The following is a 72,089-nucleotide window of genomic DNA, read 5'->3' on the forward strand; positions in this document are numbered from 1 at the left end:
CAGGTGATCGGACCTGCTTACCTGAGCAGGACTTGGACCTCCAGATCTTCAGGAACAGGATGATGATGGCCAGCAGATGCGACACGTCACCGGCCAGACGGAACACGTTCATGTTTACACTGGATTCAACCGACGCACTAATCAAAGAGAAAATCGCTCGATATTCAATAATCGAAGCTGCCACCAGTCCCCAGATGATCTGCGCAGCTCGAGGGCGGATGATCCGGAGTGAACTTTGTGCAGGTTGTTGTCAGTAAGCAAAATAAAAACAATCTACAGAACTGCTGGGTTGTAGTTCGGCCGCGTGCACTAACCTAATATAAAACAATATAATAATAATAATAATAATAAATATATAATCTGGTTATAAACACACGCCGATTATAAACCAGTTACGCTACTGTGCACGACACTGCGGCTGTAAGGGTGCGCGTTCCCGTGCGCTTTCAGTCTGTTGGTGACGTGGCTGAAATCCCCCCTCCCTCCTCCTACCCCTCCTTCCCCCCCCCCCTCGCCCCGCCCACTCCTGCTGAGAGGAATTCCTCTCACAACTCGGATTTCTTAAAGAGACAGTACACCCACATTACAGCAGCCAGGTCCCGTTCATTCATTCATTCATTCATTTATTCATTAGCTTTATCGATTTTTGTAAATATACAGCACATACAACACATTAAAAAACTTATATTCTGTCATGAATATTAGTAGCTTTGGATAAAAGCATCTGCTGAATGTCCAATATGTAAGTAAAGTATGGTGGTGGGAGCATCATGATATAAAGCTGCTTCTGTACTGGAGCGATACACGTCACTGAAGAAAACTAAATCTGCTCACCCCCTCCTGCCCAGCAGAGGGAGGCAGAGCTGCTTTTTTTCTCTATGTCCGTGTTCAACATGCTGTATTTATGTTCTGCTATAAAGGCAGAATTGAAAGTGCATTTCCTGTAGTCTTGGGTATAATAATGGATTAATGTTTGAAATTCTGAATAATAATAATAAAGGTAACAATAATAAGAGTAATAATAATAATAAAGGTCAAATCATAAAAATATCAAATATATGCACTATATTGCCAAGGGCATTCACTCACCCATCCAAATCATTGAATTTAGGTGTTACAATCACTTCCATGGCCACAGGTGTATAAAACCAATCACCTAGTCATGCAGACAGCTTCTAAAATCATTAATGAAAGAATGGGTCACTCTCAGAAGCTCAGTGAATTCCAGCGTGGTACCGTGATGCCACCTGTACAACAAGTCCAGTCGTGACATTTCCTCGCTACTAAATATTCCACAGTCGACTGTCAGTGTTATTATAACAAAGTGGAAACGATTGGCCAACTGAGTCGATCACTACAGACCTCCAAACTTCAAGCTTCTCCGTCTGGCAATCAGATCGACGAGTCTGGGTTTGGTGGTTGCCAGGAGAACGGTACTCGTCTGACTGAATTGTGCCGAGTATAAAGTGTGGTGGAGGGGGGATTATGGTGTGGGGGTGTTTTTCAGGAGTCGGGCTCGGCCCCTTAGTTCCAGTGAAAGGAACTCTTAATGCTTCAGCATACCAAGAGATTTCGGACAATTTCATGCTCCCAACTTTGTGAGAACAGTTTGGGGATGGCCCCTTCCTGTTCCAACATGACTGCACACCAGTGCACAAAGCACAAGCTCCATAAAGACGTGGATGAGCGAGTTTAGTGTGGAAGAACTTGACTGGCCTGCACAGAGTCCTGACCTCAACCTGATAGAACACCTTTGGTATGAATTAGAGCAGAGACTACGAGCCAGGCCAAACTCTCTCCTACACCCTCAAGTATAGCAGGAGTATTCAGCAGAGCCCTTCATGCTTTCTGCAAAGATTAATGTAGTTAGTAAATAGACAAAACCTTTGTCTTCCTGTGTGAATAAAATCAGAAGAAACCAGGTCAGAGGCAATCAAATCTGCAACAGTGGTCGGAAAAGGGACAAGCCAGGAACCTCTGACAGGTTGTTGGGACGCCATGATTCACTGATACCAGAGAACATGAAGTTTGTGGTTTTTGATCTGGACCAACAGAAGATCTACTGTAGATCAAACTGTAAATCATTGTACAACCCCAAATCAAAAACAGTTGGGACAGTATGGAAAATGCAAATAAAATAAAAACACAGAGTTTCTTACATTTACTTTGACTTTTATTTGATGTCAGACAGGATGAACCTGAGATATTTCATGTTTTATCTGCTCAACTTCATTTCATTTATTAATAAACATCCATTCCTGCATTTCAGGCCTGCAACACATTCCGAAAAAGTTGGGACGGGGGCAATTTAGGGCTAGAAATGAGGTGATGTCAACAGGTGATTGTAATCATGATTTGGTACAAAATCAGCATGCAGGAAAGCAGGGCCGGCGCTAGGGGGGGGCTGAGGGGGGCATTGCCCCCCCAAATTGTGTCTTTGCCCCCCCAAGCACAATGCAAGCAACGGCTATTTTTAAAATTATCTCTGAACCAATCACAAAAATGCATTTTGTTTTACAGTGTGAAGATATTTCCTTGCTTATTCCTGATTGGCTCTTTGAGTCATATAAAAATCGGCAGACTGCCCCAAACAGTTCAGTTCGGCAGTATATGTTCTGTTAGTGTGAGCGAGAGGCAGGTATACTGGTAAACACTTTTTTTTTTACAGAATTAGTATTCTTTTGTTTTCTTTATATTTTAATTTCCCAATAATATAAATATTCTCACTCATTCCTATTTCCACGTTTGAATATTCTCAGTCTGTGTGTAGGTACATTTGTCAGCTTTGACTTAAATTTGTATTAAAGCCTTTCAAGAAATAGAGTTGTTCTATTAGTAATGGCAATTTAATTAAGGGGGCGTATTAAAATGAAATACAATTAGATAATCTTTTTTCTCCATTTACATAATCAACATGTATTTTTTAATCATTGGGTTTTAAGTTTAAGTTCGAAAACATGCATTTTTATTTCTTTACCTCATACATCACTTTAAGCCAGTATCAATAGCTTGGCTGTCATCATTCATGCACAAATCAAGCCTTGAATATATTTCTGGCTTCAAAAACATGACTATCAACATGCCCCCTCATTAGGTTTTACTGCCCCCCCAAGCAAAGCAGTCCAGAACCGGGGCTGCAGGAAAGGCTGAGAGTCTCTGAAGAGTAAAGATGATCAGAGGATCCAGTTTGTCCACAAATGTGTGAGAAAATGATTGAAATGTTTAAAAACAATGAACCTCAAAGAAAGATTGGAAGGGATTTGCATATTTCTCCCTCCACAGTGCAGAATATCATTAAACCATTCAAGGAATCAGGAGGAATTTCAGTGTGTAAAGGCAAAGAACGCAAGCTTAAGCTGATCTTCCATCCCTTAGACGGCACTGCATCAAGAACCACCACTCAACAATAGCTGATATAACCAGTGTAAAAATAACCATAAAGTGGTAAATGCTTTACTGTTCTAACTTGTTTTGGAATGTGTTGCAGGCCTGAAATGCAGGAATGGATGTTTATTAATAAATGAAATGAAGTTGAGAAGATAAAACATGAAATATCTCAGGTTCATCCTGTCTGACATCAAATAAAAGTCAGTCAATGTAAGAAATTCTGTTTTTATATTACTTGCATTTTCCATACTGTCCCAACTTTTTCTGATTCTGGTGATGTGAAAGAGTTTAACACTTATGTGTATGGAGCTGTGTAGTCACAGGTCAGTCAGAGTGCCCATGCTACTGTCCATCATCATAAGCATCTACAACAGGCACACAGGCACTGGAACTGGGCATTAGAGCAACAGAAGAAGCTGGACCGGTCAAACAAATCCTGTTTTCTCAAAGACTGAATGACATGCAAGGTTTGACCGAATGCTTAGAGGCCCCATGTGATCACTTTGTCCTTAACTCGTCACACAGACAGCAAATATCCAACGTCAACAAACTAACTACATCAGTTGTTCACTAAACACTGACCTTTCTATAACAGCTACAGGAAGATTTTTGGAACATATCAATCAGCGATATGTAATAAAGGTGCAACAATATTGGTGGTTATGAAGAAAAAATGTAAACAGTATATATACTGTACACAGTCGAGTCACATTATTATGAGCACCAGCTAAAATCCATTAAATAGACGGGCTGGGAGTGAATCAATAAGGTCCTGGTAGGTCGTCAGAGGTATCTGGAGCCACTGACTTCAGTGCATCCCACAGCTGCTGAAGGGGGCGTGAGGGAGAATCCATAGAGCCAACACAACCATTGAGGTGGTCCTACAGATGCTCAATTGGGTTAAAGTCTGAGGAATAATGGGGTAGGGGCCAGGGTAGTACTTGGTAATCTTGGTCATACTCTTCCAAACAATGTGGGACATTTGTCTTGCTGGAAGATCCCATCCACCCCAGAGAAGATAATTAGCATGTATGGGTGTGTGGGATCTGCAAGGAAGGATTCATACCCAAATTAGTTGAGGGTGCCTTTCTCATGGATGCACGTGCCCAGAGAATGCCACGAACACATCCCCCAGATTATAACTCTGCAACAGTCGTCGAGAGTAGAAAGTGGGCATAATAATGTGTATAACATTTATTGATAATGTTGTGCACTGCTCCACAGTGACACATCTGGTGGGGTCTGGCCTTACCAACCCGTATTGTAGAGACATGTCTGGTGGTACCATAAACACATGGCTTGATGAGTTTGGTGTAGAGGAACTCCAGTGGTCTGCACCAAGCCCTGACCTCAACCTCATTAAACATCTTGGTCATCTTGGTCAACATCAGTGCAATTTCAACACAAACTGAAATATTTTGTTGATATGGCTTCTATAAGAGTGTTCATGGGAATATATGGAGCTAAATGCTTAAATGCTTGTTTCTCCTCACTGTTTCTCTTTCTGATTCGCCGGTCTTGGCTGCCGTCCTGTCAGTGGGATTCTCCTGATTGGACCGAAGTTGGCATCGTACCCGGCGTACCGCTCTACATTCAGCCGCCTCTCCTGCTGTCTCTCGACCCACCTACGCTCCTGCAGTGGCTTTCACTTGTCATAAATGTGGATTTTCACTCCCACCCACCCGCCGAGCCGAGGACCGAGCAGGATCGGCTCTACCCTATAATTTACACTCACATTTACTTCGGTTTCCATGGCAACCTATTTATTTCAGGCCGTTATTCGTCCATCGTACAAAAATAAAAGTTATATTAGTGGTTATATCATGAAGACATGGGACAAGTGAGTGTGGCGAGTCCTGATTTGTTGTGTGTTTCTGAAGCGTGAGTGTGTGAGTGTGTGTGTATAGAGGACAGAGTTATATAAACATCCAGCTATAGTTAGAGTCCCTCAGGCAACACAGACACAGAGACCGAGAGACGCATTGATGCTCGTGTTGGGGGCTAATACATTCTGACACGGACACACAGCCCGTGTGTGTGTGTATGTGTGTGTGTTAAACTCGAGAGTACATGAACCATGATTAATACACACAAATCCTCCACCACACATTAAACCTGCAGTCACAGTGGAAGTCACCGATTGCCCCTCAGTTTGGTTCCCGACCACCAGACCGTGTCCCGGTCCCAAGTCGTGAGTAGTTCGGTCCTGGGTGCGAGGTTGTGGTTTGGGTTTGAGCATCAGCAGTGATTGCAGTTGTAGCCTAGTCGCTGGTTCAAGCCCCACCACCACTAGGTTCACCACCAGGATGCCACTGTTGGGCCCTTGAGCAAGGCCCTTAACTCTCAATTGCTTGAGTTGTATTCAGTCACTGTTGTAAGTCGCTTTGGGATAAAAGCGTCTGCTAAATGCCATGAATGTAAATATAAACAAACACCCAGGAACAAGTTCTTTTGTTGGACAGGGTCCTTACATTCATCTATTTCTTGGACAGTTGAACACAAATCATTCATACATCTTTTTTATACACTATATGGACAGTGTTGGGACACCCTTTGCATGGGATACACACGAGGGATCTTTAAAAAGGTTCCACACTTTAATATTTTGGTTATAAGCGGTGAGGGTGGGAGGAGTATAATTGGTCGTGTCTGAGAGACTGAGAGATGCTTATAGTCCGGATTTAGCTCCATCTGATTTCTCAAAGAAGCTTTAAGGGGAAGAAGATTTTCATGTGATGATGATGTGAAAGCAGCGCTGCATCAGTGGCTGCGAGCTCAACCGAATGCTGATGGCATTTAAAAGTTGGTACGAGGCTGAAAAAATGCATCAGAAGGTGACAATTTACAAAAGTGATGGAGTTTGTTTTTAAGATTTTTAATAAATAGAGTTAAAAAAAAAAGGACAGAAATGTCTTGAAGAACCCTCATATTTAAAATAGGGAAAAAATCTATATATATGTTAGCTAACTAATGACCCTCAATCATACACTATATTGCCAAAAGTATTTGCTTGTCTGTTTTCACACACATATCAGGGGTGTGTTTATGGGAATTTTGACCATTCTTCCAGAAGCACATTTGTGAGGTCAGACACTGATGTTGGATGAGAAAGCCTGGCTCTCAGTCTCCGCTCTAATTCATCCCAAAGATGTTCTATTGGGTTGAGGTCAGGACTCTGTGCAGGCCAGTCAAGTTCTTCCATACCAAACTCGCTCATCCATGTCTTTATGGATGTTGTGCTTTGTGCACTGGTGTGCAGTCATGTTGGAACAGGAAGGGGCCATCCCCAAACTGTTCCCTCAAAGTTGGAAGCATGAACTTGTCCAAAATCTCTTGGTCTGCTGAAGCATTAGGAGTTCCTTTCACTGGAACCCCACACCAAATGCAGTCAGACAAGTACCGTTCTCCTGCCAACCGCCAAACCCAGACTCGTCCATCGGATTGCCAGACGGAGAAGCGTGATTCGTCACTCCAGAGAACACGTCTCCACTGCTCTAGAGTCCAGTGGCGGGGTGCTTTACACCACTGCATCCGACGCTTTGCATTGCGCTTGGTGATGTAAGGCTTGGATGCAGCTGCTCGGCCATGGAAACCCATTCCATGAAGCTCTACACACTGTTCTTGAGCTAATCTGAAGGTTACATGAAGTTTGGAGGTCTGTAGCGATTGACTCTGCAGAAAGTTGGTGACCTCTGCGCACTATGTGCCTCAGCATCCGCTGACCTGCTCTGTAATTTTACGTGGCTACCACTTTGTGGCTGAGTTGCTGTCATTCCCAATCGCTTCCACTTTGTTATAATAGCACTGACAGTCGACTGTGGAATATTTAGCATTGAGGAAATTTCATGACTGGACTTGTTGCACAGATGGCATCCTATCACAGTACCACACTGGAATTCACTGAGCTCTTGAGAGCGACCCATTATTTCACTAATGTGTGTAGAAGCAGTCTGCATGTCTAGGTGCTTGGTTTTATACACATGTGGCCATGGAAGTGATTTGAACACCTGAATTCAATGATTTGGATGGGTGAGTGAATACTTTTGACAATACAGTATAGTGTATCTATGCCTCTCCCGTACAGGATTCATGGAGTTTTCTCTTATCTGATTTGTGTCTGTAGTGCTGAAAGAAGGAACATCAGGACAGTTTGAATTGAGATTGTACTTAACTACAGACGGAGCTGTAGCTAGTGTAGCTAGTGCTAATAAAGTTGGTAAAGATTTGAGGGACCCATAGCTTGACCAGGTGTACAAATTCATGTATTGGACCATGGTGCCATAAAGAGGGGTTAATTAAAAATTAAGTCAACCTTAACACATTCACATGATGTTGTTGAGGACTGGTGCATCCCTACTGTCCAGTACTGTCCAGTTCATCTCTTGATCTGCACTCTCCACCTTTCTAAAGCTCTGATAATGAACGGTAGCCACTGAACAGTTCAGGCTATGGATAATTGCTTATCGCTGTTGCTCTATTTGCCCCGGAGCACAAATTCTCGATTTGACCCATCACTGACGTCAGAGTGCCAGCTCTGGGTGGCACCATCCAATAGGAGACCACCGGTGCCCATGGGTGAGTCTGGTCCTAATGGGAACGAATCTCGAATATGAGAAGACGGTTTATATAAGCTGCAGAATCAGCGCGGTTTACTTCTGCAACTTTAGCAAGTGTTAGCGTTCGCGCTCTCTCTCGCTGGCCTGCTCTCTCTCTATTTCTCGCTCTTTCTCAGGAGCCCTCGCTCGCCCCCACGCCTCAGACTCAGACGTGTTATTCTAGGGCAGGAGTTTTGTATGTGTGTATTATACCAGTGTGTAGCTGGAGATTACTCCAGTACAGACTTCCCTGGGTGGATCAGAGGATTACCGAACACACCGCGTAATAAAACCTTACATTTATACACGGCCTGATGAGCCGGCGTGTATAATTGAGTTAAAGATGGATTTATCTTTTTAAAAAGGGAAAAAAACCCTAAGAACAATTACGAGAGCAGAAACGAAGCTCTACAGACGTCAGGTGAGAGTTTTATTTTTGATTTGTGTGCATGTTAACTTCCAGAAAGTTTTAGCGTATGAAAGTGTTCATCAGTAAGGCTGGACCCATATTTACACTTTATTATTTTCATGTTGATTCACATGAGTAGGTTGATCCAAAAATGCTGACAAATATGTGGCACATTTTCTTAGATTTGGATGTTTTTCTTCAGCTAGTAGGTTCCAAAATTGTCCAGCATAGGTGCTTGACTTCATATGAATGTCAGATTTTAGGGTTAAAATCTTTCTTCCATATATGAACAAATCAGTCGTCTTTGCAGTGTTCTTGCCCGAATCGAAGTGTTTTTGGTTTCTCTGTGCTTGGTTGTGCTCTCATCTTCACAAACAGTGCAGGTTACAAAAGGAAAAATGCAAATTGGTGCAAACTGGCTACTGAGAAATGAAAACTTTCTAGATTAACGATGCTTTAGGTGGACTGAGGCGTAGCTATGAGAACAAACAGCAAATTAAAGAAACAGTGTCGCCATTTCATGTCAATCACGTTGACCTGTTTGAATGCAGCGCGATCTAGCAGCGAGCACTGTGTGATCGACTGGTAGATCACAATCGACGTATTGGGCACCCCTGCTCTATAAGATCTTTTCATTCAGAAACGGCCACTTTTTTGAGAAGGCTTTTCACAAGAATGTGGGAATTTGTGCCCTTTCAGTCAAAAAATGACTTTGTATAGCATGGCGAGGCACTGATTGATCAGCTGACGTTCCAGTTCATCCCAGAGCTGTTGAGTGGTGTTGAGGTCAGGACCACTCAACAGCAGCTTTTCTTCATGTCTTTAAAGAGTTTGCTAACTGTTGCTGCAAAGTCGAAAGCATAAATTCCCTTTATAGAATTGATTTATTACACCTGTTAGCGATGGGTGTCCATATAGTGTATAAAATATGTGCTAAATGAGATGTGTGTCCAATTGTCCAAGAAACAGATACCAGTAGTCTGTCTGATGAATGTATGGACACTAAAAAAAGTTCTATTTACTGGATATTTATTTATCTTGGGGAAATGTATCCTGAATGCCTTGCTCAAGGGCCCAACAGTGGCATCCTAGTGGTGAACCAACAACCTGCTGATCACTAGTTCAGTACCTAAAGTGCTGAGCTACCACGTCCTAATTTAAATTAAAATGTTAATAATTTAAATGTTGTTTTGCTTCTTGTTTCTTGGTCCTGGAGATAAAGAGGTTCTGAAGCAGTGCTATGTATAGCAGGACTCTCCTGGGGGAGCAGAAAAGCTACTGGTTCGATTTAACATGAATTAATTTGAGCCAAACGTTATAAATAATCTCAGATTTTAAAACGTATGATTCACAGAAGCACATCCATGAGTGTGTTTGCTAGAATCCAGTTACGGTGATGGATTCATTTTGTAGCCTGTAGGTAAAGGAAAGATCTGATCCAACTAGAAAACTAACAATCGGGACATGAAAGTGCAGCAATGCTAAATGCTAAAATGTGGATTTAAAGTTTTTTGCAGACGCTAGGACTTAAAAACTGGTACTTGTAGCACAATTTTGGAAACCATTAACTCATGTGGACTATCTATCGACCTGATACACTAAACCTTAAGCACATTCTCTGCCTTACTATTTAGCAACCTCTTAAGACCCAAGGTTTGATTTTTATATGTTTCTTATTCATTATCTAGTACTTTTGCGAGCACTGGATGACAGACAAAAGAGTCTGCTAATGCCTAGTTCACACTACACGATTTTTTCAGAGCGGCTCGCCGACTAAAGTAAAATATCTAGCATCTTAAATATCTGTACCTATCGCCGACTCAAAAACCTGTAGTGTGAAAGTCGTAGCGAGCAGATTGCGAGTGGCAGCAAGTGCTATGTCAAACTACAGCCAAACAGCCAATGAGAACGCAGGATATGAGGGGGTGGGGGTGAGGGGAAACCCAGGGGAGGAGTGTAAAATCGTGGTACTGGGGCATCATATAGTTTCTATCAGAATACATCGGCACACATGAGTTTTACAGTATTTGTGACCTAATCGTCCATGTCAAACCATAATACCCACGCTGCATAGCAAAAAACATTGATTTATTTATTAACCTTTAACTCACCTGCTGTTCGCATTTATTTTTTCCTCTTTGCTTTTATGCTGCACATCAGCACACAAACTTTGATTGCTCGCTTATTGTTGACGTGCATTTTTGGACAAGGTATCATGAAACCCTTTTGTGTTTTTGTGACAAAACGTAGTTTGGGAGACCAGAGAAACTCGCCTGCGATTCCTCATGGTGATAGATGGTGTAGTGTGAAACCCCCTATCACCGATCAGTCATGTAGTGTGAACTGTACAGAGATCTGATGACTTGGAAAGTTGTGTAGTGTGAACTTGGCATAATGGGGGCAGCAGGTCTAAGTAAAGGAAAAATAAAGCCAAAATGTAACGTCCCCATATGTGACCGCAGGGTCTCGAGGCCAAAACACACAAAGTTTCTTTTGGAAAACACTGCCATTTTCACATGAAAACTATTACAGTGTTTTACCCTGCAAACTGAGAACTCAAACACAAGCTAGTAGTGTTTCCCATTCATCACATCAGTGTGTAGTTGTTGTTTAGCAAAAGCTGTTAAGTTCTGACAAAAGGAGGCTTTGTATCAGAAACTTAGCAACCCCAGTCTGTAATGATTTGGCAGGTTGAGATGTTTTGTGTGATCTGTGATGAACACTGGGTAATAATTGGTGGTATTTATGTAGGAATATTAACCAGATGTACAGTGAAGCGCTCTCTTAAAGACCTTCCAATACCGCGGCTATATAGGGTGGATGGGTTACAGGTGATTATCCTGTCTGATGACCGGATGAGACACTGAAGCCTGGCCTCGGTCAGACTGGACCTTAGACTGAATGAAATGTCTCGATGATAGAAGGACAACAGGATGATGTGTTTTGATGGATCCAGAAGTGGTGACTAGTGATTGTTCTAGAACTGTATCAGCAAGTTGATGAGGAACTAGCCTCATAAATCCTAATTAGCCAGCTATGGCAGGTGCTTTTCTGTATTTTAAAGACTGTGGACTTCCCAGTAGTCCTTCATAACCAAATGTAAAGCCAGCAGGTGCCACCCCAGGGCTTTGTGACCAGGGGCCACCCCAGCTGAACAGATCTGAGAAAGGGTTAACACAAAGAGTGATATCGTAGACCCCACTAAAAGTGCCTGCCTAAAGATCATGGTGGCACAGACCTCTCTTTCAACAACCACAGATTTCAACTGTTCCTTGGGGATCCTGCTTTGACATATCATCCGTCCAGCAGGTCCTTGGTCTCCGTCTCCATTCAATGTCAAGTTTTCAGAGCCAGTTTTCACTGTGAGTCCATCTAAAACTGTCCAACGCTTGCAGGAACCCAACAGGTTATGTTGGTGGTCCAATCATCTAATCATTTTATTTATGCATTTTCGACCTTTTTCTCCCAACTTAGCATAACCAGTTACTCTTCCGCTGCTGTACAGGTACCTTACTCAGCATAGAAGACTCCACCCCTGTTTTAGTCCCGTTTTGTCCCCACCCAGCAGACTAGTGGTCGATTTTTTCTGCTGCAGGCACTACCAATAGCAGCCGATCGTTAGCAGAGCTGAGATTCAAACTCGGAGAGTCTAGAATCCCAGCGCTGGTGTGCTAGTGGAATATATGCGTTGATTTTATTGGTCTAAGCATGTTTCTAAAGCTTGTGGTTAAAAATCTCTGATTTCTGTGATTGGTTGGTGTTTTGAAGTTCATCAGCCTGGCAGAACTTTCCTACAGGCTACGTCTTTAATTGAGCATTTGTTATTTATTGTTTAGTTACTGCCATTTCTAATTATGGTCTCTTAACATATACATCAGTTCCACACAGAAACTCTTGCCTGGCATCACACAGTCATGGAGAAATTCCTCAAGATCTTTACAGTGTATAAAAATGAACCATCAGAGAGACAGAGAGGCTAAATACGTCCATTTTATTTAACTTCACACCATCATCACTCTCATTGTTCACTCTTACTGATGGAGCGCTCATCTGTTAATGGGTCGCTGCATCGAAAGGTCACGTTAGTGTAGCAGAGCCAGTGTTGCACATTTAATGCGTCTGCTTCCATCCTTGGGGTCATTGCCTGTGAAACCTCAGCAATCACTCCATTAAGGTCTTATGAGAACTCTGGAGACCAGTTAGCATTAGCATAGCATCATTTCACAGGAAGATTTTTTTTTTACTCGTGCTTCATATATGTTGTTGTATTGGGTGGATGGACACATTTTCCCCCATTTCAAATAATTCTGAGTAGCAAACACAGTATATATACAGATAAGCTCAAAACCTTTCACCCTGTTATAGACTGGCGACCTGTTGTGTTTCCTACCTGTCGCCTGGTGAAACGGACCCACCGTGATCCTGAATAGGATAAAACGGTCATAAAACAGACAATGAATGTATGAATGAATAATTCCTTCCACTGAACTTTAACTTTTCATACATCCTTCTTCAATTTGTACTTAAAAACATGAACAAAGATTGAAAGTAATTTGAACATCTTGCACTTGGGTTCATTTTCTAATCTTGCATGTGTGGCGCCACCTTGCGCTACACTGGCGAGACACACTAATCTTAAACCAGTATCATGTCAGATGATCCAGTGGTCCAGAATGCTCGGGTCTAAAGATTAGCGTGTATCTCTATATGAACAATGTGCATTTTAATTTATCTTTGTAAACTGGATCAATCAGGGACTTGGAGCTTTTAGCTAGAAGTGGTTTACCATTGTGGTTTGGGTGGCAGTTTAACGATGACTTAGCATCTTAGCTTTGCCCAACTTGGACTTTGGGAATTCATAGTGGTTTACAGCCTTTATAAATGAAATGTAATATCCTAAAGTTAGTTTAGGGTCCAAACTCTCCCTACATGTCTTTGTCTGACTTATTTGTTGAATAAACACACAGCCATAAAATATTATAAACATAATGATCTTATTCAGACTTCTGATTGTAAGCAATGTTACATTTCCATTAGATAATTTTATAGCTAGTGGATGTTACGCTAGTCTGACAGTCAGAGATGGCTTGTTTAACAGGATGAGGAACAAGACACCATAGGAAGACATAGACTAAGATTCTGCCAAGGTCAGGCTTTAACAAGGCACATGGACATCGAGGTCATACTAGAGCTAAGCTACACCAAGGAACATGGATCTCAAGGTCAGGCTACAAATATGGACATCAAGGTTATATAAGAGCAGCTACAACAAGGAACATGGATCTCAAGGTCAGGCTAGAACAAGTCACATGGACTAAGGCTAGCAAAGAACATAGAGCTCAAGGTCAGAACAATGCTAGAACATGGACATCAAGGTTATATTAAAGTAAGCTGCACCAATGTGGTTTTAAGGCTGCACTTTCCTCCCTAACTTCAAGAAGTTTAGTCAAACAGGCTCAACCTGAGCAGGGGAGCATGGGTAACTTACACAAGACAGTAATGACACAACAAGAAACAGGTGATCATGATTAAGGTGAGGGCAAATCAAGAGGCAGGGGCGGAGACAAGTGAGCCGTGGAACATAAACAATAAACCAAAGTCCATGTGCTCTGGGAGTCGGGCGGGGCTGGAGCTGGAACAGATCTTAGATGGTCCACTGTTAGCGGTGGTGTTTCCAATGACATCCAAAACCAAAAATGCAGACGCCCATGAACCCTATTTCCCATGCTTCACCGCACCACTGAACCAACTCTACTGAGACAAATGATGTCTAATGCAAACCCCTCTCTCTATCTCTCCAGTTCTTATAATACCTCCATGGGTGGCAGAAGACCTTTCTATGCCTTAATCTTGACTCATGTTACATCATCTTTCTGCCGGACGTCTCATACGCCCCTCTGACCGCCAACCACCCACCATGCCTCCCCCCGAACCACACACGGGCTCATTGTTTGCTGTATCTTGGTCCTGTTTTTCATATCACTGTTACAAGCTGAAGATTAGAAGATACTTAATCTGTGATTGTGATTTAAGAGGAGTTAAAGATGGACGCACACACACACACACACACACACACACTTAATTCAGCCTTATGCAACAATATTAACAGACATGTAGTTTCATTCTAAATGCCAGTGCACCGTGAATACAGACGGAAATGCAGACGACCCTGCCCTTGAGCCCCTGAGAAGTGACGGAGGTGAATCCTGGTCAGTGCGGGTGGCTCATTGTGGGCTCTTAAGAAGATTGTGCCATTGTGAAGCAGTGAACTGGTCAGCCAGGTCATCTCCACCATGCTGGATGCCTTGCTCCATCTGCAAAGTGTATCGAGGTGGCACATTAAGATTCGTGACCTGAGCTCTGCTACTGGTCAGCTGGGCACCCCCTCTAGCAGGCTGCATGGGAAAAGACCGGACTAAAAAGTGGGCGGGGTCTTCGGCGCTGTGTAAGGACCCTGGTTACCCGGGGCAGTGATAGCTCAGAGGTTAAGGTACTGGACTAGTAAACAGGAGATTGCCGGTTCAAGCCCCGCCACCACCAAGTTGCCACTGTTGGGTCCCTAAGCAAGGCCCTTAACACTCAACTGCTCATCGTGTTCAGATCATTGTGTAAGTCGCTTTGGATAAAAGCGTCTGCTAAATGCTGAAAATGTAAATGGTTAGTAGCCTGAGGCACCTGTGTGGATCAGTGTGGGACTCTCTATGAGCGAGACTGACCTCACGTGCCAATCCACCAAGTACGGGCAAATAAGAAGGGGTCGGTGGACCACGCACGCATCAGAGAGAGCGTACTTCAGTATACTTCAATATACTTCAATATACCCTCCATGGACGCCACTGGGGTCTCCAGCATTGGAAGACTACCTGGCTACGATAAACTTTGAGAAAAAGGGAGAAAATGCAGAAAAAAATATTAAATAAAGAGTTGTGCCCTACCGTGGTGCCTAATGTGGCCGGCAGAAGGAGCATGGAGTTCTGGGTGTCTACTTTGTCAAAGAATTAGCTGGCACACCGATTTTCTCTTGATGCCGGATTGCCCAGTCCGCTCCGTTACATAAGTTACATAATAGAAGTTTGTACCCTTAATGACTTCTATGAAGGTTCCCAGGTAAAGAGATACCTACTAAAGGAACAAATGTGGTACCATTGAGGGTATCACCCCAGTGACAAGGAAAAGTACATTTTAGCAGCTCCTAAAACGATACACAAATTTCGTATGACATCCCTCAACCTCCTTCTTATTCAACCGTACCATCTGGGTGCCATAATAAAAACTTTAAATGTAGCTAGACCAGGGGTCGGCAAACTTTAGGCCAGTAGCAGATGGGGGGATAAACTCATATAAATGATCAGGGACAGTTGTGGCCTAGTGGTTAAGGTACTGGACTAGTAATCCAGAGATCGCTGGTTCAAGCCCCACCACTGCCAGGTTGCCACTGTTGGGCCCTTGAGCAAGTCCCTTATCCCTTAATTGCTTAGACGATATACTGTCACAGTACTGTAAGTTGCTTTGGATAAAAGCCGAAATTGTCTAAGTGCCGAAATTGGGGCCGTAGTTTGCCCACCACTGAGCTAGACATTGAAGCTTGGAGTTGAGAAACCATGCTATAAGTTATTGGTTTCTGATGTTCATGTAAAGAAGGAACAGGAGGAAAATGTCCAGGTTCACAAACAACTGACAGAAAGTGACTGGCAGTGGGAGTCTGTTGCACTTTGTGTGGCCTTTCCTAGTACGATCTGAGAGGGGAAACGCTCTGAAGAAAACCTGAGAAAATAGTAATTGTGTTTAGTTTTCACGTTTTACCAACGGTCAGGATCACAGCAGGTCCGGACTCCTATTGAATGTAGTAACATACCCTGGACAAGACGGCCAGTACATCGCAGGGCTCCGACTATTGTATGCACCACTGGGGATTTGAACCCTGAATGGTAGTGGTAGCTGTGCCTTCCATGCACCTTATTATTAATAATATTTAACACAATTGAGGTCTCAGGTTACAAAGTGGCTTTCTTCTCCTACAGCATGAGGTGGCTCATTCTACTTCTGTAGCCAAGATTCTTTGACTCTACCAATCCCATGTTGCATTTTTGGCTTATTGTGTTGGTTGACATGCAGTTGCATGTTTATTTATTATGAATTTACGCAGGTAACAGGTTTGCAGCACCAAGTAAAGTGAAATCAAATTTATTTGTATAGCATTTTTACAGTAGACATGGTCTCAAAGCAACTTTACAGCATCCAGGAAAAAAAAACCCTGATGAGCAAGTCGTGGGCAACAGTGGCCAGGAAAAACTCCCAAAATATTACAGGGTAGAAACCTTGAGAGGAACCAGACTCAGCAGGGACCTCCGTTTTTCTTGGGTGGCCTGACCTTTGAACGAATTAGAATAATATTAAATATACTATACATGTAAAATAAAATTATTACTAACCAAAGTTATAACAAGTGAAAAGCCTAAAGAATGTTATTTGAGTTCATAATCTTTAAGTCCAGTCTATTCTGGACATTTTTAGTGCAGACACAGCACATCCCATCAAATGTAGCAGGCACAGGCCCCATCACATCTAGCAGGAGCTGCATTGCTGGCATGGTAGCCTCAAACTTGCAGGCTTCAACCGCATGTGGGTAAACAGGTTCCCATCAGGACGGCCTCTGGATAAAAAACAGAAGACGTAGTTAAAATGTGATATAAAATCATTAAGAATAGTAAGTAGCCTAATTATTACAGCATAACTAAAAGGAAGAGCGAGCAGGTAACAAGGTCATGAAGGCTTTCACAGGACATCAGCGCCCACCTCCCCCATCGTCATCAAACTACACAAATGAAAGAAAGTAACTTTAGTAATATAATAATAATACCACATTTTATTTATGGGCGCCTTTCAAAACACTCAAGGACACCTTACAATACTGATAGTTTAAACATCAGTACATAATTAATTACACAGTTTAATGGTAGGGAGGTTTAAAAAAGTACGTTTTAAGGGGTATTTTGAAGCTAGTGAAAGAATCAATGCTGCAAATTTCAGGAGGTAGAGAGTTCCAGAGATGTGGGACAGAGTAGCTAAAATCTCTAGCCCCATAGTAGACAGACAGACCGAGGGAGTAGATAATTGGAAGGCAGAAAAGTGTTGACATGGAGAAGATCAGAGAGATATGGAGGTGCTAAATTGTGGAGAGCTTTGAACGTAAGGAGGAGGATTTCGAAATTGATGCGATACTGGACAGGAAGCCAGTGAAGCTGCTTGAGAACTGGAGTAATATGTTCAGTGGAAGGTGGAACATTATGAACGTGTGAATCAAAGGAGAGATCTGAATCTAGTGTGACACCGAAGTTCTTTACATCTGAGCTGGGAGTAACAGAGAAAGTGTTTAGGTTTAGCACCAGATTAGACAACTTGTATCTTGCAGCTTTAGATCCCACAAGTAAAACCTCAGTTTTATCTGAATTAAGTAAAAGAAAATTACACCACATCCAGTTTTTTATGTCGTTTACAAAATCTTCTATCTTACTGATTGTGTTAGTGTCATTTGGTTTGGCTGATATATACAGCTGTGTTATCTGCATAGCAGTGAAAATTTATGCATGTTTATGAGTGGAAGCATATAGAGTGTGAATAATAGAGGTCCCTGTGGAACACCGAGCATTTATTATTTACATAAACAAATTGAGAGCGGTCACTCAAATAGAATTTAAACCAAGAGAGTGCGAGTCCTTTTACACCTACTGTATTTTCTAGCCTATCCAGTAAAATGTTATGATCAACAGTATCAAACGCTGCACTAAGAGCTAATAGAACAAGAAAAGAGACACATCCATTATCAGAGGACATTAATAAATCACTACGTACCCTAATTAATGCGGTTTCGGTACTATGATTGGGTCTAAATCCTGATTGAAATGTTTCATGAATACAGTTTTCATTCAAATAAGAACATAATTGTTTGGAAACTGCTTTTTCTAGTATCTTAGAGACAAAAGGAAGATTTGTGGATCAAGATTAGGTTTTTTAATCAGGAGTTTAACAACAGCACATCTGAACAATCTAGGTACGTACCCTAAGGGATGCATTGATTAATGTAAGCAGGGGCTTTACAATGGCAGGGAGTAAATCTTTAAGTAAACAAGTTGGAACAGGATTGAGTATACACGATGATGACGTTGATGATTTAATCAATGCAGTTAGTTCAGTTTGGGAGATTGGATTAAAGGAATTTAGTTGGCTTACCTTGTTGTATAAGTCACTATTATCACCAATGCTGCTTACAGTAAAATTATGCTTAATGTTCCCAAGTGATTTTAAAAAATCATGGCTGCCCTAGTGAAAAAAAAGTGTACTTAAATGTACTTAAAATATACTAAGATTTGTCTAAGTATACAATAAATAAACTAGCAAATGTCTGTACTTATTTCAAACATGTTAAAAATATATTAATGTCATACTTTGAGAAGTAAACTTTTATCATACTATATCATATACAAAAAGTATACTTTTAATAAATACATTACCATGAAGTATACTTTTAGTTACATTTAAGTTTCATTTAATTTAATATACTTCTTATATACTTGTTTTCAAATAAAAATTTATCAGTATATTTATTTATGAGCACTGTAATGACATATGTAGTAATACCAACCTTATATAGGTATACTTATAATTATACTTTTAATAAATACATTACCATGAAGTACACTTGTAGTTAAAATTAACTTTCATTAAATTTAATATACATCTCATTTTCTTGTTTTCATAATAGATGTTTGGCATATTTCTGCAAAGAATTTTAAACAATTTGTATTTTTTAACATGAAGTTACTTATTGGTAAATTGTTAATAGTATTTTTGTTATTTAAAAAATATTTCATTATTCTTTAATTTTAGTATGGAAAATAAATTAATTCTATTAAAGAACATATTCAGGTACTTTTTAATACTATGTTATGTGTTTTTACTTTGCATGTAATTAATGGATTTCACATGATGCTGTGATTATACTTGCAAAGAATTCACTACATAAAAATGTATTGTGTACTTGAATGAACGAGTTAAAATTTACTTTAAAGTGACTAGAACAATAAAGCGTTAACAACAACAACAAACATGTATTACTACAACTGTGTTTATATGTTTATAGCGATCTGGTGGAGCAGTGGTAAAACACACTAACACATAAGAATTGACATGTGAAAGTCAAGGGTTCGAACCTCGTGTCTACTAAAAGTCTGAACACCACCTCAAAATATAAAAAGTAACGACTCCAGCTGGTTACAATTCAGCTTAGCAGTGAAGCTTTGCTCTGAACTACAAAGAAGTGTAAGAATAGTGCTCTAAAATAAATGTATTTAAATTGTAATACTGATTAAATGTGCTTAAACTTTATTTTAAGTGTATGTGAAACATGGAATTAAATACACATGCAGTAGTATACTTAAGTTGAATTAAATCTACTTAAAATTGTCTCAATTTAGTACAGTTTAGTACACTTAATACAATTAAAGTTGAGCTTTTGTATTATTTTTGTACAACTAAAGTAAATTAAGTACAAAAATAGTTGTTCCATTTTAGCACTCTTTAAGTATATTGATCATTAGTTTGACAATAATACACTTTAGTGCACTTTAGCATATTGAAGATTAGTATACTTAAGTATACTTTTTTTTCACCAGGGGTGATACAGCCAGGGACCACTAATAATGGGAAAGTAAGATTTGGGTCAAGCAACTATCAATACACCATCGATAAACTGCTACATCAGTTCACTCCAGGTATAATAGGTCATCTCACTTACCATGATAATTAGTGCATTTTATGATCCCAAACTTCTCCAGTCTGTTTTTAGTCCTTTACACTGGTTTGTCTTTGTGTCTGTGATACTCTGCAGAACTGCTGACACATCTCGACTTCAGGCTGGAATTGGAATTACTTAGTCTAGGGTGCTTTTTGCAGATGTCCTGATAATCCTTCAGTTCTTGTGGTTGTTGGGCTGAGATTTTGTTGCTTTCTCTCTGAAAAAACACAGACAATATATACATAATTATATCTAAACACAGTTCTACTGAATTTATTACTCAGCTAAGCATATATTCCCTGGCAGTGTCTATTCTCTAGAGAATAAACACACAGGTTAACAAGCACAAAAGCACCTCCATAATTATAAACATATTACTGAACTGATTTATGTGAGCGGAATGGGAATGGGATTAATTGGGATTAATTGGGGGGTTTCCCAATAAATAATGACAAACCTGCCAAATCAAGGCTAAAACAGTTCATCACCCAGTAGAAAGAACAAAATAGTTGCAGATAATAAAAGCACCTGATGGTAGCTGGTAACAGCTGGTAAGTTTAGTAGGTTTTACATAGATTAATGCTGGTTTAAACTTCTCAAGCTGGTTGACAAGCAGATTAAAAAAAGTATGGTGCAAATGGTTGACAAAGACCCCCCAAAAACCCTTAAATGTCAAGGTACATCAGTGTCTAATTGCACCAACTATCACTTCAACTATCCTGCTGTGTGAAAGAAATAAAGATTAAAACATCTTTTACATGAAGACCCAAAATGAATCCACTGTTAAAGAAAAAAAAAAACTAAAAAAGCCAGACTGGAATTTACTAAAATGCTTATTGACAAGCAACAGTGCCTCTGGGAGAATGTTTTGGGACAGATGAGACAAAACTTAAGCCTTTTGGCAAGTCACATCAGAAAAAAATGAAGCTTAAAAAAGAATATATAACATAGAGGAGGCTCGGTTATGTTTTGGGGCTGCTTTGCTGTGTCTGGCTCAGGGTGCCTTAAATCTGTGCAGGGTAAAATGAAATCTTAAGATTATCAAGGCATTCTGGAGCGTGACATACAGCCAAATGAAAGAAAGCTCCATCCTGCTCACATGACCCAAAATCAGTACTTACAAAGTGAAACATTTTTTAAGTTATTTAAAAATTATTCATAAATAAAAAAAAATTAAATGTCTTATGAACGAAAATATTTAGACCCTTTGTTGTGGCACTCTTGTGCTCAGGTGCATCATGTTTGCTTTAATGATCTTTGAGATGTGTCTAGATCTCAGTTAGTCCACCTTTAAATCGATTAGACCTAGTTTGGAAAGACGCACTTAGGAACGCTGGATACCTCACTCTAAAAGAGCTCCAAAAGTCCTGTACAGATATGGATGGACAACCATCACTGTCCAACAGATTCTCCATAAACTCCATAAATCAGACATTTATGGCAGAGTGACAAGATGGAAGTCTCTGTTGAGTAAAAGGCATTTGACAACCCACTTGGAGTTTGCTACAAGTCATGTAGGGCTGTAAAAACATGAGGGAAAGGATTCCCTGGTCCAGTGATATAAAACTTGACCTCTTCAAGCACTAAATATAACAGGAACTGATAATCACCTTGCTAATTACTAGTAACACCCGGATATGATTACTGCCTGACCTGCTGACCTCTAAACATCATTTAAATAGAACCTGTCTGATCACGTGAAGGTCTCAAAATGCAGCACATGATGCCACATTCCAAAGAAATTCAGATACAGATTTAAAACAAAGTCACTGAAGTCGGCAAAGGATTACAAAGTCTTTGCTAAGACTTTGAGACTCCAACAAACCACAGTAAGAGCTATTATCCACAAATGGAGAAAACTTGGAACAGTGGTGAAACTTCCCAAGAGCGGCTGTCCTACCAAAATTTCACCAAGAACACACTGACAAGTCATCCAGGAGGTCACAAAGGAACCCAGATGAACGTTGAAAGGACGTAATAATTTATGTAGCCAACAATAATGGTATCTATCAGAAAATCAAAGATTTACGACCCACCACTGCCAGGTTGCCTCAGTTGGGCCCTTGAAAAAGGACCCTAACCCTTGGGTACCACACATGTACCCAACAATTCTGCAACAAAAGAAAAGCTAATATGAAGGTTTCGGTGCAGCTGAGTCAAAGTCCAGACTTGAATCTCATTGAGATGCTGTGGCAGGACCTTAAACGGGCAGTTCATGCTAAAAACCCTCCAGTGTGTAAAACAAAGAAGAGTGAAACAAAATACCTCCACAGAGATGTAAAACACACACACACACACACACACACAAGTCTGAGGTTAGTAAGTATTATGATGAGAAGATTAGAGAAAGGATTTCAAAGCAGATGATTGCGCAAACTTAAAGGTTTTCTCAGAACATGAAATTACATCAGAGATAAAAACATCAGTGTGTGTGTGTATGTGTGTGTGTGTATGTGTGTGTGTGTGTTGGTAACCATCTGTCAGTACATATACAGCGGTGTGCACTAAAAATAAATTCAGTGAAATGTTTTATTCATTTATTTTATTCATTTAAGTAACAACGTTTTGTACTGGCCTAGCAATTTGAAGGTCGCTGGTTCAAACCCCACAACTACCTGGCTCCCACTGTTGGGCCCCTGAGCAAGGCCCTTAACCCTCAACTGCCTGCATTGTATTCTGTCATAACTGTAAGTCGCTTTGGATAAAAGCATCCTCTAAATGCGATAAGCTTTCAGTCACCTTTATCAGTCGCTCCATTCATTTGTGAACTGGATTGTGTATTTATTGTCATAATTACACCTCGTATTCAGCTCACAGACTGATGATCTTACATTCTTCTGAGGAACTGAGGAACTATGATAGTGTGTAATTCATTGTTCCCTCAATAGCAAAAAACTAGTCCAGGTCCTGTCCCTTATGTCTTTGTATGGTTTTTAGACTAATATACAGTAGATTTAGAAAGTGGGCGGCACAGTGGCTTGGTGGGTAGCACTGTCGCCTCACAGCAAGAAGGTTCTGGGTTCGATGCTCAGGCGGGGCAGTCCGGGTCCTTTTTGTGCGGAGTTTGCATGTTCTCCCCGTGTCTGTGTGGGTTTACTCCGGGAGCTCCGGTTTCCTCTCACAGTCCAAAAACATGCAGTCAGGTTAATTGGAGACACTGAATTGCCCTATAGGTGAATGGGTGTGTGTATGTGTGTGTGTGTGTCTGCCCTGCAATGGACTGGCGCCCCATCCAGGGTGTTACTGTGTGCCTTGCGCCCATTGAAAAGCTGGGATAGTCTCCAGCACCCCCCTCGGCCCTAATTGGATAAGCGGTTAAGAAAGTGAGTAAATAAGAGATTCAGATAGTTCAGTAGTCAGGACATTTTACCATCAATCTACACTTGATCACACACAATGACTAAGTGTGATGTGTTTAAAGTCAAAGCTAAGATCTCAGACCCTTTATTCAATTATTTGTAGAAGTCTCTTTGGTAGAGCCTATCCAAGCTTTTCAATGAGTGCTAGTGGTGTGCGATACTGCAAAATTTGGTGTCGGTCCTATACCAAGTAAATACAGGGCCAGTATTGCTGATATCGATCCGATACCGATACTTTTTAATAATTAAGGTAGATGCATCATCAAATTTCTAAATCTGAATGAATGTTCATGACCTTTATGTGTATTATTGTAATACATACATTTATTGTAAGTAGCTGCTTTCAGTTGGGTTGTAAATAAATTCAGTTGTTTAAAGCTCTCTTGTTTCTTGTGCTTTACTTTCTCACAACGTTACCATCAGGGTGTATCACCACCAAGCGGCTAACTCATCATTTAACGTCATGTTTTACACTTTTGGTTACATTCATGACAGGAAACGGTAGTTTATCTTCACACAAGGTTCATCAGTTCACAAGTTTATATCAAACACAGTCTTGGACTATTTAGTATCTTCAATTCACCTCACTTGCATGTTTTTGGACTGTGGGAGGAAACCGGAGCTCCCGGAGGAAACCCACGCGGACACGGGGAGAACATGCAAACTCCACACAGAAAAGACCCAGACCGCCCCACCTGGGGATCGAACCCAGGACCTTCTTGCTGTGAGGCGACAGTGCTACCCACTTAGCCACCGTGCCGCCCCTCATACCACGTAGTTGTGTTTGCTGGGTGAATAAGTTAGTACATTTTTAATGGTGACCGAATATATGTGTCCTTGTTCATTTAAAATAAAAATCGATGCTATTCTGTTTACATTTATAAGCACAAAGTCAAAAGAAAAGAGCGCTCATTCACCAAAACATTACATACGTATAGTTTACACTATTATTTCCATAAAATTAACCCTATTTCTGTATGTGCAAAGCAAAGTATTCAAAAACTTACAATCTTCCAATGCTTACCAATGTACTAATGTCTGTTAGGATTTTAACAACGTAACAACGTGACGGTACCACAGGCAGAGCAGGAGGGGAGGAGCGAGGTGAGCATGTAAGATGATGTGAGAGGAGCGAGTCTATACAGACATGATTTTTACTTTCTAAAGAAACGGGAGAAACGTGCTGAATGTAGCGGAGAAAAAGAAAAACTAAAGTATCGATCCCATCACACTAACCCTACCAAGTTGGTATCGTTGGATCGATCCACCCACCACTAATGGGCGCAAGGCACACAGTAATACCCTGGACTGGGCGCTAGTCCATTGCAGGGCAGACACAAATACACACACACACACACACACACCTATTCACCTATGGAGCAATTCAGTGTCTCCAATTAACCTGATTGCATGTTTTTGGATTGTGGGAGGTAACCGGAGCTCCCTGAGCTCCCACACAGACATGGGGACAACATGCAATGTGCCGCCCAATTGGCCTTTAGAAACTCAAAAAACCCTCACACTCAAGTGTCCTTGTAGAATTTTTAGGGTAAATGTTTGGGCTACTGGACTAGTAATCAGAAGGTCGGTGGTCCAAGCACCACCTCAGCCACTGATGAGCCCTTGAGCAAGGACCTCAACCCTCAATTGCTTAGACTTTACAGTACTGTAAGTCTCTTTGGATAAAAGCATCTGCTAAATATCGTAAATGTAAATGTTTGACCCTTATGGTTGAAACTGAGTGCTGTTGAAATCAAGCCTGGTTTGGGTTCAAACATACAGAATACAGCAACGTTTACCAATCTTTTTTGCACCACGGACCGGTTTCATATAAGATATAATTTCACAGACCAGCGGGGAAGGGAGGATTTAATAATATTGCTCACAAACGATGTAAAATGAGCTGTTTTTGCTGCAACGAGACGCTAGGGGTGACAAAAAGACAATAAGACCCGAAATAGAAGCAGTGAAAACTACATTTCTAGCGATCTCTAATTATTCATTCTTTCTGTGCGGCCCGGTAATAAATGACCCATGGCCCAGTCTATGGCCCAGTGGTAAGGGACCACTGGAATACAGAACATACACACAGTGTACAAAACAGTTTACAAAACACAGTAATATTATAGTGGATGGCGCACAGCAACTTTATTTCATTTTCGGCATTTAGCAGACGCCTTTATCCAAAGTGACTTACAATTATGACTGAACACGATTTGAGCAGGGTTAAGGGCCTTGCTTAGGGGCCCAACAGTGGCAACTTGGTGGTGGTGGGGCTTGAACGAGCAACATTCTAATAACTAGTCCAGTACTTTAAGCACTGAGCTATCACTGCTGTACTTGATATCAACTTGAGTTCTGAGGAACTAGGTTCAATCCTTATCCCTGGGTACTGTCTGTGAGGAGTGTAAAATGCCCCCCCCCCCCCCCCCCCCCCCCCATTGTCTGTAGGGTTTTGTACCCTATTCCGAACACATAGCTTTATGTTTACAACAACAACAATAAAAATCTCAACAACAAAAGTAATTAGAAAGGGGGCAATTACTTTTGTATATCTACTGATCTGAAGTGTTGTTCTAAACCAGTGTTCTGTTCTATTGTGTACGTTCTGTAAACTTTGTGTGTGTGTGTGTGTGTGTGTGTGTGTGTGTGTGTGTGTGTGTGAACAACACTTCCTTCGTCCTCTTTAAAGACAGAATGAGGTGGCACTGAGGATGACGTTACCCCACCGTCTAATTGTGGCCTTTTCCTGCCAGTTAATTTCCTATTTTTAAACCACGCATTGACCCAAATCACCACCTCAACCAGTGCGCCCACCTACACAAACACACTTTCCTTATCCAGTGTTTCAAAATGTTACACAGAAATAAAAAACATACATTCATTCATCTTCAGTTAACGCTTCAACAAGGATCCCCAGAAACATTGACTGCAAGGTAGAAATACACCCTGCACAGGGCATTCCACTTTCAATCACCCTCCTACTTACACCTAGGATCAACTTTTAAGAACCAGTCCACCTGCTGGTACACTGGCACCTAGAGGGAACCCACACAGACACGTCTCAAACTTATTACAGATGAAAAGCAGAGACAAGAATCGAGTCTCTAGGACTTGTTTTGGCCTGTGGCAGATACCCGACTGCAAGCTAGAGTAGCTTCCTTTGCCTGTAAGCTGGAAGGAAAGACAAAGGTCCTCTGGACTCGTCTTGCTCTGCGACACCCATTTTACCAGCTGTGTGTACCCTTACAGAAAGGTTCCACCAAATGTACATGTAAATATTCACATCAGAACACAAAGTATACAGTTTAAGCAACAGAAGGTTAAGGGCCTTGCTCAAGGACCCAAAAGTAGCAACCTGGCGGTAGTGGGGTTTGAACCAGCGACCTTTAGCTTACTAGTCCAATATTTTAACTGCTAGGCCACTACTGCCTGTCATACATACACGTGTACAGTACAATGCAGCTGTTGTCTTTGAGGAGCACAGGGTCAGTTCTTATACGACACCCCCCCGGAGCCAGGGGTGAGCTACAACCACCACCCAAGATACACAATGAGCTGATGTGGGATCTAAACACTTAAAACCTTTAAAACACTTGTTTGTCACACTAGTTACAGATTATTTTGCATGGGTAAATTTCCTAATGTTGATGGCATTTGTGTTTCTCTCCCACAGGGTGTGTTTGCATTGTGTGTGTGTTTGAATGTGTACATGCATAGGTGTGTGTATGTGCTGCCGGACTCTCAGGATGCCGATCCCTAATCTTTGAATCTATCTTGATGCCCGTCACAACTGCAACTGCGACATCATGAGCGGCAACAGAACCACCAGGTACACCAGGTTACCATAATCTTTTAACTGATAGGTTGTTCCCTTTTGTTGCATTGCCTCAATTTAGATTTACCCAATTCTCCTGTGACCCCTTCCAGTTGGATGACATCGAACTTTAGTCTTTCTTGTGATTCTTACAGAGAGTCTTAGGACATATGATGTTCCGCTCTCCGTGTTCTTCCATTGCTTGTGTCAGTGCTGTGACCAGACAGTAGCAGTCAGCATTGCAGGATCAAGAAGACTACATTCCCCTTAGACACAGCCAGGCTGGTGGTAGTGCTGATACCTGAACATGTGACTAGAGACTCTGAGGTAGTAGAGACCCTGTGCTGGTAGAGACTCTGAGGTAGTAGAGACTCTGAGGTAGTAGAGACTCTGTGGTAGTAGAGGCTCTGTCCTGGTAGAAACTCCATTTTAGTAGAGACTCTGTGGTCATAGAGACTCTGTGGTAGTTGGGACTCTGTGGTCATAAAGACCCTGTGGTAGTAGAGACTCTGTGGTAGTAGAGACTCTGTGGTAGTAAAGACTCTGTCCTGGTAGAGACTCTGTCCTGGTAGAGACTCTGTGGTAGTAGAGACTCTGTCCTGGTAGAGACTCTGTGGTGGTAAAAACTCTGTGGTAGTAAAGACTCTAAGGTAGTAGAGACTCTGAGGTAGTAGAGACTCAGTGTTAGTAGAGACTGAGGTACTCTGTGGTAGTAGAGACTCTGTCTTGGTAGAGACTCTGTGGTAGAAGAGACTCTGTGGTAATAGAAACTCTGTGTTAGTAGAGACTCTGAGGTAGTAGAGACTCTGTGCTGGTAGAGACTCTGTGGTAGTAGAGACTCTGTCCTGTTAGATACTCTGAGGTAGTAGAGACTCTGTGGTAGTAGAGACTGTGCTGGTAGAGACTTTGTTGTAGAAGACACTCTGTGGTCACAGACATTCTGTGGTAGAAGAGACTCTGGTAGTACAGATTTTAAGGTGGTAGAGACTCTGTGGTAGTAGAGACTCTGTGGTCATAGAGACTATGTCCTGGTAAAGACTCTGTGGTAGTAGAGACTCTGTCCTGGTAGAGACTCTGTGGTCACAGAGACTCTGGGGTAGTAGAGACTCTGAGGTAGTAGAGACTATGTCCCAGTAGAGACTCTGAGGTAGTAGAGACTCTGTGGTAGTAGAGACTAAGGTAGTAGAGACTGAGGTAGCAGAGACTCTGTGGTCATAGAGACTCTGTGGTAGTAGAGACTAAGGTAGTAGAGACTGAGGTAGCAGAGACTCTGTGGTCATAGAGACTGTGGTAGTAGAGACTAAGGTAGTAGAGACTGAGGTAGCAGAGACTCTGTCCTGGTAGGGACTCTGTGGTAGTAGAGACTAAGATAGTAGAGACTGAGGTAGCAGAGACTCTGTGTTAGTCTATTTGATTGATGTGCCACTTGAGTATCCACCCCACTAAGTCTTAAATTAGGTTTGGGGCTCTCAAGTGGGGCATAGCCAAATCATAGCAGGTTCCAGTCTATGATTGGCACTGTTTAATTATCTTTAGGCTCTTATGTGGGGCATAGCCCTATCATAGCCATGAGTGGCCAAAAGACCTGTTTCTGATTGGTTGACCCTAAGATCGTGTCAGGGTATGTTCCCATCAATAGATCAGCTTTCATGAACCTATTTTACTTGGTGAAGGAACATCACTTTAACACAATCCATTTCATTGGTATGCGATGCCAACAGTGCACTTTTTCATAAAAAACAACAACGATGAATTTCTGACAGTTGCATAATCTGGCCATCACGTTCACTTACACACTCCTGAGGCAGAGATGCAGATAATATAACCTAAATGTGTGTGTGTGTGTTGGTAAATAGGAACTAGCTCAGATTATAATCTCTAAATCTGCTCTGACTGCAATCCCTCTAATATGGCTAAACAAAACTCACCTTCCCAGGTAATCCTCTCTTGGGAAGGTGGTTGGGAGAGTGGAACTAATGTTGGACCCACTTGCTGTTTGTTGGGTTAATGTAAAAAAAGGGAAAGCTCCTGCATTTCCGGCTCTTTGGCTAAAGTGAGTCATGGTTTAGCTGCTAACATCTGTGGCATTGGGGTTCTATGCTTAGCCGCTATGTGCCCTTTCAAAGGGACATGGAAAGAACAAGCAGGGTGCGAGGAGATTATGTTCCTGTTTATCATCCCTCGCATCTCAAGGAAAATGTCACCTAGACACGACGTGGAAACTTTCCTTGTTCCCTTTCTCTTTAAAATACAATTACTGTAGGTTGACTATGCACTTTCTACCCAAAATCATTTGCTCTATCATTCCACAGGTACAGCATTGTATCCCCTGATGAGGAAAGGCTAAAGATCTCAACTCTGGGGCTACACAACGGCCACAGCTCTCCCGGGAGTGCCGTCAGCGGTGCAACTAGCGTATGCGGCTACACCATGGACAACAGCTACAATGGGAAAATATCCACCAGAAAGCGGAGCCAGGTCCGTAGCCGCTTTGTGAAGAAGAACGGCCAGTGCAACGTCGTCTTCTCCAACATGGAAGACAAGCCGCAGCGCTACCTGGCCGACATCTTCACCACCTGCGTAGACATCCGCTGGCGCTACCTGCTGCTCATCTTCTGCAGCACCTTCATGGTGTCCTGGCTGCTCTTCGGTTTGATCTTCTACAGCGTCGCCCGCGCACACGGGGATTTTGATCCCGATCGGCACATGAAGGGCCAAACGAGTGACAGGCAGCAAAAGGAGTGGAAGCCGTGCCTGCTTCATGTAGAGGGTTTTGTTGGGGCGTTTTTATTTTCGATTGAAACTCAAACCACTATTGGATACGGGTGGCGCTGCATTACGGAAGAATGCCCAGTTGCTGTGGCTACCGTGGTGGTTCAGTCTATCGTCGGATGCATTATTGACTCATTTATGATCGGAACTATCATGGCCAAGATGGCACGACCCAAGAAGCGAAACCAGACTCTCTTGTTTTCTGAAAACGCTGTTATTGCTTTGCGCGATGGGAAGTTGTGCCTAATGTGGCGAGTTGGCAACCTTAGAAAGAGCCACATCGTTGAAGCTCACGTCCGAGCACAACTGATTAAACCCAGAGTAACAAAAGAGAGTGAATTTATCCCGTTGGAACAGACAGACCTTAACGTGGGCTACGATGAAGGAACCGATCGGCTCTTCCTGGTCTCGCCTCTAGTCATCGTCCACGAGATCGATGAAGACTCGCCGTTTTGGGCCATGAGCCGTACTGATATTGAAAATAATGACTTTGAGATTGTTGTGATTCTCGAGGGGATGGTTGAAGCCACGGCTATGACCACACAAGCGCGCAGCTCATACCTTTCCCGCGAGATCCTTTGGGGTCACCGCTTTGAACCGGTTATCTATGAGGATCGCGACCGCTACCAAGTGGACTACGCTCGATTCCACAAAACGTACGAAGTTCCCTCAACTCCAGTCTGCAGCGGCAAGGTGCTCAGTGAGTCAGCGAGTCCTCATTCGTCCAAAGCGTCCTCGCAATCAGGGACGCCCGCGAGCCGCAGAAAGCATTTCCTCAGACTGCCTCACTCGCCCAGCGACTTCTGCTACGAAAATGAAGTCGCTCTTTACTCCGGTGAAGAAGAAGATGATGAAAAGTCGAAGAAAGGAACCGAGGAATGTCTGGCAACGCTAGAAACTGATCTTTCGTCAACTGTTCCACCAGAATTTCAAAAAATTTTCCAGGAATCGGCGACTATCTCCTCTGGAAACAACGTCCTGTGTGTCCTGGACATGGACAACCAGATAGAGTTTGACATTCTTCAGACACCCGTCCCTTTTGATCCTCTGACATACAAGAGTGAATCAGAGATATGAGTGACGGGATTAAATGCATGGACATCGACCTCCCCTGGAGTTGAAGACAACCCTGATCCCAGTATCTCTCCCCGCTGGTAGAATTATCAACTTAAATGAAGAAGGTAAAGGAACAAAGGGGTGGGATTTTGCACAATTTGTCTGCGGTTTGGATTTGTCGATTTGTAATGACAGCTTCAGATTTGTACATTTGCTTTTCATGGAGACAGTTTAGAGTCGTTATAAAGATATAAGGATGGACACTGACCTTGGTTCTCATGACCGATGGCTCTCTTGACCCTGCAGGTCTTCATGGTTACTTAAAGCCAAGGATCATTTGACTCATGACGTCTGAACATGTGATGTTTCTGTCTACAGAAAGTGAAAGTGTGGCGTAATTAATTAAAAGATGAGATACACTGAACATAAGTGACACATAAACAAACAATACCATCACCAAAGGAGAAAAGTTGCACTTAAAAAACGCCAGCGAAAAGCACAATGACTGAATGGACAAAACGAAACACATGCAGTACTGTACATCATAAACTAGATATTATTTAAAGCTCTATACTAGCTTTTTCTTTTCTTTAATTTCAGTTCGTATTTAATTGATGTTACAATAAGATAAATCACAAGTATCCAAAGATGCAATTTTAACTGCAGGAGGCAAAAATGAGGTGTTTTAAAGCATTGGTCCCCAACCTTTTTTGCACCACAGACCAGTTTCATATAAGATATAATTTCACGGACTGGTGAGGCAAGAGGATTTAAACTAGAGTAACTATAGAATGAAAAATCAGTGTGAATCCTGAGCTTTTTTTTCAATGCAATGAGACGCTGCTCCCACCTAGTGGTGATCAGAAACAATAACACCCGAAGAGTGTTGGAAATGTAATTACTCTTGTAGCAATCTCTAATTATTTATTCTTTCTGTGCGGCCCGGTGGTTGGGGACCACTGTTGGACTGTAAACGACAACAGTAAATAAAAGCAAGTAAAAATGACCTTTTATGCAATTCAAAACATAAACAACGAGTCAACCATGACCGGGGGCATCATGCTAAATCAAACTAAGGGAACACATTCTGTCTTTTTTGTAAATCACAAAATGTAAAGTGGCTAATCACTTCTGCTTAGTACCTTCAGTGGACAGTCAAAACATGACCACACATTAGAATAAACAAGCAAACCATGTACTGTACTACTGCAGCCAACTAGCTAATACATGTACTACAATACATCATGTAGGTTAGCTATAAAACACCATACCAATGATGTTAACATTAATATACACTGATCAGCCATAACATTAAAACCACCTCCCTGTTTCTACACTCACTATCCATTTTATCAGCTCCACTTACCATATAGAAGCACTTTGTAGTTCTACAATTACTGACTGTAGTCCATATGTTTCTCTACATACTTTGTTAGCCCCCTTTCATGCTGTTCTTCAATAGTCAGGACCCCCACAGGACCACCACAGAGCAGGTATTATTTAGGTGGTGGATCATTCTCAGCACTGCAGTGACACTAACACGGTGGTGGTGTGTTAGTGTGTGTTGTGCTGCTGTTTGAGTTTGTCATCCACGGGACGCTGTTGGCTGAATATTTTTGGTTGGTGGACTGTTCTCAGTCCAGCAGTGACAGTGAGGTGTTTAAAAACTCCAGCAGCGCTGCTGTGTCTGATCCACTGTGAGAGTCCTGACCATTGAAGAACAGCATGAAAGGGGGCTAACAAAGTATGCAGAGAAACAGCCAACATTATAGCAAACAGTCTAACAAATAAGCTAATATTATAGCAAACAGGCTAACATTATAGCAAACAGGCTAACAAATAAGCCAACATTATAGCAAACAGGTTACCAAATAAGCCAGCATTATAGCAAACAGGCTAACAAATAAGCCAGCATAATAGCAAACAGGCTAACAAATACGCAATAAGCCAGCATTATTGCAAACAGGCTAACAAATAAGCCAGCATTATAGCAATCAGGCTAACACTCGTTTTTAGACATGAAATAGTATTACAGTAAACATGCAACATAAAGATAGCATGATAGCAAACAGGGTAACTAATTAAGTTAAGTTATTAAGTTAATAATCAAGAAGCATGATAGTAATGAGCCTAATCTCTGAAATAGAATTCAAGTGTAACAGTAAACAGGCTAATCCATGAACTAGCATTATAGTAAACGTAATCCTAATCTGCACTATAATATACAGGCTAACAATAAATCAGCGTAGCCAAAAGTATAATAGTAGAAACGATAAACAGGTTCAACAACTAGCATTATATCAAGCAGGCTAACAAAGTATAAGCAACATAGTGAATAGGCTAAGACAAAATAGCACAATAGCAAACAGACTAACTGTGAACATGTATCGTAGTAACAAACTAGCACAAAGCTAAAGCATGAACATTTTAACACATGGGCTAACATGCAGATTAGGCTAATCATGTAAACAGAACGAACATAAACAGACATTATATACACAAGTACTGCAGTAAACACACTTTGACTTAAATATATTAGCTTGTTTAGTGTGGAGTCCACTTGGTAGAATGCATGATGCCTCCGAGTCAGGCTAATAAGACTGTTGACGTACATGTTTGTGGTGATTATATTATGGGATGTAGCTACAGAGCAATATTTCCTCTACATTACACGCATTATAATTCAATACAACATGCTAATCATGAGCTTTATACTCCATGTGCACTTTTAATGAGCATTATTAATCCTACTATAGTAATACTGAAATAAGGAATGTGATCCTGCACTGCACTGAGCTTTATAATCGTTTATCATTTATTATATTTTTATTTTAGTGCTTCTGTAACGTCCACAGGTTGCTGGTGTTGACGTGTTTATGTTAATGTGAATGAAATGGTGTGATGGTAAGTGTTTTGTGATCGTAATGGGTTTGTGTAATGCTTTTTTCTGAAAATGCACCAACCTCATTCTGTGCACCAACCTCATCGTCTGGATAAGTTGGTGTTTGGCTGGTCATTAGCTGGTTGCCCTGCTGGTCCACCAGCCTGACCAGTTTAAAACTTACCTGGTCACCAAACCCCATAAAATCATCAAACTTAACAACCTGCCAATTATTTAACCTCCCCTCAAACACAAAATGAAGAAAAACATCAAACCAAACTGACCAGCACCCAAATTTTAAAAACCTGTCAAATCAGACCACAACCACATCAATCAGCTACAATCAGACTGACCAGCGCCTCAAACCCTTCTAAAATCATCAAACAAGACCAGTCTGCACAACATGAACTAGGCTGACCAGCAGTTTTCCCAAAAAATACTCATTAAACTAGACCAGTTCAATCAGCTAGAACCAGGCATACCAGCTAAACCCACCAAACAAGACCAGCCTGAACAACTAGAACCAGGATGACCAGCACCCCAAACATTCAAGAAACCCATCAAACAAAACCAGCCTGAACAACTAGAACCAAACTGACCAGCACCCCAAACCCGAAAAGAACCCATCAAACTAGACCAGTTCAATTAGCTAGAACCAGACTGACCAGCACCCCAAATTCCAATAAAACCATAAAAGCTGGCCAGTTCAATCAGTTAGAACCAGGCTGACCAGCACCCAAACCCTTCTAAAGCCATCAAACAAGACCAGCCTGAACAACTAGAATCAGGATGACCAGCACCCCAAAAACACCAAACTAAACCAGTTCAATCAGCCAGAACTAAACTGACCAGCACCCCAAATTCCAATAAAAGCATGAATTCAAACCAGTTCAATCAGCTAGAACCAGGATGACCAGCAACCCAAACCCAAGCAAACCATTAAACTAGACCAGTTAAATCAGCTAAAACCAGGATGACCAGCACCCCAAATTCCAATAAAACCATGAAATCAGACCAGTCCAATCAGCTAGAACCAGATTGACCAGCACCCCAAACACAAAAACATAAAACTAGACCAGTTCCATCAGCTAGAACCGGGCTGGCCAGCACCCCAAACCCTTCTAACCCCATCAAACAAAACCAGCCTAAACAACCAGAACCAGGCTAAGACCAGCACCCCAAACCCAAGAAACCCATCAAACAAGACCAGTTCCATCAGCTGGAACCAACTTGATCAGCACCTCAAATTCAAAACATCAAACTAGACCAGTTTAATCAGCTAGAATCAGGCTGACCAGCAGCTCAAACCATGAAACCAGACCAGTCTGCAATTCCCTTTTAAAACCACCAAGCAATACCAGTCTTACACACTAGAACCAGTTTCACCAGCACCCCAAACCACAACAAAACCATCAAACTGGACCAGCCCAACCAACTAAAACCAGGCAGACCAGCACCTCAACCCTAATAAACAAGACCAGCACATTCAACTAGTACCAGCTTGACCAGCACCCCAAACCCAAACAAAACCATCACACTAAACCAGCCTTGGCTCTCAAACCTGGAGGGCAGGTTGGAGCAGCCAATTATTCTTCCTGTATGTATTTTGGGTGGAAAGAAACTGGAGCACTCATGGGAAACCCAAACAGAGCCACCACCATTATTCCTTCTATAAACTTAATGTTTTTTATTTGAATGCAAGTTTTGGGTGCCTTGACCCTGACAGGTTGGGAACCACTGCCGTGTACGTGTGGACTCCACCACGACTGGCACTCCCCACATGGGGGCATGATCTAATAAAAATCACTATTTAGTTTTTGCCAGGTTCCATTCTCTAGCTGAGTCTGACTTGGCTATCACCCTGTGGGACTCACTTTAAACCTGACCAGGATAAAGCGGTTGATCAAAATACAATTTTAAACCAATCAGAAGGGCCACAAGTCTAGTCGAACATGAATGTGAGTGTGTTTGAGTGTGACAGATGAAGAAACGAGAATGTGTTTATATATGAAGGTCTGTAGTGATGCATCTAATGTATGTTCATATGTTACACACATTATTAGCATGCTAACACACACACACACACACACACACACACAAACACACACGTCTGATAAGCTACCGCTGCTTGTTTTATCAGACAGCAGTTTGCACATGAGCAGAAGTGACAGCTGTAAATACGAGAGTGTAAGACACGTACTGTGTGTTATTGAATATTATTTCTGATTCTTTATTGCTTTGATCTTTGTCCTCTTGACTGTGTTTGATGTGATCCTGGTCTTCCTGCACGACGTCTCAGCACGACGGACATCCTGAAATGTAACTTGAAAATGTATTAAAGCTCCTACTGATGCACTTTATTTCTCCTCTACAACATATAAATAAATAAAGATTTATATTGTACATGAGCTCGTCTTTCTGTGTGGGATTTTCTGGGCTTTGTTATCGCTGAGTTTATGACAAGTTCCGCCCACTGTTCAGGTTTTTAATCTTACCATTATTTAGGATTAAATGCGGTGGTGGATCCATTTGCTCCACTGCAGCACATGGCTGGTTGATGTGATGCTCTTGTACTGCATCTGTAATGACAAGTACAGGTACAGCTTGATCAATTATCTATTGAAATGTTCACAAAACAATAATAATAATCATATCTTACATACTTATACAAAACTATACAGTCCTAAGCAAAAGTATGTACACCCCCTGTCAAATTACATGTTTTGTTGATTTTATAATTATAAAAATAATTAACGTGTTTTAACACAGAGACTATGTACATTTATTAAATACAGTATGTTAGATTTAGTGGAGGATGTGTTGACTTATTATCACTTCATTAAAATATTTACTAGGGGTGTACAAGGTTTTGCATAAAACTATATTAGGGACAGTGGTAGCCTAGTGGGTAGAGCTTTGGGCTATCAACCGGAAGATTGGCGGTTCAAATCCAGGCTCTGCTATGCAGCCACTGTTGGGTCTTTGAGCAAGACCCTTAACCCTGTCTGCTCCAGGGGCGCCGTACGATGGCTGACCCTGCGCTCTGACCCCAGCTTCCAAACAAGCTGGGATATGAGAAGAAAGAATTTCATTGTACTGTACAGGGTGGGCCATTTATATGGATACACCTAAATAAAATGGGAATGGTTGGTGATATTAACTTCCTGTTTGTGGCACATTAGTATATGGGAGGGGGAAAACTTTTCAAGATGGGTGGTGACCATGGCGGCCATTTTGAAGTCGGCCATTTTGGATCCAACTTTAGTTTTTTCAATGGGAAGAGGGTCATGTGACACATCAAACTTATTGAGAATTTCACAAGAAAAACAATGGTGTGCTTTTAATGTAACTTTATTCTTTCATGAGTTATTTACAAGTTTCTGACCACTTATAAAATGTGTTCAAAGTGCTGCCCATTGTGTTGGATTGTCAATGCAACCCTCTTCTCCCACTCTTCACACACTGATAGCAACACCGCAGAAGAAATGCTAGCACAGGCTTCCAGTATCCGTAGTTTCAGGTGCTGCACATCTCGTATCTTCACAGCATAGACAATTGCCTTCAGATGACCCCAAAGATAAAAGTCTAAGGGGGTCAGATCGGGAGACCTTGGGGGCCATTCGACTGGCCCACGACGACCAATCCACTTTCCAGGAAACTGTTCATCTAGGAATGCTCGGACCTGACACCCATAATGTGGTGGTGCACCATCTTGCTGGAAAAACTCAGGGAACTTCAGTGCATAAAGAGGGAAACACATCATCATGTAGCAATTTCAAATATCCAGTGGCCTTGAGGTTTCCATTGATGAAGAATGGCCCCACTATCTTTGTACCCCATATACCACACCATACCATCCATTTTTGTGTTCCAACAGTCTTGGAGGGATCTATCCAATGTGGGTTAGTGTCAGACCAATAGCGGTGGTTTTGTTTGTTAACTTCACCATTCACATAAAAGTTTGCCTCATCACTAAACAAAATGTTCTGTGTAAACTGAGGGTCCTGTTCCAATTTTTGTTTTGCCCATTCTGCAAATTCAGTGCGCCGATCTGGGTCATCCTCGTTGAGATGCTGCAGCAGCTGGAGTTTGTAAGGGTGCCATTTGTGAGTAGCTAATATCCGCCGAAGGGATGTTCGACTGATGCCACTCTCCAGTGACATGCGGCGAGTGCTACGCTGTGGGCTCTTGCTGAATGAAGCTAGGACAGCCACTGATGTTTCTTCATTAGTGACGGTTTTCATGCGTCCACATTTTGGCAAATCCAACACTGAACCAGTTTCACGAAACTTGGCAAGCAGTTTGCTAACTGTAGCATGGGAGATGGGTGGTCTCATGGGGGTCTTGCATTGAAATTTATTTATTTCATTTATTGCATTTATTTGAGCATTTGAAAGAGGGTCAGTGGTCACCCTTGTACTTCACATAACGCTGGCAAATGCTGATCAGCTCTTTCACAGTTGGACAGAACGAGGTCATTTTACTAATCGAAAATATCGGTTACCATGACAAGCACTTGTGTTTCTGCTCAACAGCACTGAATGACAACATCATAACACAAAATAAGCTTTTTACCACTGAGGACAGAATTGTAATAAAGATTTATAATCTGTATAAGTTCAATTGACTTGCTAAATTTCCAGAGAAAAACTGGAAAAAAGGATGACTTAAAAATTGCTGCGTAAAACCCATGAAACTAGGGTAACTATGGTAGCTACGAAAGACGAAAGCAAAGTGGATGACTGAAAAGCAAGAGTAAATATTACAGCACAGTGCAAGTAGGTTCAGCTGGTGCTCAGCCTAGAGCAGTGGTGGGCAAACTACGGCTGTTTAATCCGACCCGCTGAGTATTTACAAAATTGTCTTAAAACTGCATTAATTTCACCTTTTCCCTGCACTACCCTGCGTCTCAATTGATTCCAGTAGATGGTGCATGCCATTTGCTAAAGCCGAGTCTATCTGGTCTACACACAGACATTCATTCGTCAATCGTCACACTGGCCATCACACTGAGCCCTACTACCCCTCTGGAGTCGCCTATCACGCCAGCATGATCTAACCACTTGGCTGGTTTAAAACGTCACAAATAAACTATTAACTTATGTCATAAGTGCTGCATTAAACGCTGAATTGAAGAAGAAGAAGAAGAAGAAATCCTTTATTTGTCACGTATACATATACAGGTGTACAGTACAATGAAATTCTTTCTTCGCATATCCCAGCTTGTTTGAATCGTACGGCGCCCCTGGAGCAGACAGGGTTAAGGGCCTTGCTCAAGGACCCAACAGTGGCTGCATAGCAGAGCCTGGATTTGAACTGCCAATCTTCCGGTTGATAGCCCAAAGCTCTACCCACTAGGCTACCACTGTCCCTTGGTTTGGTTTAGATGGTGATACACCAAGTAGAAACAAAGATAAAAATAGCAAAAAGTTTGGATGGTTTTATAATGGTTATATAAAGGTAAAATCAGACATTCAATGCCCAGACTCGAACAGGACTCCTAAGGTTTAACAATAAATGGACAAAAGAAAAGAAAAAATTGACAGTGAGTGCTGAGTTTTTAATAAGGAGTGGACAACTAATTTTTTTTCTCTGAAGTCCAGTCAAAGGTGTTATGTCTTATTTGTCAAGAAACTGTTGCTGTTTTTAAAGAATACAACATCTGCCGCCACTTTCCACCAAGCATGCTAACTATGGTAACAACCTGTCAAAGCAAGAAAGAACAGCTACTGCTCAGATGTTAGCAGTAATATTAGTTCCAAACACCCACCACCGCATCCACCCGGCCCGTCTGTCAATTTTTAAAACCCAGTGTGGCCCTTGAGCTGAAAAGTTTGCCCATCTCTGGCCTAGAGGAACCTCATGTCAACATTTTAGGAAAACTGGACTTAGCCAATCATCAGTGTGAATTATTCATCATAATCTGGTGCTGCAACAGTAAGAGAATCTATAAAAGCAGGAATAAAAAAAGGTATGTTCTACTACAATGGGACTGGCAGTGAAAACATGACTAGTGGTTTACTTCCTAAAATGACTGTGGGTCTCTTAAAGGTTTTTTTTTAATTAAATTGGTTTCTTGGTTTAATTAAAACTTGTTAACATAAAATCAGTAAAAAAAAGATTTAGGGTTCATTAAATAGTCACTTATAACATTGGTACATAAAAAAAGTTTACAAGTCAAAGTAAAGTTTCTAGGTTTACTAAAAAGTATCTTAGCCAGAGTCATTCTGCTGGGTTCAGTAATTTTGCTATAAAGTCACTGTCATGTTTCTAGGTACAATAAAAGTTCATGAGTACAATAAAAAGTTTTACAGTCAAGTTCGTGTGTACATTAGAAAGTCCTCAGTAAGTTCCTGAATACACTAAAATGGTCTAATAACCCTAATGAACACAGACGTTGTTATATCAGATCTCGATCGTTATGTTAACAATTACTTTAAGCATTTTCTTCAGACATACAGCGCCTACTGTGTAGGACACTGTTCGGGACACCACAACCAATTCCATAATGCAAACATAGTAGGTAAGAGACAGAGGTGTACAGGGCCCTTTAGTTAGTGCACTTTTGTCTTTTGGTACTGGTAAACATGCATTTAAGTACTGGTAAATCAGAATCAGAATCAGAATCAGAATCAGATTTATTGGCCAGGTATGTGGATACACACAAGGAATTTGTTTCCGGCTGATGGTATCTCTCTAGTAATGGTACGATACAGTGTACAAGCAACGTATACATTAAACATTAAACACAAAATCACAAAATTATCCAAACTATAAGATTATATACACACAATATACAGATATGTAATTTAGCAGCATCTGAAATATTTACAAAACAGTAAAGTGCACAACATGTAGGATGAGTACTACAGTGTAGTCAGTTTGGCAGCAGATGAATATTTTTACGCTTACGTGTTATGTATTATTAGTCATTTATTTATTTAGGAGGGAGATGGCCTGTGGGAAGAAACTGCTTTTAAATCTGGTGGTTTTAATGTGGATGGATCTATAGCGCCTGCCGGAGGGGAGGGGTTGAATGAAGTAATGTCCAGGGTGTGAGGAGTCAGTGATAATTTTCTCTGCCCGTTTCTTGGTTCTTGAAGTATACAAGTCCTGGATAGAGGGCAGAGGAGCACCAATGATTTTTTCAGCTGACTTCACCTGTCGCTGCAGTCTGTTCCTTTGTTGTGTTGTGGCTGCACCAAACCAGACTGTGATGGAAGTGCACAGAACTGATTCGATGGCCGCAGTGTAGAATTGTCTTAGCAGCTCCTGTGGCAGTCCCAGCTTTCGCATTTTCCGCAGAAAGAACATTCTCTGTTGGGTTTTCTTGATGGTGGAGTTGATGTTATACTCCCACTTCAGGTCCTGGGAAATGATAGTGCCCAAAAACTTGAAGGACTCCACAGTTGAAACAGGACTGCCTAAGATTGTGAGTGGGAGCCGTGCTGGTGAGTGTTTTCTGAAGTCCACTGTCATCTCTACAGTCTTGAGCGTGTTAAGCTCCAGGTTGTTCATACTGCACCAGTGCACCAGCTGGTCGACCTCTCGCCGGTAAGCAGATTCATCTCCGTCGCGAATCAGACCAATGATTGTAGTATCATCTGCAAACTTCAAGAGTTTCACAGATGGGTCACTGGAGATGCAGTCATTGGTGTAGAGTGAAAAGAGCAGTGGTGAGATAACACATCCCTGAGGAGTACCAGTACTGACTGTCCGAGTGTGAGAAGTGACTTCTCCTAGCTTCACCTGCTGTGTTCTGCCTGTCAGGAAGCTGGTAATCCATTGACACATGGCAGGGGGCACAGTGAGCTGAGAGAGTTTGTAGGAGAGAATTCCAGGGTTGACAGTGTTGAAAGCCGAGCTGAAGTCCACAAACAGGATCCTTACATAAGTACATAAATACATCTTGGGCGGCACAGTGGCTTAGTGGCTTAGCACTGTCGCCTCACAGCAAGATGGTCCTGGGTTCGATCCCCAGGTGGGGTGGTCCGGGTCCTTTCTGTGTGGATTTGCATGTTCTCCCCGTGTCTGCGTGGGTTTCCTCTTTGAGCTCCATATTCCTTCCACAGTCCAAAAACATGCAGTCAAGTTAATTGAAGACACTGAATTGCCCTATAGGTGAATGGATGTGTGTAAGTGTGTGTATGTGTGTCTGCCTTGTGATGGACTAGCGTCCCGTCAGAGTGTTACTGTGTGCCTTGCGCCCATCAGGCAAACGTTTCAGAAGCCTAAAGGCCAGAACAACAAGACTGACAAACAGTTTTTACCCACAAGCAGTCAGGCTTGTGAACAAACACGGACTATCACATACACAACTTAGCTCATGAACATTGTACATTCTCTACAATGCACTATTGCACATTTAAATGACTGCTGCTACTTGCACATAATGTTGCACAATTTACACTTTAAAATAACTGCTGCTGTATTTTTCTGTATTTATGCTGTATAACACTGCATAATTTCTGCACCTTATGTAACTGCTGCTATGTGCCTTTTGTACTGCCTTATTTTATTTCTATTTTTTTCCTCTGTATATAAAACTTTTTTTTTTTTTATAGTTTAAATTATATATTTTTAAAAAAGTTTTTTCTAGTAATATTCTGTTAGTTTAATTTTGTTTTATGTTTAATACTTATTGATGTTTGGAGGACGAACAAAGTAAGAATTTCATTGTACAGTGTAACTGCTAGTTCTTCTGTGCACATGACAATAAAACTCTTGAATCTTGAATCTTGAATTAAAAAGCTGGGATAGGCTCCAGCACCGCCCCCCCCCACCCCCCCACCCTAATTGGATAAGCGGATAAGAAAATGAATGAATAAATAAATATATCTTGAATTTGACTGCTTTTTGTTGTTGAAGTTTAAGATGCTGCTAAAGTCAAGTCTCGCTGTGTTTAATGAGCCTAATTGTTGTTAAATTAGAAACTTTGTTGTGTGTACTAAAGTTTCTTTTTGTTTCTTTTGTTTTATTTAATGTTCTGAAGTCATTCTGTATAACAAATATGCAAAGCCAATGTAGAAGATAATGGGTGCGATTAGTTTTATTACATCACAACACTGCACAGAGATGATTGAGGACAGTCGGAGAGCTTTACAATCTTCTGCAGTTTCTTGTATTACCACTAGATGACGCTACAGACCAACTCAAGTCAGATTCTCCAGTACATCAGTGGCACTGCTGTTCTGAGAACGATCCAGTCAAATGCTTGTGTCATGGTGGCATATTTACATTGATGGATGATGGAGGGGGTAGTGATGGGCTAATGCATTACTACCCGATGTTTTATTGATCTATAATGTGGTCCTAGGTTTCGATCAGGTGACTTAAAAGTTTATGACAAAATGTACATATATATTTTTTTTCTTAATAAGCTATTTAGTAAAGCTTGAGCACGTGGACATTGTCATCCTACAAGTATCAGATTTCATTAGGATGTCAAATGTTCATATTAATTAGTTTATCAGAATTACATTTTGCAGTGACTGCTACATTTGAGCACACATAAAACTGAATCTTGAATCTCTGTGCATACCAGGGTATTCCAACAGGTTGGAAGATAATCCAGGTGTGTTTTATATTATCAGGCGAGTACTGATGTGTACTGGGTGATTTACTGTGGTGTTGTACCCAGGGTGATGGTGAGCTTGATAAAAGCTAGTAAAAATGAATGAATGAATGAATGAATAAAATACATAAACAAATGAATAAACAGCAACCATAATGATAAATACTAATAAGCACTAATAGAAATAAAATAACAATGCGAAATGATATATTATAACAAGTAGCCAGCCCTGCCAGCCAATGACACTGCTGAGATTCGAACCCGTAACCTAGAGATGCTGGTCTAGCGCACTAGACCATGTGTCACCAGAGCTCCTATATCATATTAAAGATAATCATATTAAAACTGAATCTGTTCTGTATATGATGTACAGAGGAATTGTAAGATGATCTCCTCCTGCAATTCTGTTGTTCCTGTGTTAGAATTGAATCAGTTAATCTAATCAGGCCAGAATTTCCCACCATAACGAGCTGTTTCCCCTCAGAAACGTTCTCACTCCTTTATGTTTTATTTCATTTAGTTTTAGGCAAAATCGGGATTCAGAGAAGGGTAACAAAAAGAAAACCACTGATAACCAAGAGGAACATCGGTGCATCCGGATTATCTTTAAACCTTTTAGAATCACGTTCTATGCACAGACTAGTTCAAGTATTTATACAATAATGGTTTTATTAAGTCTGTTTAAAGACAAATAGAGCAGTAGATAATAATAAGAACATTATACAGTAGTTAAACATGGTGGTGTGATGATGTGGGGATGCAGTTGAATTATTGAGCTCTATCAGAAAATTCTGTTAGATCATCTGTCCATGAGCTGAAGCTGAGATGAAGTTTAGAATCTAAACCTTTAAAAAGTAAGAGTTTTGGAGAGGTTTAGTCAAAGTCCTAAATCAAATGTAATAGATATGGTGTGGTGAAACCTGAAATTAGTCTGATAACCGACAGTGTGTCTGATTTAAAGCCGTCCGGATGTTAAAGGGGTGCAAGTACTTTTTTTGATAACCTGACATAATAGTAATAATAATAATAATTGTATTATTAAAGTAATGTTAACAACAATAATAATAATGTTTATGATAATAATAATGTTTATAATAATAACAATAACAACAATAATAATAATAATACAATAATAATAATAATCATCATGTTTATAACAACAACAATAATAATTAATATAATAATAATATAAATAATAATACTTACTAATAATAAATACTATTGTTTATAATAATAATGTTTCTGACAACAACAATAATAATGTTTATAATAATGATAACAATTAAAAAAATAATAATAAGTATATTATTACAATAATAATAATGAATATAGTAATACTTATAATAAATACTATTGTTTATAATAATAATAATAATAATTGTGTTATTATTACAGTAATAATAATACAGTTACAATAATAATATTGTTTATGATAATAATAATAATAATAAAAATAAATACAATAATAATAATGAATATAATAATACTTATAATAAGTACTATTGTTTATAATAATAATAATTGTGTTATTATTACAGTAATAATAATACAGTTACAACAATAATAAGAATGTTTTTGATAATATTATTATGTATAATAATACTTATAATTAATAATATTGTTTATAATAATAATAATTTGTATTTGTAGTAATGTTTACAACAACAATATATTACAATATATGTAGAAAGAAGAATAATGTGCAATAAAGAGGAAAGTTTTAAGTTGACCTTTGAAGGAAGAGATTGTGTAAGAGAGTTCCAGAGTTTAAGGGCTGGAACTAAAAGAGCTGCCGCCTTCATACAGAAGTCTAAACTGGGGAACTGCTAGAAGACCCGTGTCAGGGGATATGAGATCTAGGGGAGCGGTTGGGACAGTAAGGGTGAAGAAGTGCACTGAGGTCAGTAGGGAGGAGGCCGCAAGGGGCTTTAATGGTAAGCAGAAGAGTTTTGAATTTGATACAGGAGGCTATTGGAAGCCAGTGAGTCTGATGGAAGACGGGAGTGAAGTGTGCAGGACCGGGCAGTAGATTTGAGGAACAAGCTGAAGCCAGTTTATTAGTGGAGCAGGAAGAGCATTTAGAAGTGTAATAATGCAGCCGTGAGAAAACAAAAGGTTTTTTACAGCTTTGCCAGGATCAACAGCTACTTCATCCACACTAACAGAAAAACCTGAAACGTTAGAGACCAACATCTCAGGACCAACAAGCAAGACTTCAGTTTTATAAGAATTGGTGTAGGACTGATGTTTTCTCATTTCTCTCTCTGTGTGTGTCTCTCTCTCTCTGTCTGTCTCTCTCTGTCTCTCTCTCTCTCTCTCTCTGTGAGGAACAATAGGTCTCCTTGTGGTCGGTGCTGATGTAATATCAGACATTCCATCAATCTGGAGACGTCGCAGGACTTGCTGACCTACAACCAGCGCATGCGAATTCTCGACATGCCCACGGACACAGTGCAGCACTCACGTACGTCCATCCACCGAGAAACATGAGAATTCTGTACTTCCAACTATTTTCTTTTTATATCTTTACACAATCAAATAGGTTAATCTACATGTAAAGGAGAACTTCACTCTCTTGCACTGAGCCCTGATTTAAACCATAGTCAACAACACTGGGATGAATTGAAATACTGACTGTTAACTGGGTCTTATCGACTGGCATCAGTGTCCAAACTCAGTTGTACTCTTGTCACTAAATGAAGGTAAATCCCTGCAGTCATGTTTTAATGCCTTCATAATAATGCATAAAGTGAAGTGGAAGCTTTTGGAAGTGATGCTCCAGAGTCCACACAGTGCGTTACTATACACCACTGCCAGTACCACCTAAATCCAAACTCACCCAGCTGAACAATTTCAGCTTCTATTATTCAAACATGCGGAAGGTGGATTGGCCACTTTAAAATGCACATAGCTGTGAGCGAGTGAGTGAGTAAGTAAGTAAGTAAGTAAGTAAGTAAAGGATATGCTGTAGCCTAGTGGTTAAGGTACTGGACAAGTAACCAGAAGGTCGCTGGTTCAAGCCCCACCACTGCCAAGTTGCTGCTGTTGGGCCCTTGAGCAAGGCCCTTAACCCTTAGTTGCTCAGACTGTATACTGTAACAGTACTGTCGCTGTGGATTAGGGCGTCTGCTAAATGACGGAAATGTAAATGTTAGTAAGAAAACGTTTCAGTGTGTGTGTGTGCCAACCTGTAATAAAGCGTGCCCAGTGTTACCAAGTGGCACCGGACCCGCCACAACCCAGACCAGCATAAAGTGAACAGTGTTTATGAATGGATGAATGTTTACAGGGTTGTTTTGAACCTGATGCATCAGCTGAAATTACAGTTCATGACCTGGTCTATGAATCAAAGGTGAATGTGAACACGTCTCGGAATCCAAGGTGACTCCTGTCCTGCGCCCACTGTTCCACGGTGGTGAGTTAACAGATGAATAAATAAGTGAAAGAATTAGGATTAAAAGCCAGTGAATAAGTAAAAGAAGTGGGATGAAAGTCACACACCTGTTACATTCTGCAGCTATGCATAGTGTGTGTGTGTGTGTGTGTGTGTGTGTGTGTGTGTTTGGAACAGGGGTCTGTCACAGATGAACTCTTCCCGCTTCCTTCATTCTTTCATCCCTCCCTCCATCTCCCTCTCCTCTTTCATCTCTCCATCTCAACCCCAACAACGAGTCCTTTCATACAGCTCAACACACACACACACACACACACACACACACACACAAAGCAAGTCACTTTGCAATCATGAGTTTTTCTCGGAACATCGAGATACAGCTGTGTGTGTGTGTGTGTGTCATGTCATAGATGTACCATGATGGGTGTAACACATGCACACACACACACACACACACACACACAAAGCAAGTCACTTTTCAATCATAAGTTTTTCTCTGAACATTGAGATACAGCTGTGTGTGTGTGTGTGTGTGTGTGTCATGTCATGGTTGTACCATGATGAGTGTAGCACACACACACATACACACACTGCTTATTGTTGTCACCTATAACTGAAGGCACGCAGATAGAAACAGAATGAAAAAGACCAAGTGCCACGCCCGCTTCCATAGTTCCAAAAATACGATGCACCCCATGACTTCTGTGTTCCTTCCCCTGGCGTCCTGTAGCTGCTGTGTTAGGGTGTGGCACTTTTAATCTCATCAATCAGACTGACAGATTATAACATCACAATGTTCCATACAATCTATGCCAAACGTCGGGTGGGGTGGCACAAAGGACAGGGTTTCTCAGCTCCTGACCTGCAGAGTTCCACCTGATCCACGTCATGAAGAGCTCACGAGGTAAATAAGGTGTGGTCAAACCGATGGCATACCTGCCTGTTGTTGACCACCATTGATGAAGACATAGAGACACAGAGAGAATAATATGGAAAAGGAAGGATGAGAGGTGGACCAACAGCCTCACATCAACCGCCACCCACTTCCATCTGCCCTGGCATAAGATCCAAACCATATATATGGTCAGTTCATCCAAGTAAACCCAACATCACCGCACTGCTGCACTGACTTCCTGCAGCTGCCTGTTACATTGAACGCAGTAAGGCTTGCCCTCCGAGCCAAATTTAGACCAGTCTACATGCCCACTGGTGTCGACCCCACACATGACTCAGGGAAAACAAGCATCCAGCCTCTTGAACTTTTCTGTAGTCTCATACACACTGAGGTCTGGATTATTTTATTAACAAATAACTTAAACAGTGATTCTCAAACTGTTGAGAATCAGTTGGTTGCACTCGAGGCTCCCCCAAGTTGGTAGATCAGCTGAACACTGGGCGGTGGTAGCTCAGTGTTTAACGTATCAGAATAGGTACGTGGTTCAAGCCCCGCCACTACCACGTTGCCATTGTAGGGTCATTGACCTCTACTGCCTGGATGGTGTATGGTCACAGTTGTAAGTTCCTTTGAATAAAATTGTGTGATCAATACCAGACATGTAAATGTACAAACAGTTCAAGCAATTGTGGGTTAGGGCCTTGCTCAAGGGTCCACCAGTGACACCCTGGCAGTGGTGGGGCTTGAACCAGCAATGTTCTGCTTACTAGTCCAGTACCTCAACCACTAGATTACAACTGCCCTACATGAACTAGAATGACAGTGACAGCTTAAAATCAAAGTAGAATTTCAGATAGCATGAAGATTATGTTTTTTAAATGTTTTAAAATATAAACTGAATGCTTTTATGTTTAATAAAACTAATGATTATGCTACACATGCACTGTACTTAACTACATGCACTATTTGTAAATCTCAAGACTTGAGAAACTTTCAAACCCCCTCAACTTTTCTCAAAAAATGTGATTCATTTTGACACGGACAGCATTACTCGTGTTAGCAAGTATCAAAAACAGAAAACATTTTAGACAGAGAATGAACCAAGGGTGTGTTTGAAAACCTAGAGAGTCGCCTTGCTCTCCTACTGTCTACACGGGCAGCTGCCTCAGTAGAGAGGATTCAAATAAGTCATTAACTTATAAGGCAGGTTATTTGAACGCGCTACTTAGACAGCGATTCCATCAGTTTTCGCTTACTAAGCTAACACAGTTAGCATCTTGCCATTCAAATCAATGGGATGGGGTGGCACAGCGCACTAGCATGTCAATATAACTCCGCTAGCATGTCAATATATCTCCCTCCGTGTACCGAAAACGATTAAATTTGCTGACAAGCCGGAACTTGCAAATAAATACACTTGTACAAGTTTATACAAGTTAAAAATCAATAATAATTTATTTATGTTTAAAAATAACTTTTTAACACGTTTCTCCGCACCGTCAGCCATGTTTTTTTTATTTTTCTGTGAGAGAAGAGCTGCCGCACTGATGCTGCGATTGCCTTGATCACTAAGTGATGCTCACTCGTTCTTGAGTCCAAATAACAAAAATTTTAAGATACCTAACTAGTGAGGATATTAAGGCATCTAGGATTTCAAACAGCCTCCTTCTCGGGAGCGCACACAAGATGACGTAAAATGCATCTATGTTTGTTTGTTTGTTTATTAGGACTTTAACGTCATGTTTAACACTTTGGTTACATTCATGACAGGAACGGTAGTTACTCATTACACAAGATTCATCAGTTCACAAGTTTATATCAAACACAGTCATGGACAATTTAGTATCTCCAGTTCACCTCACTTGGACTGTGGGAGGAAACCCACGCGGACACGGGGAGAACATGCAAACTCCACACAGAAAGGACCCGGACCGCCCCACCTGGGGATCGAACCCAGGACCTTCTTGCTGTGAGGCGACAGTGCTACCCACCTAGCCACCGTGCCGCCCTTGCATCTACGTAGAGAGATCACTAGGTTTTCGAACACACCCTACATATTCCACCCAGTAGCTTTGTGTAATGTTAGAATCAGGCAGTTCTCGATATGGCATGAATGTTTTAGAATGGCAGGAACCACCAACCAGATTTGGTACTCCTCTCAATGGACAGTTGATTGCTACAGCCTTGCTTAAAATGCACCACGTTTAATCTCGAGAAATGAATCAAATACACAAAACGACTCCGAATCACGGAGTCATTTCTTATTCTTAATGCAAGGAATCAAAGAATCGACTCGCACACTGGTACACAGGATTATAACGGGCTAAAGATCTTTATGGAAATCTTCCTATACAACCACACACACACACACACACAAACACACACACACAAACACACACACACACACACACACACACACACGCTCGCACATGCGCAGTAAGGAGCTCGGTGTGTAATTAGGCGCTTTATTGTGCGCAGCCGCGCGCGCCGCTGAGACGCATAGAGGAGGCCATTCAGCGCGAGATCAAAGAGCCGCGTCCAGCTCCGGGCGAACAGCGGTAATGACGCCGGGTCGCGGGGATCACGGAGCGAGGGGCTAATTACACAGTGCGCAGACGCACAACTCCCACACCATCATCTCTCAGTCTCGGTCCGTCCATCACTTTGGTTCCAGCTCTCGCGTCACTGCTGACCCCCCGCGAGCACAATTCACTTTTAAACCCGTTCTCACTTCCGTTTAACATGAACACAACTGAGAGTTATTCATGCAAAAGAGAGAGAGAGAGGGAGGGGTCAGTAACTCATTTACTGACCATCATACGGTTTCATTATACAACCACAAATCAGAAAAAGTTGGGACAGCACGGAAAATGCAAATAATAAAAATGCAGTTTTCCTTACATGTCAGACAGGATGAAGCTGAGATATTTCATCTTTTATCTGCTCAACTTCATTTCATTTATTAATAAACATCCATTCCTGCATTTCAGGCCTGCAACACATTCCAAAAAAAGTTGGGACGGGGGCAATTTAGGGCAAGTAATGATGTGAAAAACTAAACAAACAGGTGATTGTGATCATGGTTTGGTACAAAAGCAGCATCCAGGAAAGGCTGAGAGTCTCTGATGAGTAAAGATGATCAGAGGATCCAGTTTATCAACAAATGTGTGAGAAAATGATTGAAATGTTTAAAAACAATAAACCTCAAAGAAAGATTGGAAGGGATTTGCATGTTCTCCCTCTACAGTGCAGAATATCATTAAACCATTCAAGGAATCAGGAGGAATTTCAGACCAAGAGCTCAAGTTTAACCTGAACACTCGTGATCTTCCATCCCTCAGACGTCATCAAGAACCTCCACTCAACACTAGCTGATATAACCACATGGGTGAGGGATTAGTTTATCAAACCTTCATCAAGCTCTACAATACAGAGTTACTGCACAAATGATACTTACAACTTTACTGTGCAAATAAGAAGCCTTATGTTACTGGTACTGGACTGCCTGCCTGCAGTTCTGATCTGTCCCCAACAGAGACTGTGAGGAGAATTTTGAAATGAAAAGTGCGACAATGACGACCCCGTACTGTTGTACATCTTAAGACGTGTTTGCAGGAAGATGGAGACAAAATAAAAGCTGAAACACTGAATCAAACAGAATGGGGGCAAATATATATATATTTTTTGGTAACACGAGGAGACCAAGTGATTTAGTGTTCAGTGAACCACACTTTCAGATTCTCATGTAATGGGAGGCGCCAGTTGGTGGTTGGATAACATTTTCCTCTAACGAATCACTTTAAAAATGGTATGTTGTGGTTAATCATGCTGTTTTGCTTTATACACATTTTGTTTTAAAGATCCGAAATGATTAAGCATGACAAACATGTTTAGAAAATAAAAAGAAGAAATCAGGCAAAGGGAGAAAACTTTTATAAGGCACAACTACACCAGAGCAGATCAGGGTCGCAGTTTATCAGGGTCGTAGTGGGTCTGATTCACTGGTCGAAAAGCAGTAAACACCCCAAACAAGTCGTGTTACAGGGCAAACACTCACCTACTTAGGGGCAATTTTGTTTCTCTATTTATCCTTTGGTCTGTGGCAGGTAACCCACACGGACACAGGGAGAACATGCTCCATATATAAAGTACCCAGACCTCACCACCTGGGAATCAAACCCAGGACCTTCCTGCTATGAGGCGACAGAGAGCAGTAGTGTGTATGGATAATCACATCTATCTATCTATCTATCTATCTATCTATCTATCTATCTATCTATCTATCTATCTATCTGTCTGTCTGTCTGTCTGTCTGTCTGTCTGTCTGTCTGTCTGTCTGTCTGTCTGTCTGTCTGTCTGTCTGTCTGTCCGTCCGTCCGTCCGTCCGTCCGTCCGTCCGTCCATCCATCCATTCATTAGAATCCATATGGTTTCCTATTCATCCATCCATCCATCCATCCATCCATGTGCCCATTAGAATCCATATAGTTACTTATTCATCCATCCATCCATTCATCCATCTGCCCATTAGAATCCATATGGTTCCCTATTCATCCATCCATCCATCCATTATCTATCTATCCATCCTTCCATCCCTTATCTATCTATCTATCTATCTATCTATCTATCTATCTATCTATCTATCTATCTATCTATCTATCTATCTATCCATCCATCCATCCATCCATCCATCCATCCATCCATCCATCCATCCATCCATCCATCCATCCATCCATCCATCCATCCATCCATCCATCCATCCATCCATCCATCCATCAGAATCCATATGGTTCCCTATTCATACATCCATCCATTATCTATGTATTCATCTATTCATCCATCCATCCATCCATTACAATCCATATGGCTCCCTATTCATACATCCATCCATTATCTATGTATTCATCTATTCATCCATCCATCCATCCATCCATCCATCCATCCATGTGCCCATTAGAATCCATATAGTTACTTGTTCATCCATCCATTCATCCATCTGCCCATTAGAATCCATATGGTTCCCTATTCATCCATCCATCCATCCATCCATCCATCCATCCATGGGAATTAAACCCAGTACCGACAGTGCTACTTACACCTGATGTAACCCTCCTTTATACAGGCTTGGGAGCGGCACTAAGAGCGCATCTGTCTAACGCGCCAACCCAACACTACTGAGATCTCAATTCACTGGTGGTAGTGTATGATTATCCAAACGCACTACTGCTCTCTGTGAGACGACGTCTGTTTCAGGTGACAAGTAGTGGTTTGCAACCTGTTTCAGGTCTCATCACGGCATCTCTGTTGGGTTCAGCTTAGGACCTTAAGGACCCCAAACATTTCCTCCTGTTTCCTTCTTATGTCAATGAAAGTCAGATGAGTTCACTTTTATTTATATGCTGCTCTTAACAATAGACAATGTTGTGAGGCTTTCCAGAGATCTGTGTCTGACCCCCCCAGGCGAGCAGCCAGAGGTGGTTGTGACTGCAAAATCTGGCTGAAATGCATGACGGAGAAACCCTGAAATGAGCCAGACTTAAAAGAAGAAGCAGAACCATCTTCCTCTGGGTGACTCTAGGCAGTAGAATTAGGTTCATAATGAGAACAGTACTGTTAATAATCACATATTTTATTTTCAATTTATATATATTGTTTCTTCCAGTGGGTGGCAGAGTGGGTCGGTGGGTAGCACTGTCACCTCACAGCAAGAAGGTCCTGGGTTCGATCCCCAGGCAGCACAGTCTGGGTCCTTTATGTGTGGAGTTTGCATGTTCTCCCTGTGTCCGTGTGGGTTTCCTCTGGGAGTTCCGATTTCCTTCCACAGTCCAAAAACATGCAGTCAGGGTAATTAGAGACACTGAATTGCTCTTTAGGTGAGTGGGTGTGTGTGTGTGAGTCTGCCCTGCGATGGACTGGTGCCCCGTCCAGGGTGTTACTGTGTGCCTTGCACCCATTGAAAAGCTGGGATAGGCTCCAGCACCCCCCACAATTCTGATTTGATAAGTCATTAAGAAAATGAGAGTGAGTGAGAGTTCCTTCCAGTAATGGCAAGTCCTGATGCATCAAAAATCACATCATCACCATGTTTGATGAGAAGACTGTATTTGCATTTAGCTGACACGTTTTATACAAAGGGACTAACAGTCTGTTTTAACAGACCAAAAGCGAGGAGCACTGGTCCGTAAAATGCAGTTGTCCGAAACGCAGCACTAAGGTCCACAGGGACCAGATATACTATAAGCCCTGTTACCTATAGAACGGAGCCTGGAAGGGGGGACAACAAATAGGTTTGCATCTGATGACAAAACTGACAGTGGCAGGGCTTGAACCAACTTCTGATTACTAGACCACTATTATTATTATTATTGTTGTTGTTAAGGTTATTACCTTAACCACTGGTCTGTTGCATTTTAGCAGGTATAATCAGACACTTGTTGTACAAAAAGTTCCGATGTTAAATAGTCTGTCCATAGAATACTATACTGAAATGAAGTGGAATCAGCTAGGTTTCTTCTTTATGTTGGTCTGACCCCTTTGGGTAGATTCTACGACGGCGTATTAGGGCCACTTCAAAGAAAAATATTTTTTAAAGTTTCGATTTTGAGATTAAAGTGGAAATATTATGACTATAGCGACCTCCTTGTGTTAAATGAGGGATGTTAATGATTTGGTATAGTTATCTTTTCGTGTTGGTTTCACAAATAAAGAAATCCTCAATCTCCTGCACATCAGCACCGGTTTGTTATTAGCGTAAGGATGCTGAAACAGCTTTGTAATAAACTGTGTTTATTTAGAACGGGGGGTTTCAACCTGTGGGGCGCGGGGTGTAATGCAGCACTTGATTGGTTGATGCTCTAGTTTATTACATTTTCATTGCAGAATTTAACAGACTGAATATAATTTGAGCAATTAGGGGTAAAGGCATTGCTCGGGGGTCCAACAGTGGCAACTTGACAATAAGGGGGCTCGAGGCACAAGTTCAAAGGGGGGGAGGGGGGCGCAGATTCGCGGTCGGCACACGGAGGGGGGCGCATGTCCAGAAAGGTTGAAAACCCCTGATTTAGAACACCGTGTGCCACTGGTGCGCTCGGCGTCTGCGTCGTCCTCAACCGAGCTTTATGGACTTGTATGATAAACTAAAGCCGTATGGCATCACTGTAAATGATTGCATTGACGGGTTTAGTCATCATGTCATGTGGATGGAAGTGTACAATACAAACAATGACCCAAAAAAAGTAATAGTGGGTTACTGGATAACAGTACACTCAGCGTTGCGTACCGATCCAGGTACTGAGACCCGAGCTTTTCTGAACTGACAAGCCCACGACGGCTGCTCACTATTTGTCCATAATATTTTGACTTTATTCTCAAAATCAAAACATACAAATATTTTTGTACAGTGGCCCTAATATGCCGTCGTAAGATTCAGTACTGTCTTAAGCTCCCTTATTTTGTGATAATGGCTCTCACTGTGGTTTACTGGAGTCCTTGAGTGGCGTTGTAACTCTTTTCAGACTGACTCCTTTTTTGGACTGTACTTAGCATAGTAGCTTAGTGTTACTGATGAAACCTTTATGTGCTTTATCAAGCTGGGTGAGATTTACATTCTACGAGGCTGCTAAAATCAGAAAGGTTCAGTAAGCTACACTGGCTTACTGATTAAATTAAGTAAAAACCTTGTAGAAAAAACCCCACATCACTAAATGGATCTCCATCTGTCTATCTCTCTCTCTGTCTGTCTGTCTGTTAGGTGAAGCTGCATGACAGACAGTGAAAGAAAATGCCTGGAGGCTCCAACAAACGGTCATCAAAGCCAAACTGCTTTAGTCAATAGAAATGTCAAGTGCCCCTTACAACCTCTAATGGTCAACGTTCACTGACATCTCACACAACCCCCGCCCCCACCCCCAAGAGAGAGCTACTAATGGTATTTAATAGAGGTGTAATGCAGCACTTGATTGGTTGATGCTCTCGTTCATTGAATATAATTTGAGCAATTAAGGGTAAAAGGCCTTGCTCGGGGGTCCAACAGTGGCAAGTTGGCGATTGTGGGGGTAGAACAAGCAACATTTTGATTACTAGTCCAGTACTTTAACCACTGAACTACCACGTTCATAGATCCAGTGTTTAAGAATATGAGATCCAGTACTGTGTAAGTGTCGGTACAGTAGTTACTTTCCACTGATTATTTGCTTTAGAAAGACATGAATGGTGCCAGCAGCCAATCAGCGAGTGAGTCAATGTAGTGAGTCAAGTAACACTGAATTTCATTGGTTTATATTGTGTTGTATTTTAGAGCAATACAACCATAATAACCATAACACTGTAAATTAATTTAAACTCTTTTTAATGAAACTGAAGGTGATGCTCAAAAATAAACAGAATGAAGGTGTGAGTTAGTGAGTGAGTGAGGGAGCTTCTTTATAATCCTGACCAACAGGGGTTTAATCTCACAGGTTTTTAATTCCATTCAATACATATTAATCCATTAATCCATAATCCATCTATATAGTTACCCATTCATCCATCCAGCCACTTATTCATTAACCAATTCTACTATATAGTTCACCTGACCATCTATTTACTCATTCATTCATTCATTTGTCTTTATAGTACCTCATCCATCCATTTATCCATCCATCCATATAACAACTCATCCATCCATCCATCCATCCATCCATGCGTTTGTCCATCCATTCATCCATCCATTCACTTATCCACTTACATCTGTCCATCCATCCATCCATCCATCCATACACTCACACTCATCCATCCATCCATCCAACCATCCACTTATTCATTAACTGATTCTTCTATATAGTTCACCTGTCCATCTATTTACTCATTCATCCATTAATTTATCTTTATAGTACCTCATCCATCCATTTATCCATCCATCAGTCCATGTACTGTAAATAGTTTCCCCTCTATTTATTAATTCATAATCCATCTGTACATCAGTTCATCCACTCATCCATCCATCCACATAACAACTCATCCATCCATCCATCCAACCATCCACTCACACACATCCACTCACACTCATCCATCTATCCGTGTGTTTGTTTATCCATCGATCCATCCATCCACTTACACTCATCCATCCATCCAACCATCCATGCATTTGTCCATCCCTTCACTCATCCACTCACATCTGTCCATCCATCCATCCATTCACTCACACTCATCCATCCATCCAACCATCCATGAGTTTGTCCATCCATCCATCCATCCACTCACACTCATCCACTTACATCCATCCATCCACTCACTCATCCATTCATCCAACCATCTATGCATTTGTCCATCCACTCATCCATCATCCATCCACTCACACTCATCCATCCATCCATCTGTGCGTTTGTCCATTCGTCCATCCATCCATCCATCCATCCATCCATCCATTCATCCATTCATCTATCCAATCCTTTAATCTTGCCAACCACTTACTACATCCATCCATCTCTGTAATTCTGCATCTATCGATTCATCCCGGCATCAATCCATTCAGTAATCTGACACTAAATACTATATAAAAAGATGAACTGCAAACAGGAAATAATCGCTTTGTTTTGTGCGGTTTATAATTTAAAAAAAATGTAAATATATAATTTAAAGTCATTATACCACCGACCCTGGTAAACCCACCCTGTAATCATTCAACCCTGTTAGCATTAATCCTGATATCATAATCATCATCTTAGTTATTATTGTGTTACAATCACCTGTTTACTACATAGTGTAAAAACAACCCAAGTGTACTCAGATGTAATAATTCTATAATAATTAATATAAACCTGTACACAGTGTTTAATCAATCACTTTATACAGAAATATCTATAAAACGTGCATAAATAAAATACATATTATAAATATTATAGATTTTAATAATAATATAGTAAAACTGAGTGCGACATCAGGGCTCTCAGTGAAGCTTCTTTTGTTCATTGTGTGGGATTTTTTTTTTTACAGAAGAATTAAAATTTATGATGAGGAAAGCAGCGTGACCCAGCCTGCCTCATTTAGTCACATGGAGCCTGAGGGGAGAGTTCACTCTGAGAAAGGGCACGAAATGACGGGGCGAGGGCAAATACAGAGAGAGAGAGAGAGAGAGAGAGGGCGGATGGATGGATGGAAAATTTAGACAGAAAAGTGGAGAGAGAGATGATGGGACGATGTAGAACTTTAAATATGATACAGAGAAAGAAAAGGATGGAAAACAGAATAAGGAAATCAAGACATGAAAAAGTTGAGTTGAAAGGAGTTGAGAGAGTGAAACAGAAAATCGAGGGAATATAAAAGGGGTAAAAAAGTGACCTTGATGTAGAAATAAACCCTGACAGCTTTCTGTCTAATCCTGATGATTTTACAACAGTCAGTACTGTGGTACCTTGTAACTCAACGTCCCCTAAACTCTAAATCTCGGGGAGAAATTTGTTCCCTTAAACTCGACTTTTTCTTTAAACTCGGCGTGTTCTGCTTTTTATTTATTTAATTATTTCATTTCAAATTAACAATGAACAGCCGCTTTGTTCAGCACTCGGCTTAAGCAGTAAAACGTCATCAAAGTGTGAATATGAGACGAATCTATCTATCTGTCTGTCTGTCTGTCTGTCTGTCTGTCTATCTATCTATCTAACAGTCACTACATTTCTAGAAAGACATTAACAAGGTTTTGTGTCAGTGGGAAAATGTGTCGCTTCCATGAGCGGCTCGGTGGGTAGCACTGATGTCTCACAGCAAGAAGGTCCTGGGTTCAATTCCCAGGTGGAGCAATCCGGGTCTTCCCACAGTCCACAAAGTATGTATGAGTGTGTGTCCTGCGATGGACTGGTGACCTGTCCAGGGTGTTTCCTACATTTCGGCCAGTGAACTGGACCCACTGCAACCCTGAACAGGATAAAGTGCTGGTAAAACAGACACTGAATGAACGAATGAAGGCCTGGATTGGGTTGAGGTCGATTCTCTGTGTGAGACACTGGAGTTCCTCTACACATTTACAACATTAAGCTGATGCTTTTATTCAAAGCGACTGAACACAATTCAAGCAATTCTTGCTCAGGGGCCCAGTAGTGGCAACCTTTACAGTCCAATACCTTTACCACTGAGCTACCGCTTCCCTTGTTGGACTTGAATACAAGGCAAACAGTTGATGGGTATAAGGGTTTTGCTCAGTGGGGCTACAGTGGTAACTTAGCAGTGGTGGGGATTGAACCAGTGACCCTCTGATCACTAGTCCACTAGGACAAGTAATTCACTAAACTGTGCCCACAAGTGGAAGTACACACCAACCAGTCATAACATTAAAACCACCTCCATGTTTCTACACACATTGTCCATTTTATCAGCTCCACTTACCATATAGAAGCACTTTGTAGTTCTACAATTACTGACTGTAGTCCATCTGTTTCTCTACATACTTTTTCAACCTGCTTTCACCCTGTTCTTCAATGGTCAGGACCCCCACAGGACCACCACAGAGCAGGTATTATTTAGGTGGTGGATCATTCTCAGCACTGCAGTGACACTGACATGGTGGTGGTGTGTTAGTGTGTGTTGTGCTGGTGTGACTGGATCAGACACAGCAGCGCTGCTGGAGTTTTTAAACACCTCACACAGTCACTGCTGGACTTAGAATAGTAGTTAGTGTAGAAACAAGGAGGTGGTTTTAATGTTATGGCTGATCAGGTTTAATGTTGAAAACTGCTGGAGATTTCAGCCTGAAACCAATAAAATCTTACATCAACGTTTGTGACTGCTGAGAGAAACAGAATTAAAACTGAATTTATTAAAACAGTGAGGAAGATAAAATTAAATAATCCCCAGACAGAGAGAGAGAGAGAGAGAGAGAGAGAGAGTTGTGGTGTTCTGGGGGTAATGAGTAAAATTCGCATGGTGCGTGATGGTAATTATTGTGTTATTTGCATGTCCTGCTCGGTGACAATGGACCTTTTGTGTGCCGTCGAATTCTTCTGCATCGTTTTGTGCATTTTATCAGCAGTGACTCACGCTGGACGTCCATCACTCTCATTCCTCTCTCCGCTCATGTTCTCTGTTGCCTCCACCAGGACGGACATGTTCAAAGTCCAGCCTGGGGCCGAATGTGGCCCGTGAGGCCACGACTCCTGTTTTGGAATCCGTTCATAACTGGGCTGCAATAATTATTTGACCTAAACATGGTTACCACTGTGCTACTATTAACTAGCACTGCACAACACCATGATTAAACCAGCAGTAAATATAGGGGTGGGGCTTGAACCAGTGACCTTCTGACTAGAATAGATTAGCAGGCCTTTATTTGTCATTTATACATATACAGGTGTACAGTACAACGAAAATCTTTTCCACGTATCCCAGCTCATGTTTTTAAAAGCTGAGGTCAGAGCGCAGGGTCAAGCATTGTATGACACCCCTGGAGCCGAGAGGGTTAAGAGCCTTGCTCAAGGGCCCAACAGTGAGATTTGAACTCTCAGCCTTTGGTTTGATAGCCCAAAGCTCTACCCACTAGGCTACTACTGTCCCAACTACTAGTCCAGTACCTTAACCACTAAGCCCATAGATGCATAAATGCAGTATATTTTACTCAGAGCTGATTGTTATTGTCACTGGAATCCTTTTTTCACATAAATCTTATTACTTTGGTGGCATTAAAATGTGCCCCTGATGTAGAAGAATAAATTATATATATAAGCAAGTGGAGGAACTTCAGGGTCCTACAAAAAGCCCAGACCTTAACCCCACCACACACCTTTAAACAAACTAGAATGTCTATATTGCGCCAAACCTTATTGTCCATCATCATTGCCTGACCTCACAAAAGGTGGTGTCACTGAATGGGTGTAAATTCCAAAAAAACAACCTCTCACCTGTTCTCTGGTACCTGTGCCGATAATAACACACTTGTCTCTATTTCTTTTTTTCTTTACTTCTTTGTTTTTGTGTGTTGTGTCTCTAGTGCACACAACTGAGCAGGTTTTAAAAATCTGACATGCTAATATTATTTCCAGTGTTGGTTCCTAAAAGCACCTAGCAAGCTCATGTGGCTACAGATGGGGGTTTGAACCCTGGACTGGGCTGATAAAATACAGCTGAACCTAGCCATTGGTGAGGACATACATGAGACTTAGTGAAGGTCCCAAGCTCAAGCCTGGATAATTAGAAGGGTCTCATTGGTTCCAGCACCATCCAGAAACCCTCGACAGAGCATTAATCTACTGCGGGGCATCACACACAAGCACTTATTTACATTTTTAGCATTTAGCAGACACTTTTATTCAGGGCAGCTGTAGCCTAGTGGTAAAGGTACTGGTCCAGTAATCATAAGGTTGCCAGAAGGTTTAAGCTTCACTACTGCCAGGTTGCCACTGTTGGACCTCAATTGCTTAGATTGTATACTGTCACAGTACTGTAAGTCGCTTTGGATAAAAGCTGCTAAATGCCAAAAATGTAAATGTAAATTCAAGGCGACTTACAATTGTGACCGTATACAATGCAAGCAACTGAGAGTCCAACAGTGGAAACCTGGCAGATGTTGGGTATGACCCAGTGACCTTTTGATTACTAGCCCTGTACCTAAACCACTGAGCTATCACTGCCCTATTTACTCACTGTCTACACCGCTATGCTATAAAGGCTTGATTTATGCAGTGCTGCAGAGATGGTTGTTGGTCCAACAGGTTTCCCATCTCTGCACAGAAGCTCTTATAGTCTGACCAACAACCTTCATGCCCAGATGCCCTATTTGGCCAGACGGCCAACACTAAGAAGGTTTAAGGCTGTACCAAGCTTCGTCCACTTGGTGTTGGGGAACTCTAAAGCCTTAAGTATAGCTCTTTGGTTAAGGTACTGGACTAGTGATCACAAAGTTGTAGGTTCAAGCCCTACATCTGCCAGCAAGGCTCTTTACCCTTAGTTGGTTAGATTGTATACGGTCACAATTGTAAGTCACTTTGGGTAAAAACATCTGCTAAATGCCATAAAATGTGAATTTTGTGTTATATCCTTGTCCAGATCTCTGCCTTGACACAATTTGATCTCAGAGATCCACAGACAGTTCCTTGGGAGTTCATGACTTGGTCTTTGTGACAATTCACAAGGTGAATTAGAGATACAAAATTGTCCATGGCTGTGTATATGTAACCTTGTGGACTGATGAGTCTTGTGTGATGGGTGAGTAACGTTTCTGTCATAAATGTGACCAAAGTTCCTAATAAAATCCTAATAAACAAACAAACAAACAAACAAACATGTGATCATTTAGTGGAACATGTGGGACCTTATAGACCCTGGTCTGTCTAGTCAGTTCAGGTTGAAACAGGTGAGATGTGTATGGAACTCAATCAAAGTAAACATGAAGCTCCCGACAACAATCTGAAGTGGTTTGAATACTTCTGTGAACAAATCTTTGTCATTCTGGGTGATTAAGTGTAAATTGAGGGTAAAAATGTTAATTATGTCCATTTAAAATCCAATTTCCAGCACAACAAAGTGAACAAAACGTCTAGGGGTCTGAATACTTTCTGAATCCACTACTGTTTGTGTGTGTATACGTTGGGGTGTGCAATTGTGTATGTGTGTGTGCTTGAGGGCAAATAAAGGAAACAGAGCCCCATTGTCACACACACACACACACACACACACACACACAAATGATAAGTAGCCCATTAAAGCAGCTTGTTTGTTTATTAGTGAGGTTACAGCAGATTGAAGGCTGAGTCACATTCATCAATCCTGATACAGAAAGTAAATCGTACCATCAGAACATCATGCAGCAACTGGACAATCGAGAGGAAAACACCAGATTTTCAGAACTTGTGTGTTTATGAGGCTACTGAGGGTCCTGGATTAGGACCTGGATTTATGTGTTATGTTCAGAAGGACTAAAGCAGGTTGTACAGATGTTCTCCAGGACCCACTCTGCTATGCAGCACCTACAGTGTATCACAAAAGTGAGTACACCCCTCACATTTCTGCAAATATTTCATTATATCTTTTCATGGGACAACACTATAGACATGAAACTTGGATATAACTTAGAGTAGTCAGTGTACAGCTTGTATAGCAGTGTAGATTTACTGTCTTCTGAAAATAACTCAACACACAGCCATTAATGTCTAAATAGCTGGCAACATAAGTGAGTACACCCCACAGTGAACATGTCCAAATTGTGCCCAAATGTGTCGTTGTCCCTCCCTGGTGTCATGTGTCAAGGTCCCAGGTGTAAATGGGGAGCAGGGCTGTTAAATTTGGTGTTTTGGGTACAATTCTCTCATACTGGCCACTGGATATTCAACATGGCACCTCATGGCAAAGAACTCTCTGAGGATGTGAGAAATAGAATGGTTGCTCTCCACAAAGATGGCCTGGGCTATAAGAAGATTGCTAACACCCTGAAACTGAGCTACAGCATGGTGGCCAAGGTCATACAGCGTTTTTCCAGGACAGGTTCCACTCGGAACAGGCTTCGCCAGGGTCGACCAAAGAAGTTGAGTCCACGTGTTCGCCGTCATATCCAGAGGTTGGCTTTAAAAAATAGACACATGAGTGCTGCCAGCATTGCTGCAGAGGTTGAAGATGTGGGAGGTCAGCCTGTCAGTGCTCAGATCATACGCCGCACACTGCATCAACTCGGTCTGCATGGTCGTCATCCCATAAGGAAGCTGACGCACAAGAAAGCCCGCAAACAGTTTGCTGAAGACAAGCAGTCCAAGAACATGGATTACTGGAATGCCCTGTGGTCTGACGAGACCAAGATAAACTTGTTTGGCTCAGATGGTGTCCAGCATGTGTGGCGGCGCCCTGGTGAGAAGTACCAAGACAACTGTATCTTGCCTACAGTCAAGCATGGTGGTGGTAGCATCATGGTCTTGGGCTGCATGAGTGTTGCTGGCACTGGGGAGCTGCAGTTCATTGAGGGAAACATGAATTCCAACATGTACTGTGACATTCTGAAACAGAGCATGATCCCCTCCCTTCGAAAACTGGGCCTCATGGCAGTTTTCCAACAGGATAACGACCCCAAACACAACCTCCAAGATGACAACTGCCTTGCTGAGGAAGCTGAAGGTAAAGGTGATGGACTAAACCCAATTGAGCACCTGTGGCGCATCCTCAAGTGGAAGGTGGAGGAGTTCAAGGTGTCTAACAGCCACCAGCTCCGTGATGTCATCATGGAGGAGTGGAAGAGGATTCCAGTAGCAACCTGTGCAGCTCTGGTGAATTCCATGCCCAGGAGGGTTAAGGCAGTGCTGGATAATAATGGTGGTCACACAAAATATTGACACTTTGGGCACAATTTGGACATGTTCACTGTGGGGTGTACTCACTTATGTTGCAGCTATTTAGACATTAATGGCTGTGTGTTGAGTTATTTTCAGAAGACAGTAAATCTACACTGCTATACAAGCTGTACACTGACTACTCCAAGTTATATCCAAGTTTTATTTCTATAGTGTTGTCCCATGAAAAGATATAATAAAATATTTGCAGAAATGTGAGGGGTGTACTCACTTTTGTGATACACTGTACTCTACTCAATATGCCACCACACATAAGGCAATAAAAGAGTCGCACAAAGGCTAAACTGTGATTGTCTGACCTGCAGACGCATCAAGCTTGCAAACTGAATATGATCGAACTTTCAGTTTAATTGGATGACAGTCGTTTACTCTCCTCCAATCACAGACAGCGTAGTCATGCACATACAGCCAATAAGAAGTGAGCATTCAAGTCATACGGGGCTGTGAAGTATTTGTGGCTCACCCCGTTTCTTCTACTTTTGCGCATTTGTCTCATTTCAATGTTTCAGATCTTCAGATTTTCAGAGATTTATTAAAAACCATTATCACTCATGTGAAAAAGTAATCACCCCCCCACCCCCCTCCCCCTTCCCAACCTAGTAAGTGGTTGTGTCACCATTGGCGGTAACAATTGTGAGACAAGAGTTGAAAAAAGCTTAACATGGCTGAATGTACTGAAAGTACGACACAGTAACTCTAAACTTTTCGTCGTTATTACTGGTTTTAAGTGCTCTGTACTGCTTAAATTAATCGTTTGTTGTTTTAGTACAACAAGCCACGTTACGCTTTATTTTTCACACTAATTTTTCAGATTTCCACCTCATATCAAACAGTCCATCTCATTTGAGGCGCTTTAAACATTTCAGCAGCAAACTGGCTCAAAATTCAATCAGGTGAACTTTAAAAGATAAAAGTGCAGCGTCAAGCTCCATACGAGACTCCAGCACAGCGGTTTCACAGCTTCTCATGATGTAAAAGCAATCAAACCTTGACACTGTGACATGCCCACAGATGACGTCACAGTTGGTGCTGAAAAACCCAGTATTCTGTGGTGCCAGATTAGACACTAGTTCACTGTCTGGAACCTTTTTTTTCGGTGGAAACACGCGGAACAAGCCGGGAAACAAGACGAGAGTGAAAAGAAGTCATGAATATCATTTGCAACAGTTTCTAAGGAGCCAATCCCAGCTTTTCAATGGGTGCAAGGCACACAGTAACACCCTGGACGGGGCGCCAGTCCATCGCAAGGCAGACACACACATATACACATCCAGGGCCTTTTTGCTGTGAGGCAACAGTGCTACCCACTGAGCCACCGTGCCGCCCAACTTGGCAATAATGCAAGGGGAAAATTGCCAAATCTGCTTGACTTTATCCAAAAACCACTACAAAACTGCCATGAATAAGAACCTGCAGGAACGTGAAAGCCACTAAGCACAGTCAAGCAAGCTTTACATTATTATGGGCTTATAGACGGAAAGTAAAAAGCTCCTCATTTAACACAGTTGCACCTTAAAGCTCAGTTGTTGTATAATATGAATTAAAGAAATTCTTATATGTATGTGTGTGGGGTGAATAGTTTTGGTGGGATATGTGATTGAGTGAGTGTAAGTATGTATGTGGACTTATAATGTGTCCCTGTACGTAACTTGAGCTCCATTAAGACGTGTTTACAAGTTTGGTGTAAAGGAACTCCAGTGCCCTGCACTAAACCCTGAACTCAGTCCCATTAAACACCTTTGGAATGAACTGGAATCTTAACTTTGAGCCAGGACTTCCTGTCAAGCATCAGTGTTGACCTCAGAAATGTTCTTCTAATAGAATGACCACAGATATTCACCAAAACACTCCACGATCTTGTGGAAACTGAGGATTGATGCACATGGTTTTGGAGTGGAATGTCCGACAAGCCCTCGGTCAGGCGTTTGAGGGGTGCACAAACTTTTTCTATTTAGATTACATTCCACACACTAATATGGGTGGATAATGGAAGGATGAACTGGTGAACTGGTCCACCTGCTTCTCTGTGCATGTGACCATGAAGAAGTTCTAGATGTTTGTTTCTGGTATTCATTCGATGACGAAACCAGCAGGAAACCAGTGAGAACCAGTTAATAATACCTGTGGAGGTAAACAAGGAAGCGGAGAGATCCTTTTACCTCCACCTCAATCTCTTTTTGCCCATTTTCACCCTAAACCCCCGGTGTGCCCCCCTGCAGTCCCCTATCAGTTTCCTTTGGATGTTTCTCTCTCACAATTGCAGTAACTGGAGTCCTTCCTTCAGCCTCTCAGCACAGATATGCTCCGGCCGTACAATGAGCCATTCATCCACCATCTCCCTCTCCTTCTATTCTTCCCCAGCTGCAGAGGACCTCCGTCCAAGTTTCCACCCCCCCGCCACCACTGCCACCCTGCTCCACCTCCCTGTCCCCCTCCCAAACGCAGAGAGAGAGGAGAGTGAAAGAGCGAGAGAGCGGCGCTGGGTAGGAAACTCCACACAAAGAGCAGATTCATGGGCAGCCGTAAAGGCAGGGGAAGGCGAGAGAGGGGGACCCATTTAAACGTCGCGCAGCTGCATGGATTTATTAAAAAGATGGAGAGAAGCGCCGGGTCGCCAGGGGTCACGGAATGCTGAATTATTTTTATTAACCCTTTGAACAAGGCCCGGTCTGACATGTTAATGAGCTCGAGTCGTTAATATTCACCACCCATCTCAGACACGTTCACACGTACTGTACAGAGCAGTCAGGGTGGAAGAGTGGGCGCATATTTGTGCCCTACATACAATAATCATTAATCACATGCATCCACACTCATGAGCCAGATCATCATACCCACCTCCCGAAAATCTACATGCCAACACCTGTTTGGTAACATTGGTGCTTGTCAGGATGAGGGATTAAACGTCGAGCTCATGGTAGGTTCTCATAGTTCACTTGTTGAGTGCAGCAGATCTGGGGTGCGTTTCCCAAAAGCATAGTTGCTCACGTACACAGTTGGAACGATGCAGTTGAGATGCAAGTGTTTCCTGAAACCATGGTTCGAACTACTGTGGTAACTACGTTGGTAGGTGCTTCCCAAAACTATAGTTCCACCGAATGTTCACATCTACTGTGGTTAATTGTGTAGTTGGAACTACACCTGTAGATGTGTGGTTAGAAGTGTAGTTCCTGGTGACTACGTAATCGCTGATGTAGGACACAGTTAAAGGACATTTACACTCTCTGCATTTAGCAGACGCTCTTATCCAGAGCGACTTACAGAAGTGCTTCCATGGTAAACATTTCATTACTCTAGTCTAAGTAAACAACAGTCCAAGAACACAAATCTGCTCAAACCCTGTTAAAACCAAAGTGTTTTTTGTTTTTTTTTAATTGAAAAGTGTGTTAGTAAGTAAGTACAAATCAGCTTAAGTGCTCAGTAAAGAGGTTATGCAGGTTTTTAATCGTTTTTTTAAAGACAGCAAGAGACTCCGATGGAGTCTAATAGATGGTTGTGTGAGACAGACAGGGGAAGTTCGTTCCACCATTTGGGTGCCAGTACAGAGAAGAGCCTTGATGCTCGTCCTCCTCTAGTCCTGGGTGGAGGATCAAGTTGAGCGAGAGTGGTGGCTCGGAGGTTGCATGGTAGAGAGTGGGGTTTGATTAGACCGCGAAGGTAGCTTGGGGCTGGTCCATTTTTGGCTTTGTAGGTGAGCATCAGTGTTTTAAACTGAATGTGTGCAGCTACAGGAAGCCAGTGAAGAGAACGCAGCAGTGGGGTGATGGTTTAATAGTGGACATTGGAGCTCCTGCCAGGAGGGAGTTACAGTTGTCCAACCGTGAGATTACAAGTGACTGAACCAGAATCTGAGGAGAAACCGGTACGATCTCGTCATGTTGGCTACGTGAGGAGAGAAGGTCAGTTGGTTATCCAGGATGACACCAAAGCTTCATACATTATCAGATGGTCTGATCTGGGAATCATCAAGAGAGATGAGTAGGTCCTGGGTTGGAGATTGATCAGCTCTGTCTTGCTGGAATTGAGTTTTAGATGATGAGCTGTCATCCATTGTGAGATATCTCGCAGACATGCTGAAATGCGAGCTGAGCAGCCAGGCTAATTGGAGACACTGAATTGTCCTATAGGTACCTCACCGCTAGATGCATAAACCAGTGCATTGTAGTGCTGGTCCCAAGCCCGGATAAAATCGGAAGGGTTGTGTCAGGAAGGGCATCCGGTGTAAAAAACTGTACCAAATCAATAATCACGATCCGCTGTGGTGACCCCTAACGGGAAGTAGCCGAGGAAATTGATATATATATATATATATATATATATATATATTAGGGCTGTCAAACGATTAAAATTTTTAATCGTGATTAATCTCAGAATCTCATATAGTTAATCGCGATTAATCGCATTAAATAAAATCTGAGTAAATGTTATAGAAAACAAGGATTTTTAAGTGAAATGTGAAAAGTGGACGTTTCTACACGAAGTGAGTGTGTTTTGACCCTTTTGGGGCTTCCATAGTTCATGGACTAGCGTGCTTGACTCCGGTATTCAGTGCCGTAACAGATTAAGTTAATAAAGTGTTTTGCTCCCGATAACTTGTGAATATACCGTGTATTTATTTCTTTATTATGCAAGTGCATCCCTACGACGCTCAGTTATATTATTTTAACAAACCGCAAATGAACAACGGTGGCAAGTCCAACATTAAAACGTTGGTTCTACCAGTCAAGTCTCAACATGAACTAGAATCTGCGTTAACGGCACTATTTTTTTTAATCGCGTTAAATTGAGATTGCGTTAATGCGTTATTATCGCGTTAACTTCGACAGCCCTAATATATATATATATATATATATATATACAGTATATATATATATATATATATATATATATAGTATATAGTTAGTAGGAACAAGCCATGAACCACCCATGAGTTGTTGGTTGGCCAAGACGTATCGATGCCCAAGGACATGAGGGCTATGGTATCTGTTCCAAAACCTGAGGTCTATTAAGGCATTTTGACCAGTTTGGTGTAAAGGAACTCCAGTGTCCTGCACCAAGTCCTGAACCTAACCTTACTGAATACCTTTGAATTGGATTCTGTAAGCCAGGAATGTCTTGTCCAGCATCAGTGCTTGGCCTTCTAATGGAATGGCTAAAACTTCTCACAGAAACACTCCAAGATCTTATGGAAAGCAACTCAGTACTTATGCACATGGTTCTGGAATGACATGTCTTATAGATCTATAGATGTATAATATTATCTTATAGATGTACATTGGATTTGGAGAAGTCTACACATCCCTGTTACAATGTAAAACAATCAGATATAAGATAAACAATCGTTTCAGATTTATTTCCACCTTTAATGTGACCTATAATCTGTGCAGTCTACAACCTACAAAAGTTGGGACAGTATGGAAAATGCTAATACAATAAAAACACAGAGTTTCTTACATTTACTTTGACTTTTGTTTGATGTCAGACAGGATGAACCTGAGATATTTCATGTTTTATCTGCTCAACTTCATTTCATTTATTAATAAACATCCATTCCTGCATTTTAGGCCTGCAACACATTTAAAAAAAAGTTTTTAGTGCTAGTAATGAGGTGAAAAAACTAAATAATGATGTGATTCCAAACTGGTGATTGTGATAAAGGTTTGGTACAAAATCATCCAGGAAAGGCTGAGAGTCTCTGATGAGTAAAGATGATCAGAGGATCCAGTTTGACCACAAATGTGTGAGAAAATGATTGAAATGTTTAAAAACAATCAACCTCAAAGAAAGATTGGAAGGGATTTGAATGTTCTTCCTCTACAGTGCAGAATATCATTAAACCATTCAAGGAATCAGGAGGAATTTCAGTGTGTAAAGACCAAGAGTGCAAGCTTAATCTGAACGCTCGTGATCTTCCATCCCTCAGACGCCACTGCATCAAGAACCTCCACTCAACAATAGCTGATATAACCACATGGGTGAGGGATTAGTTTATCAAACCTTTATCAAGCTCTACAATATGGGATTACATGCACACACGCCACAATATCTAAAAGTCAAAGTAAGAACACTGTGTTTTTACACTCTCAGTTTTAGGGATGTAAAATGTGGTAATTTGAATTTAATTACTGATTCCACATCACATTCTGAACCTCTGAACATTCTGAACTGATGAGTGTTGGCGTGAGTGTGTGGGAGCAATAATGAGATCATCATCGGTTCATCAACATTCTCATTTCTGCCCTTTTCTTTCTTACATGTGGGAGTGGGGTTTAATCCTTCTCTCTCTCTCTCTCTCTTTCTCTCTCTCTCTTTTCCCCTGACACTCTGTCTCTATATCTCTCGCCCTTTCATTATGTCTCTCTCGACCCTCATCTGAATTCAGGAATTCCCCACAGAATTTTATCCTCTATTAACCCAGCGGACAAAAGGGCAACCTTTCATTCTCCAGCAAATATGATAAACGCCTTTCTCAAACTCTCTCTCTCTCTCTCTCTCTCTCTCTCTCTCTCTCTCTCTCTCTCTCTCTCTCTCTCTCTCTAACCTTCTCACTTTCTTTTAAACTCTTTCTCACTCTCTCACTAAAACATACACATTTATTTACCCACACCAGGGGCAACTTAGTGCAGCTCGTTTACCTTATGCATGTTTTTTTTTTGAAGGTGTAGTATCTAAACTTGCAGAGGGACTCATCAGAGATTTTAGAAGAACATGCAAAACTCTTCAGAGACTGATTGAAGGCCCAAATCTAACCCAGGTCATTAGAACCAATGTTGCTGTAATGAGCTGATCCACTGTGTTAGCTTTAATTGCAGTCAGGCAATTACTGAGGGGGCAATTACTTTTTCTGTGTAGGTGTGTGTGTGATGACTGTACCACTGTCATGAGACCCTCATCCTGACCTTACGACCTCTGTGCTCACGAGGATCACTCAATCTCCATCGGCAACCAGCATCATCACTACTGTCACATGTTCAAGCACTGCTGTGCCAGGGACTGATCTCACACACACACACACATATACACACACACACACAAATTACTTAATATTAGACAAAGACTCAAGTAAACACAAAAATGATTTAATTTATTAAAGGACAAACGCATGACTGGTGACTGGTGTGGAAAAGTAATTGCCCTCTTAGCTACTAAATCAAGCAGTTAACCAAATTCATCTGTCACTGAATTTAATTTTGCTAGCCACACCCAGACATGATCAGACCTGCTGAGTCTAAGTGACACTTAAATAGAACCTGTCTCTGGTCATGTGAAGCAGGATAGAAGATTACCATCACACATGATGCCATGTTCTGAAGAGATTTAAATACAAATGTGAAACAAAGTCCTGTAATCTACTAGCCTGGAAGAGGGTTACAAAGCCATTACTTAGACACAGAAACTCCACCAAACCACAATAACAGTCAAGAACCAGAAATGGAGAAAACTTGGATCAATGATGAGCCTTCTCAAGAGAGATCGGCCTACAAAGTTCACCAAAACACATCAGTGACACATCAGGAGGTCACAAAAGAACCCAAATGAACATCCACAGAACTGCAGGACTCAGTCGCCTCAGTTAAGGTCAATGTACACAATTTCAACAATAAGAAAAACACTGGGTGAAAATGGCCTCCATGGGAGAGTTGCAAGTCTCAAACCACTGCTGACCAAAAAAGAACACAAAGGCTCGTCTTACATTTGTCAAAATAAATCTAGGTGATCCCCAAGTCTTTTAAGATAATATTCAGTGAGCTGATAAGTCAAAGGTGGAATGTTTTGGAAGTCATGGGTCTTGTAACATCTGGTGTAAAGCTAACACAGCATTTCACCATAAGAACATCATACCAAGTCAAACTGGTAC

At 41.5% G+C, this 72,089-nt stretch overlaps 2 protein-coding genes across 2 annotated transcripts in view; one reads left to right on the forward strand and one right to left on the reverse strand.

Annotated features, from left to right (window-relative positions):
• Positions 1 to 132, reverse strand: part of kdelr3 (KDEL endoplasmic reticulum protein retention receptor 3) — a 13,953-nt gene extending 13,821 nt beyond the window's left edge. Inside the window, exon 1 of the mRNA XM_063017725.1 lies at positions 22 to 132. Coding sequence (XP_062873795.1) covers positions 22 to 112 — 91 coding nt within the window. The 5' untranslated portion in view covers positions 113 to 132. The remainder of the gene's footprint in view (positions 1 to 21) is intronic.
• Positions 133 to 27,353: 27,221 nt separating this feature from the next.
• kcnj4 (potassium inwardly rectifying channel subfamily J member 4) lies at positions 27,354 to 31,210 on the forward strand. The gene is made up of 2 exons (XM_062987023.1): positions 27,354 to 27,376; positions 29,674 to 31,210. The coding sequence occupies exons 1-2, from the start codon at positions 27,354 to 27,356 to the stop codon at positions 31,208 to 31,210; spliced, it is 1,560 nt and encodes a 519-aa protein (XP_062843093.1).
• The last annotated feature ends 40,879 nt before the right edge of the window (positions 31,211 to 72,089 follow it).

Source organism: Trichomycterus rosablanca, chromosome 2 (assembly GCF_030014385.1).
Source record: "Trichomycterus rosablanca isolate fTriRos1 chromosome 2, fTriRos1.hap1, whole genome shotgun sequence".
Classification (NCBI taxonomy): Eukaryota; Metazoa; Chordata; class Actinopteri; order Siluriformes; family Trichomycteridae; genus Trichomycterus; species Trichomycterus rosablanca.

What these genes read in the sequence shown, in the direction of transcription:
- kcnj4 (XM_062987023.1), top strand. Translation starts at nt 27,354, where the DNA reads ATGAGCGGCAACAGAACCACCAG. An exon ending in AGCGGCAACAGAACCACCAG is followed by an intron (nt 27,377 to 29,673) that starts GTACACCAGGTT and finishes ATCATTCCACAG; the next exon opens with GTACAGCATTGTATCCCCTG.